The 51,070-nt window shown below is 45.2% G+C and overlaps 1 pseudogene; it reads left to right on the forward strand.

The window, feature by feature from the left end:
- The first annotated feature begins 14,085 nt into the window (after positions 1 to 14,085).
- LOC130680958 (carboxylesterase 5A-like) lies at positions 14,086 to 36,562 on the forward strand (annotated as a pseudogene).
- The last annotated feature ends 14,508 nt before the right edge of the window (positions 36,563 to 51,070 follow it).

Genomic DNA, 51,070 nt, shown 5'->3' on the forward strand with positions numbered 1-51,070 from the left:
TCTTTGAGAACAACATAGTCAAAAATCTCCTGAATATAAACATGAGCAACTTTTTCCTGAATGCATCTCTTCGAGCAAGGGAAACAAAAGCAAAAATAAACACATGGGACTACATCAAACTAAAAAGCTATACAGCAGAGGACACCATCAACAGAACAAAAAGGCATCCTACATATGGGAGAATGTATTTGTAAATAACATATCCAACAAGGGGTTAACATCCAAAATATATAAAGAATTCACACACCTCAACAACCAAAAAACAAATAATCCAATTAAAAAATGCACGGAGGATATGAAAAGACAGTTTTCCAAAGAAGAAATTCAGATGGCCAACAGGCATGAAAAGATGCTCCACATCACTTATCATTAAGGAAAGGCAAATTAAAACCACAATGAGATATCACTTCACACCAGTTATGATGGCCAGCATCGAAAAGACTAAGAACAACAAATGCTGGTGAAGACGCGGATAAAGGGGAACCGTCCTATACTGGTGGTGGGAATGTCAGCTAGTTCAACCATTGTGGAAAGCGATATGGAGGTTCCTCAAAAAACTAAAAAGAGAAATACCATTTGACCCAGGAATTCAACTCCTAGGAATTAACCCAAAGAATACAAGTTCTCAGATTCAAAAAGACATATGTACCTCTATTTACAATAGCCAAGATATGGAAGCAACCTAAGTGTCCATCAGTAGATGAATGGATAAAGAAGAGGTGGTACATAGACACAATGGAATACTATTCAGCCATAAGAAAGAAAAAAATCCTACCATTTGCAACGACATGGATGGAGCTGGAGGATATTATGCTCAGTGAAATAAGCCAGGCAGAGTAAGACAAGTACCAAATGATTTCCCTCATTTGTGGAGTATAACAACGAAGCAAAACTGAAGGAACAAAACAGCAGTAGACTCACAGACTCCAACAAGGGACTAGCGGGTACCAAAGGGGAAGGATGGGGGAGGGCAGTTGGGGAAGAAGGGAGAAGGGGATTGAGGGGCATTATGATTGGCACACATGGTGTCGGCGGCATCATGGGGAAGACAGTGTAGCACAGAGAAGGCAAATAGTGACTCTGTGGCATCTTACTACACTGATGGACAGTGACTGCAATGGGGTATGGGGGGGAACTTGATATTATGGGTGAATGTAGTAACCACTTTGTTTTTCTTGTAAAATCTTCATAAGAGTGTATATCAATAATACTTTAATAAAAATAAATAAATAAATAAAAAGTTGGGGGACTAAATACTTAGTTCTGCTAAGCCTTAATTTTTTCATCTATGAAATGGAAGTAATACCCTCTTCATACAGTTGCATGAAGATTAAATAATTTACGTAAAGTACTTAGCATAGTGGGAGCATGATAATAACAAAAACAGTAAATATTATGTAATAATTGTATAATATTAATATGCTTACTCATAAATATTTGAAATATTTCTTCCAGTTGCATGGAGCTGAACTTTTAAAGCTTGACTCCCGTCACAATCACTGAGGGTAAAGGAGCATGTTGTAATGTAATTATCCCAAACAGTAGAAAAATATAACATTCTTTATTGTTTACAATGCTAAGTTAGGATGCGAGCCCTCACTCTACACAAATGGGGGAAAAATTAGGCAAATTTAGCTTGAACTTTTTCTGGGTTCTCTCACCTCCTCTCCAGTTCTGGAGATTGGGATTATGACAAAGTCTTCAACTTCAGTGCCAGGGCATGGGTGGGAGGCGAGAGGCTTGCAGGGCCACCTCCTTCTCAGTCATTGGTTCACATAGGGTTTAACATCCATCATCTGCCCAGGAGATCGTTACACTGAGGCCATGAGATTGGCCACCTGTGTGATGGCTTATGGGGTCTTGTACCTGGGTGCATGCTACCATTCCACTCCAGGTCTGGGACTCACCCTCTCTCCAACCAGGAAGCGTGGTGCAGACGCACTCTGTTCAGTTTCTCCTCTCCACTCTCCTCCACCCTTCTCTGCCCTCTCTGGGGCATGACTTTTTGAAAACAATTGTCCCAAACTGAAATGTTGGCAGAGATCAATTCTTAGCTTAATCATCTTCCTTCTCTGCATCCCACTCCTGTCCTAATCTCAGTTGGAGCGCTTACCACATTCTATCTTCTGTTAGAGTTACCTGCATTTACCTGCAGACTCTGTCACCCCAATCTAAGCTCTCTATGGTGCCATTTAAATCCTGTTTTCCTCCTATCTTCCTGCCCACAGAGTTATGAATATATTAGTTACTCAGCAAAGGTCATGGGGGGTCCCAGCATTCTCCACAGATGTGTTGAGTGATACTTTTTGAAATATAAAGTTCTCCTGCATTCCTTGTACCTGTTTGGCCTTTTCCCCATTCAGTCAGTGATGCCATTCTGCATTCATTGCCTCAGGGAAGGATGGCATAGCATAAAATAGCCAAAATAGGAATCAATTCTGGACTGCTGATGTGCAAAGCCTTAGTCTTCGGTAGAATGGAGAGGATCCATGCTCATGAACAATAGCAAGTTTGAGATTCCTCTGTCAGCATATGCCAGGAGTTCATTCATTCCTCGACACCCTCCTCTCCTCCAAGTCCATTGCAATGACAGATAACACACAAAGGGAACATTAAGAAGAAGATGAAGTTCTGTTCAAACTCAAGACCAGAAATGCATCAGGGAACACAGAACAGTGAGCAGAGATAGAGTCATCGACTTGGGTCTGAAAGAAGCAAGTGGTAGCAGGGAATTCAACTCTATAGGATGTTATGCACACTCAAAGTAGAAATAAAGCTGAATTACAGAAAAATAAGGTTCTACTTGTGCTCCTGAGTTTGTGGACTGGGATTCATGCATGGTCCCTGGGACAATCTATGTAGTCCACCTGTACACTTACTGGTTCTTCCCCAGTAGAAATCAGAGAGGCTTCACCTGGACTGGCGAATGAGTTTGTGCTGGTTCAGAGAGCTACGTATTTCCTGGAATTGCCCACTGTGTTTTCAGGGCCATGGCCTGTGCTGGGAGTTTGCCCTGGCTATGAGTGATGGAGAGCTGACAAAATCCAACAGTTGGCTTTTCGAACATGGGGGTTTGGGGGCAGATGTGGAAGTCACCAGTGTATTCTGTCAAGCTTGGTACCAGGGTATAAGTTAGAGTAACAGTGACCCAGGCATGACAGTGAGTGAATACAGAAATGGCCCTGACTTCCAACATCCAGCAAAATCCTTAGAAATGGGATGTCATTGATTTATCTTTCGTCAAGGTGTGACAGTACAACTTACCTACACTGAAACAAAGCCTAAGTGTTCAGCGTCCTCCATCTTTGCATATGTTGGCACCATGTGATCATGAGATGAAGACCCAAAGTGGTTGCCTAACCCCAGATGTTCCCCTGTGCCCCTTCGTCCTTAATACTCCCCACTGACATAACCACCATTCTGATTTCTATTACCAAAGATTAGTTTTGCCTGTTGGTGTCTGGACTCTTTCAATCAAGAGAATTTTCTGAGATTCATCCATATCGTTGTATTCTTTAGTAGTTTCTTTTACTTTGTGGCTGAGTAGCATATAATTGTATAAATGTACCACAATTTATTTACCCATTCTCCTCTTGATGAACATTTGTCTCTACTTTGGGGCTATTATGAATAGAGCTGCTATAAACATTCTTGAACAAGTCTTTTGGGGGACATTTTCATTTCTCTTGGTTATTAATCTAGGAGTAAAATTGCTCAGTCCTAGGGTAGTTGAATGTTTAGTTTTATCAGAAACTGCTATATGGTTTTACCAAGTGTAAAATTTACCAATAAAATCTAAATTTTAATTCCTTCCAGCAACATACACTCTGCATCCTAGCCCATACTTAATATCGTTATTATTTTTTTAATTTTATATTTATCCCTTCTGATGGGTGTGTAATGATGCTCACTGTGGTTTTAATCACATTACCCTGATGGCTAATGATATTGAGCAGCCTTTCATGTGCTTATTAACTGTTTGAGGGTTTCTTTTGTAAAATGCCTGGTCGAGTCTTCTGCTTATTTTTAAAAATTAAGGTGTAATTGATGTATAACATTTTATTGGTTTCAAGTGTGTGACAATTATTTGATATTTGTATGCACTGGAAAATGATTACCACAGTAATTACCATCCGTCACCACACATAGTTACATACTTTTTTTCTTGCAAAGACAAATTTTAAGATTTACTCTCTTAGCAGCTTTCAAATATGCAATATAATATTATTATACTGTAAATGTTCATTACCTTCTGAGGACTAGTCAGTTTTGTAACTGGAAATTTGTACATTTTGACCCCCTGCATCCATTTTGCGCATCCCATCCCCCACCTTCTTTTGTCTATTTTAATTAGGTTGTTTGTCTTTTTATTCTTGAGCTGTGGGAATTCTTATATGTTCCAGATGTGATTCCTCTGTGTATGTTCTCTCCCAGTCTGTGGCTTGTCTTTTCACTTTCTTAATGGTGTCTCTTGATGACCAGCACTTTTTAATTTTAATGAAGTCCAATTTATCCATTTTTTTCTTTTCTGGTCAGTGCCTTTTGTATCCTTTCTCAGAAACCTTTCCCTCTCCTAATATCATGAAAATATTCTCCAATGTTTTCTTCTAGAAGCTTTATAGTTTATTTATATATTTTATTTCCATTACTAAAAAATGAGCCACTTTATCTCTGATAATATTTCTTATCTTGATATCTACTGCACTGAATGTACTGAAAATTTCTGTTTTAAATTGCAGTGCTGAGGCCATTTTCTTAAGTGTGTTTACTACTATGTGTAGGATTAAGTCTACCATCTGACTATAGTTTTGCATTTTTTCTCATCAGTTCTTTTGTTGTTTTTTGTTGTTCTCCTGTCCTGCTTTCTTTTCAATGAATGGAGTATTTTCTATTATTCTTTTTTGATCTCTGTTACTGATTTTTTTTAGCTACATAATACAAGAAACAATGTAACAGAATTCCCTTAACCCTACCCTGTGCTATTTTGACATGTGTTTTAATTCTGTGCACCTGAGAACCCTCTAATGCATTTGTATTAGATTTGATTGATCAGTTTCTTTCAGTCTAAAGAACATCAGACTGGGATGAAATTTCCCTGGGTTTCGGTTATGCCAGGCCATGTCTGAGTAAAACTCTCCTCTAACTATCAGACTGGACAGAAAATCACATTCCTGATTTTAAACTTAACACTTATTAAAGTCTTGCTCTGTCAGGATCTAAGTGGTCCCTGAGGATAAAAGGTAAATCTGAAATGTCACTGCCCTCATGAAGTCCATATCCTGGTGGGAGAGGCAGGTCTAAGGCAGACCTGAAAACCATTAAAGGCAAAGGTGACTGGGTCCCTAGGAAGAAGGGCTCTATAAAATTATGGTAAGTATATATTATGACAATTTTCCTAGTTCTTCTCCAAAAGGACCCATGGTTATTTAGTTGGGTGATTATGTCAACAAACTGCTGGGCCTAGAGTTTGAACTGATATTACCTGGAGACCTAAAGTGTCATCATGACTCCCTTGTTAGAGCGGGCTCCTCTAGGGGCCAAGTAATAAATGGAATCTTAGCTAAATTCTAGCTCATAGTGGGCTCACTGGGTCAGTGGACCCTGCCCAGTAGTCATTTCCCTAATGCCCAAGGGCATAAATTGGGATTGATATACTTGGCAATTAGAATAATCCCCCATAATGGGTTCCTGGTCTGTGGAATAAGAGCTATCACAACAGAGAAAGCCAAATGGAAACCTCTGAGTTTGCCAGAATCTAGGAGGTCCCCACCTCATGGCCAAAATAGTAAATGAAAACTAATACTGTGTCCTGGGGGAGAGGTATAGCAGAATTAGGGCCACCATCAAGAGACTAAAATATACAGGGATGGTGTGTATCCCTTGCAGAACAGAATAGATCTTAGAGAATGGCTGCAGAATACCACAGACTTCACCAGATTTTTCCATTCCAGTGTGAAAAAGATCATCAGAAACAATTCACATCCACAAATGATGCACAATCTTAGAGGGCCAGGTCTCCCTCTGTCTGCCATAATATAGTCCAAAGACATTATAGATTGTGTATCCCACAGAACATCACACTCGCCTGTTACATGTACAGCTTACTGCTGACTGGACAGGAGGAGCAAGAGGTGGCTAGCACTCCTGTGCTCCAGAGGATAGGAGGTAAATCCTGTGGAAATTCAGGGAGTGGACATTCAGTGAAGGCATTAGGAATCCAGTGATTAGGAGTATCCAGAATTTCCTCATTAAAGTAAAAGACAAATTTATGCATCTTGCAAGTCTTTTCAAAAAGAAGGAAGCAAGGCCTCCTTGGGTTCTGTAGGCACCGTGTTCCACACCCAGGCATGTCACACTGGCTCAAACGCCGGGTGACATGTAGGGCTGCCAGCTTTGAGTGGGGTCTGGAGAGGCAATGGCACTGTGGAGCCGTCAGCCCTATTACTTGGGTGATAAGGATCTGGCAGGCCTGATGATATTAAGAGATGTCAGGGACGGGAAAAGATGCAGTATGGAGTTTTTGGCAAACTCCAGGGGGAGAATCATGGTACAAATCCCTGGAATTCTGGACTAAGGCTGTGCCAACTCAGCAGAGAATTACATGCTTTGGGAAGCTTCTCCTGGTGTGTTACTGGGTCCTGGTAGAGAAGAAATACTAGATCATGGGCACTAAATGACTGTACATCTGGAGCTTCCCACTATGAGATGGGTCCTGGCTACAAGTCCACTTTGAGAAAGATTAGGAGAGTGTTTATTGTATATATTTGTAGTGGTATTGCGTAGCTCATTAAGAGGACTCAGCATCCTTTAATCAATGGCTCAATAGGTTTGAGAAGTGGTTTAGATCTGGAAAGGTCTGGTAAGATATTGTGATTTTTAACTGTTATGGTGACATAAATCTTCTGCTCACCAGCTCTTGACTTTTTCTGTTTTTACAAGTTAAGCAACATTCACTTACCTGGCTTCTAGAAATACCACAATCTATTAGCCACTGTCATAAACCTCTGTGGGACACGGCATGCTGGTTGCCACTCTGTGTGTGCTGCCCATGAAGGTCGTTACTCCCACCTTATCTCTGACGATGAAGTAGCATTCCCTGGCCTCTGCTATTCCAGCATCATTCTCATTGACTGAATCTGAATGAAGCCTGTTTTCACGGGGGCACTGCCTACGGTCAACCCCGACCTAACAAGAAGTGTTAGCATGAAGCTCCTCAAAGGCACCGGTGCCCTCTACACTAGTGCATTCCTCCCTGCCCTGGTGAAGAGAGCCCCTGGGCACTGCTGGTGATCATCAGGTGCTGGTGAAGCACCTCCAGGGGCCCCTGCCCTCCTCCCCGTCTAGGTTGCCAGCCAGATTCTCAGTGACCTCTGGATTCCCTCATTGTAGGAAAAAATTTATTTTTTTACATTTTTGTAATGATCCCAAGCCTTCTCATCTCTTCATCGGTACTCTGCCATGGCAATTCTCCCGCCTCTGTCTCACTTACAGAAAGCTGCATCAGGTGCTACCTTCAGGGAGCATTCCTGCAGCATCTTAGACCGGCCTGAGGCACTCTTTCAAGACAGTAAATCCTGAGTTATGAGATGTGCTCTTATATTAATAAATTCTCTTCTACCCAGTCTTATCTTCTGCCCCACCCTTTTGGCCCACCACCCTCAAGATTCACTCCCACATACGTTGTCCTCAGTTCCTACAGGACGTATCAGCCACATCATGCAATTTATTCAGTGAGAAAGCCCATTTACTCCCAAAGGAGAGACTACTGTTCCTTTGTTCTGGCTATGCTGAAACCTGGCACCAGTGATTGGCCTGGGGCAGTGTGTGAAGTAGGGTGATCTTGATAAGGAAACGCATTTTCATGTGAGGCACATGAGAGTAGACACATCAGGCCTCCTCTCCTCTAGAGGCAGAGGGTGCTGCTAGCGTGGAGACTTATGAGAATCTGGGTGTCCATGGCTCTCAGCTGCATCCCTCTAGATGTTTCCATCTCCCGTCTCAGGGTCCTACTCATTCCTTACCTGGGCCCTGACTTTAGATCGTCCGTGGCTGCACATTCAACCTCCCTTGTTAGCTCTCTTGCTCTTATGGTTAAGTCCGAGTCTCATTTTTAGCATGGTCTAACCATGGTTCCAGGAGATAAGGGTTTTAAAGTCTTTAAGAGCTGCCAGGAGGCCTTCTAATTTTCAACACATACTGTGTTGAAAGCTTACTAACCAGAACCTGTCTCTTTCTTCAGAGGTTCCAAGCCAGCCAATACCCATCTTTACAATTGCCATTGCTGCTGTACCTCAGAGATGCAGGGGTTCCACCCTCCAGCTGGTCCACATCCCGACCCACCCTGGGATCTTTGGGACATGATACTGCCTGACTGGTGAATAATCCAGTTACAGAATCCCACTGAGGGTCTGTTTTCTAGGTCTCCTTCTAGCGCGCAGTGGCTTAGCTTAGTCCCCTGAAAGCAAAGCCTGAGGCAGGGAGGGGAAGAGAAGGTCAGGGTGTAGTATTGTGACTGCTGCTCTGAGCAATAGCAGCCCAATTTCTCTAGGACCTCCTGCCTCCTGAGCAGCATTCAGGCTGTTTGTTGAGGTTTACTCCTGGGAGTCTTAACTGTCCTATAATTCCCGTCTCACTTGAGCAAAGATAGAGAGGCCTTTTGTGATGAGGGAGAAGGCTGTGCAGCCAGAAATAGAAAGTCACGTGGCCCACCCATGCTTCAAGTGGTGTGCTGTCAGCGCAAGGTGAGGCTGAGCCTGCACAGAGCTGTCCACGGCAGCGCTGATTGAATCAGAGTGGGCTGAGGTTACGTGAGCGGGGATGAGCAGTGTTATCATTATCATTACTTGTGAATAAACCGGCTATAGAACTAGGACAGATTATTGTCAGCAGTATAACAGAGACAGAGAGTGTATTGGGGGAAGGAGAAAATGATTCTAGTATTTGAGAATAAGGAGGTCTGCATGTAGGAGATAGTATTACCATGGGATCCTAAAAGAAAAGTAGGATTTTTTTTCCAAGGCAAAACATTCCAGGAGAGGAAGATGTAATTAACAAAGCCTGGGTGCAGTGATGGGTGCAGTGATGTGGTTGAAGTAATCGTGTTGTAGTGACTTGTTACAGTGATGAGGTACCATGATGTGTTTGTAGTGACAGGTTTGTAGTGATGGTGCAGTGATGGGGTGTAGTGGTGGTGCAGTGATAGGGCGTAGTGGTGGGTGCAGTAATGGGGGGCAGTAGTATGGTTGTAGTGATGGTGCAGTGATGGGGTACAGTACTGGGATACAGTGATACAGTTGTAGTGATGGGGTACAGTAATGGGATGCAGTGACGGGGTGCAGTGAAGCATCCATCTGGAATGACAGGATGGAGCCAGATGGGAAAGGATTTGAACATCCCGGTAAGTGTTTGGGTTTACTGTGTATGTGAGATGGGTTTGCAGAAAGGTCATGAGAAGGAAGCTCTAAGGGCCCCGTGGAATGGGAGGCATTGCCCAGTGACCCAGTTCCATCCCCAGGCATCTTCCCTTTGTTTTGTCTGCCAAGAGGCCAGTCTCCTCCCTAAAAGTGCTGCCTCCCAGGTGCCCCCAGGGCTCCTTTACCTCCTCTTATGAGAGCTGGGCAGTGGGCTTTGATCTCCACTGCCTGTCAGCAGGGTGGGTAAGCACATGTTTAAGTTAAGCTTCAGTGAGGCCCTCGCCCACTCTGGTTTCTCCCTCAGGGTTTCAGCAGAGGAGTTGGGAGAACATAGAGAGCCCATCAAATGTCTATGCCTCTCAGGGGCCATCCAGGCCACGGTCTGTGCTGCTAATGGGAACATCAAGGTCCTAGGAGGTGAGGTCAAGGGGTTACTAGAAGATCAAATGATTTTTTGTGGCCTAGTAACTGCAGAAGTCAGCCCGTCCTCCCTGATCTTCCCTTCGCTCCTCATTTCCTACTCTCTCCTCCTTCATGGCAAAGCCAGCAGCTTGGAGGCAGGAAATCTGGGCTGAAATCCCAGCTGTGCTCCTTTTCAGCCTTGTGATATTTGGTAATTCACAGAGCCGCAGTTTCCTCATCTACAAAATGGGGATGATAGCATTAAATTAGGTGATGGCTGCAAAACATTGAACCCAGGTTCCGATACTCACACAGCATTCCATAAATGAAAGCCGGTGTCATTGTTTCCTGGCATAGTGGTGTTCCCCACAGTGAAGGGCCTGCACATTAAGGGGTGTCTGAGATAATCCGAGGCGGTACCTGGACAGAACAGCAAACATAAGAGAAGCAGTTAGGATCCCATGTCTTCCGCAGTTCCCTTTCAACATTGATTTTGTAGAAAAGACAGACTCAATTTGGTGGTAGTGTTTCTTATGTGTATATATATATATATATATATATATATATATATAACACGCATTGCTAACTTCTCTTTTTAACAATCACCCCCCTGGTAATGGTAGTTAATTTCATTGACCTCAATCTGGTAAACAGTCCTAATCAGTAATTTAAGCACTCTCTCTAAGTAACAGGCTTTTTCAAGCACACGCATAGCCTCTCCGATCTGCCTCCCTCCCCCGCCTCCTCTCCAAGATGCCATCGGGCTGCCTGAGCTGAGGGAGCGTACATGACCCCAGGAGTGGGGGGGCAGAGGGAGCCCGGACCCACCTGCAGAGGTTCTAACACGGCCGTGGTCTCCACGGCAGCTTCCGTCTGCCCTGGATTCTTGGAGGGGTGATGAGTTCTCACATGGCGAGCTCTGGTGTCCCCTCGGCTTGGTTGAGTCGCATGGGCCCTCTCCTGGCGACTCAGCACCTCACCTCAGCCTTGGCCGGCAACCACCACCGTGGTCGGGTTGTGGTTCTGCTTTGTTTTCAAGCCCAAGAAGCACCTCCGGGGGCCCCTGCCCTCCTCCCCGTCTAGGTTGCCAGCCAGAGTCTCACTTACCTCTGGGTTCCCTTCAGGGCCATGCCTGGGGCCCTTCCAAGGAAAAGTGGATGGAGGAGAGTGGGAGTGTAACCTGAGATCCCGGTTGGCCCAGTCTCTTCCCCGCTGGGGTAGCTGTCACAGGCCGGTTCAGACGCAGGGCACCCCCAAGGCAGCCTCCTCCTGCAGATTCAAGTCTGCCTTCAGCATCCCCTGTCCAGGACACCTCCCACTTCGGGACTAAAACTGAGAGGGGGGGGTCAGAGCACTTTGTATCACCCCCTGCTTTCCTTACTGCTGTTCCCTTCTCCTTCCCAAGCCGCCCGGGGCAGGAGGAGCAGATTCCCTCTCTGTCTGTTTTGGGGGTCCTCCACACCATACCCTACCATACACGATAATGGTTGCCAGAGGTAGGGAGGATGATTTCAGAAATGCAAAACATACTGTTTTTCTCTTTTCAAAACACTATCTGAAAAAAAAGAAAAAAACACATTATCTGTATTGCATTAGATACATAAACATTTCTTTGATAATTTGCATTTTTTAAAAGGTCAGTTTAAAGAAAAATGTCAAGTAAATTTATAGTCAGGTTAGTAGTGGGAATGGTACAAACTGCTAAGCTAGCAGGTCAGTGTTTGAGTTTGGGGAAACCCTAGGAACTCGGCAGAAGCTGTGATGGTTCCTTAAGTGGAAAGACCTTCTTGAGAAGGAAGGCAATCATGTACACAGATGACTGGGAAGCAGGAGGGCTGGGCAAGCAAAGCTGTAAGGAGTTCAGGAGAATCTAGGAGAGCTTCTTGAAAGAGATGGCAGTTGAGCTGGGCTTCAAAGCATTAAGAAGCTGGAGAAGAAAGACATCCAAAGTGTGTTGTGTTGGGTGTATGAAATAGTACATGTGAAAGCTCCTTAAAAACTGTTAAATGAATAGTGGTATAGAGAATTCCCGGTGTTTCTGATTGGATGGAGGAACAGCGTTACAGGGCAGAGAGAATGTTTTTAGTGGCAACTAGGGAGGGCCAGGGTGGGGAGGTAGTCTAAGATGTCTCCAGGTTGTAGACAAAATGGACACTGAGAACCCTGGCTGGCAGGGCCAGTGGAGATGCCATCCTGAGCTGGCAAAGTCTGTGTTTTCAGAGGCACTCATGTGCCCTGCCAGCAACCAGTCCCCTTCTTAGAAACTTGCCCACTTTTCCACCCTGCTCTGGGTTCCTCTGGCATAGCAGGCAGGTCTGGACACCTCTTTCATACTTTGGGTCTTTGTTTTATGACCCTAAAACATCTGCACAATTGTCATCATAAGATGGGAAGACTAAGGCCAAGAGGAAAAAAGGGATTTATTCAAGGAGACCCTTGATTCTGGAGAAGAAGCAAGATAGAACCCAGCTCTCTGTATGTACATGGTCTCAAGGCCACAGCAAGAGCATACGGCTCCTTAGGACTGCCGGACCAGGAAGGGCCCACTCGGTAGGGCAGGAAAACAAGTTGTATTCTTCTTGACAGCTTTTTCAAGAACAATGTACAGGTCTAGATTCCAAATTAGTATATATACTACTGTACTGCCTACTGTATGGCCTGGATACAAGCTAAATGCATTCATGCCTACAAAGCTAGAAATCTTTGAACCTATCAACAACAAACATGTCTATGAACATGCATTAGCATATTTGTATGCTTAATGCTAAATTTAAACCAGTAAACCCTGCAGGCAAGCTGGAAACATTTTAGAAATTCCCACCTCATCCCACATTCACCTCAAATGTGGGCAGTTTTAACATCTGGGCTTCAGATGTAAGCAGTCTCTTCTTCCTTACCCTGAGTCCCTCATTCCCAACCATCATGCATAGGCACTGCTGCCCACAGTTGTTCACTGGATTTCAGGGGTAGTGTGACAGATTTTCAAGGTTTACCTGAGCCATATGTGATTTTTGCTGAATTGAAATCAAGCCCTTGCATCAGGTTCCCTTGAAATTTTCTTTCCATAATTCCTGGCACTGTCAATGGCATATCAGAAATGGAATTGGAGTTGGGGAGAAAGATATTATTTACTGGACAACTTCAAATCTGCAAAGCTTTGTGGAGCACATACCTTGAACAAACTGCATCATGCAGCCCCTTGCTCTGAGCTTGAGGAAGGCCTTCCCTGCTTATTGTGCAGATTTCTGTATCCAGCAGGCATGTAATGTCTGTTTGTGGCTTCCCTGCCTCCCTCCGGAGGTGGTTATTCTGGGAAACCTTGCATGCATTTGATTGATGATTCCCGGACCTACTACGGATGTTGTTAAAGCCCCGACCCCACATCTCCCGGGGTTGGGGCAGAAGGACATATTTTCAACAAGTGCCCCCAAATAATTCTGACTCCACCAGCCCAGCCCCAAGCATGCGGGAAGCCCCTTCCTGGGCCTTTTACCCTAAGCAAGGCATGGAGCCTGCGCCAGATGATGCGTGACCCACCAGCCCTGCACCGAGAACCTGGAGTGCTGCGGATAGGGTCCAACAGGACGGCTTGCAGTACCTTCACCTCCCTGGGCTTGTCTCCATGTATTCATGCTGTGGGACCTGGGTCTAGATGAGAATTGCAGAGGCTTCACCCATGGCACAACTCAAGCCAGTAGAAATGCCACATTGGGTTCACATCATGATTTTTAAAACTTGAGGCCACAATTTAAAAATTGAGAGATATTATAGACTTCTGGTTTGGTGCACTTACATTTTCATAAGTGAAATGTTCACCGGAGTTGAGAAGTCATTGACCCTTTAGACAGAGCGTGTGCTTGCTGTCCAGTTTTCCATGGTCCCCACCATTCCCTGTTGCTCTCACCTGGCCAGCTTCCTTCACTGCCTGTTTGCTGCCTTTCTGGCTCCTGCAGGCAAATGAATTGAGGTCTCTGGCTTACCTGACCCCACATGTCCTTTCTACTTCTACCATCCTGTGAGCCCAAAGCCTATCAAGCTGTCTTTCCTCAGCTTAAGAGTTAATCATCAGCTTCTTACCTATGTCAGAACAGGGAAGTCTTGCTTGGCCAATTGCTCTGAAAATCTTGGTTGGATGTTGTTCTCCGCCAACCCCATGTTCTGTGTCTGCCTACTCAACATTTGTCTATGAACAGGAAGCCCTTTTGATCCTAGAAGCTCTCTGAGGCCAGCTTGGTCGTGGATATCCAGGGAGCTCAGGCGGGCCAGACAGATGAGTGGGGAGTGGGGGCGCCTCATCCACACCCTGATCTGGGCTGTTTGGATCCTTGCAGCCGCAGCCAAGGGTAAGACATCCAGGGGAGAGGAGGGTTTTCAGAAGACAGGGTAGGAGGAGTTTCCTACCATGGATGATTTTCCACTGGTGGAAACAAACTGACTTCTCAGAGGCCTCTGAGGGTCCATGGACGGCTGTGTAGTAACCTCAGCACAGCTGAGCAACGTCCTGGTGTTACTGAAAGGCATGGGTAGAACACGGAAGCCCCCAGTGCTGCCCTTGGGCTGCTCGCACCCTATAGGCGCAGAGAGCCCTCTGTCCTGGGCACTGGGGAAGGGCGTGGGACAGAGCCCGTGCTTCTGTAAGGCTAGCTGCCCAGGCAGGGTGTCACTGTTGGAATGACATTGGAACACCTGGTCCTGTCAAATAAACAGCCAGGCAGCTAACTCCTCAAGGCTCCGTATTCTATATGGAAACCAAGAAGCGCACTGTCGGTCTCCCAAAATGCCACCTCAGAGCCCTGGAGGTGGATGAACTGATTTCAGGTGGCATCTGCATGAGGGTTTTCAATTTTCATTGCTGAATATTTATTTTCATGTGCCTTCAACAGCATATACCTAACTCATCCAAAGCACAATCCCATAGATGTTATTGCTTTAGATTCCTTTAGGTAAGATTTTAAGTTTATTTAAATTTTAAGAGAAGTGGAAAAGCCAGTAGTCATACAGGGGGTGCACAGACACACCAGCCATTGTGCTGGTGGGTATGAAAATGGACAAAGTGTGGGAAACTGTGGGCCAGATCCCGGGCTTCCAGGGCCTGGCATACATCACTTCACACAGTCCAGGAGATCTTCCATGCAGCAGGCAGGAAATGTTGCTTGTTCCCAGAGTTTTGGGGCTTGGTGCTGTGCTCCTAGGAGGAACTCAGTCAGTGCCCCGATGCAGGTGGATTCTAGGCAATCCTGAAGGAAGCAGCGGGCATGGGTTCACTGAGAAGGAATCAGCTGTCGGACAGCCTCTGGCTGAGAAAGAGCCCCCCACCGAGGGGAGCTTGTGTCCGGCTCACTCCTAGCCTTTTCCTTGCCAGCTCCCCATCCTCCCTGTGTGTTCCCTCGGGGCCAGCTGCTGGTGCACCAGTGAGGAACACCAGGCTGGGATGGGTCCAGGGGCAGCAAGCCACTGTGCTGGGAAGCTCCGTGCCTATGAATGTGTTTCTTGGGGTCCCCTATGCTGCACCCTCGGTAGGACCCCTGCGATTTGTGAAACCTAAGCCACATTGCCCTGGAAGGACTTCCGAGATGCCACATCCTACCCTGAATTGTAAGAGCAGGTTTGGTCGCATGGGTGGCCTGCAACCTGGGAGTGGGGGCAGAGCATTGAGGGGGAGTAAGGGTCATGCAGCCCAGTAGGAAGGGGGAGGGCATTGGGGGGAGGAGGAAGGATACAGAAGTGGACAAAGGCATCCGTAATCGCATGGCTCCCTAACTGGCTGATCATCAGAATGGCTGGAGGCTTTGTTCAGAACACGCAGATTCCCTGCATTCCCTTCTGAACTTCTGGAACTGAAATCTCCAGAGCTGGGCCCAGGAAACTGGATTGGCTGAAGGCTCTCTAGGAATTCTGGGGATCAGTTATTTGGGAACCACTGCAATGGGCTTACTAAGACTTTTGGTTAGCAGGGACTGGTCAAGTGTTTCTGTGTGATCTGTCACCAAGGCTTAGTCTCCATGGTCAGATTGGGTAAGGGCTTTAGAGCAAAGAACCACGCTAGAGGGATTTTAAATGTAGCAATGCACACTGTGCCCAGTGCAGGGCCTGGTCCACAGTGGGAAGTCCATAAATACCTGTGGAATGAATACGGGAGTGTGTCTCTGTCATACAGGGAAGCCGGGGAGTAAGGAGCTCTCAGTCACTGCAAAGCTGAGATGGGTGAATTCTGGAGGGTCCTGGAGCACTGAGTGGGAGATGACACCTGAAAATCCCCAAGAATCTTCTGCCACTAAGATTCTGTGAAACCCTCATGTTGGGCCACACGGGTTCCTGGCACTGGGGTCCCAGCAGAAGGAGTACCCTGCTGCCAGGATGCTCCATAAGCTAGAGAAGACCCCATGTGGCCCAGGGACTGACACTAAGCTGAAACTCATCTGTTCATTCATTCATTCATTCATTCATTTCTTCAGCTAATATCCCTTGAGAACCAATTCAATAATTGGCTCGCCACTAGGCCCTGGGTTAGTCACAGCTGCCCTTAAGGAGCCTGGAGACTAGTAGTGGAAGTGGGGACATAAACAATAATGACAATTAAAATATAGAGTGACAAGGGCAAACAAAGGGGATCAGAGCAAGGTGCTGAGGAAGCACTGAGAACCACCTAGCTTAGCCTCGAGGGGAGGTCAGGGATGGTTTCATTTCACCCAAACAGTGAGGCCTTGATTTCTGATAAACAACATACAAAGAGCAAAAAGTCAAAACACTTGTCAGGGAGTAAATTTGCAGTGATGGCTTCCCACTGCCCAATCTGTATACTATTCTATTTAAAAAAAACAAGACAACTGACATAATTGAGCACTTAGTATAGTAGGAATATTCACATATATTTACCATCTCAGTTTCATTGTGTATCCGATTTGGTGCTAGGGGAGATAAGGCACCAAGGTGGCTAATACAGAGTCCTAGACTTTTAGCTGCTTACGCTTGAGTTGGGGAAGATAGTAACACGTGTGTATGAGCCTGGGAGAACTTCTAGGAAAGAACACAAAATATTTCTAAAGAAGAGCTATGACCTAACTAGGTAAACCTCAGAAGGCTTCTTGGAGGAGGCGGGACTTGGACTGAGTCTGAAATAAAGGGGAGGACATGAGCAAGCAGCCATAGTGAGAGAGCAGTCTGGGCAGGAAGATCACGTTGAGCAAAGGCCCAGACGCAGGAACCTTCCAGCGTGTCTACCTCATTTGGTTCCTGGTGGAAGCGTCCTTTTGTGCCTCTGGGGGCAGAAGAGGGAGCTGTCAGAGCAAAGCCCTTGCTATGCAAGTGGTGTCCTGCCTTCTACGGTTTGGAGAATTGTTGTGCCCACCTGAATCTTTATGTGTGTGTCAGGATTATGGTGATGGGTGTAAGCATGGGTGGGTGCTGGGGATTAACAGTACAATTGTTTGGCACAACGTGCTTTTCTACCTAGGACCCAGGTCAAAGAGAATTATAGTTTGTTTATGCCACCAGAGGGGGAGGATAGCTCTCGTATGCCTCTTCTGTTCAGGCACATGAGACCGCCAGGCCTCCCTGCTGTCCCAAGAACTGGCCCCTCCCAGGCAAATTTCATGACAGCAACTCTGGGGGTTTCTCCTCCTCTTTTCTAAGGTGCTTCCAGAACACAGAGTGGCTGGTCTCAGATCAACACATTCTCAGGGTGCATTTCCCCAAATTCAGAGTGTCAAGACTGCCTGTACCTCAACCTCTGTGCACCAGCCCACGCAGACGCTGGCTCCAAGCTGCCCGTAAGTGCACCTGCCATGCTGGGAGCTCCAGCTTCTTGCCCTGAGCTCCAGGCACAGAGGCTGGGTGTCAGGAGTCAGAACGAGCCCTGTGGTGGGCAAAAGGGAAGTGGAATCCCTTGACACATCAGTAACTTTCCCGAAAAGTCATTTAATGACAAATTCACTTTATCTTCTTCTCTGATTGCTTCTTTATTACGCTGACTTGACCTTTGCTTTTGATTTTGATTTTTTTTCCCTCTGTTGAGTATTTAATGATCTGTAAACATTTAGAAAAGACACTGCTTAAAAGGACTTCATTTTTTGTGTTTGGGAAATCCTTTTTAAGAGGATAATTGCATCCTCCAATTTTTCTGTTTGCCTTGAAGATAGTCAGGTAATAATGTTAAGTATTTCATTTAAGAACCTAAAATATGGGTGGAAAAGTGGGTAGAAAAGGAACATCTACCATCTGATTTTTAACCACCCCCTCCCATCATCCTCTGTCCCCAGGCCCCTGCAATGAGATTTTCACTGAATTGCATCAAGACGGCAACATATATCGAGCCCTGGCTATGCGCCAGGCACAGTGCATTATCCCAGCTAACCACCACCACACCCAGTGGGTCAGGATTACTGGACCCATCCTAGAGCTGAGACAGATGAGGCACAGGGAGGGCATGACTGACTTGTTCCATGTTGTACACACAGTACGTGGCAGATCCTGGGGCCAAAGCCAATTCTTTGTCTGCTTCTCCTTTTTCCTTAGTGACTTTCTTCTCTTTTTCTGCCATAAGAGTTGTAGTTTCTAATATGACCCTAAAAAAGACAGCGGAGAGATTTATTATTAAGTGTATCATTTGTGATAATACAATTTAAATATTTTTGTTCCCCAGGCCCAATTTTTCTAATCAATATAGTAAAGTTTCCACATTTCTCTTCCTTTTTTTCTCTCCTCTCTGTCAGTAGGGAAAAGCCTTAAATTAAAATACCTTAACTGGCTTTTGCTTTCATACATGGCTTACAGTGATTTCCATCTTTCTGTGGGGCACAAGTTCAATGATACTTAGTTAACTTTCTGAGCACTTGAATTGTGACAACACTGTCCTATGAACTTTAGATGCAGTATCTTGTTTAAACCTCATGATAAAGTCATAAGTGAGATACTTTCATTTTTCACATATTATAGATGGGAAAAACAAGTCTCAGAGAGGTTAAGTAACCTGCCCAGGGTCACACAGCTTGTCAGTGGCACAGCTGGGAATCAAACCCAGGCACTCTGATCCCATGTGCTTACCCGTGGGCCTATCTTCAAAGGTAAACTCTCTGATACTATTTAGAAAGGAAAGTGAAACATTTGTATTTCCCTAAAGAAGGAAGTCCCAAAATGCATGGGGAGCAGATACGGGTGCCTGGTCTGCTGCCTGGACAGTTCCTCTCCCCTCCTTAGGTCATGCTGTGGCTCCCTGGGGGCGCCTTTGAGACTGGCTCAGCCTCCATCTTCAACGGATCCGCCCTGGCTGCCTGTGAAGACATGCTGGTTGTGTCTATCCAGTACCGGCTCGGAATATTTGGCTTCTTCAAGTGAGTGAGTGACACCCCTCATCACCAAGGCACAGCTGTGCTACAGCCACAGGGGATTCAGTGCCCAGCAGCCTAAGGAGGAACGACCATGGGCAAAGGGGACCCGAATTAGGTAGGTAATTGTGGCAGCTAAAACAGTTAAGCCTCCAAGTCTTAGTGGCTTAAAACAGTACACATTTCTTTCCCATTCAAGTAAAGTGCAATTAAGAGTTGCGGACTGGCAGACATCTTCCCACATGGTCAGTCAGGGGCCCAGGCACCTTCCATCTGGAGGCCCTGCCCTCCTCTAGGGCCTCAGACCCTCTGCGTCTGGCCAGCAGATGGAAGAAAAGCATGAGGTCACTTGGCCACCCCCGACTGCAAGGAAAGAGGAGAAATGTAGCCCAGCTGTGTGTCCTGGAAGGTGAGGAAATGGGGTATGTGAGCAGGTAGGCCTCCGCCACAGGGCCCCATGTCAAATCCCCTCAAACGCTCACCCGAGAACGATCCCTCCCCTGCACTGGCTGCCCTCCCCCCAGTAACATCCAGCGTGCCTCGGGTGCTCACTGTGAGTCAGGCGGGGTGCTGTGTGCTTGCCATGTCTTATTTCAACCCACCCCCAAATAATCCTAGGAGAAACATACTAGTGTTATTGTCACTTTGCAGTAGAAATTTGGAGACACAGAGAGGTGAAGCAACCTCTCAGGCTCACAGAGCAGGGCTTGACCACTTCTACTGTCCTACTTTAAGCATGGCAGAACTCAAGCCCTGGGCTGGGTACCGTGTGCGCCAAGGGGAGTAGTGAGAGGTCACCGCCAGATACCGTGAGGAAGGCAGCAACGAATCCTACCCTCAAGAGGCCCTCAGAGTCGTGGGGGCAATGACGCAGGGATACAAATACCCGTGCAATGAGGTGGGGCATGATTATTGCTCTCAGAGTGCTGGGCCGTGGGGCTGCACAAAAGGAGTGGGCTGCAAGGAGTCAGGGAGGCTTCACAGAGAGGCAGCATTAGAACTGCACCTTTAAGACAGGCTGGGTTTGGGCAGAGGGGTTGGGAGAGCGTACTCGGCAGGGGGAGCTGCCTGAGCAGAGGCTGGGAAGCATGGGAGCCTGGAACAATACTGGCAAGCTCTGCTGTGGGATGCCCTGCATGAGCCCTGGGGCCACAGTGGAGGCAAGGAGGGCTGACCAGGGCCCTTACACTTCTAGTTGCCTGTTCATTGAAGTTCTACATAAGCTTCCTTTGACAGAAAGATTTCCACAAAACTGCTCATAATAGCTAGGCTCTAGTGGGCAGGTAGGTGAAGATACAGCAGGAGATGGATGTGGAGGATACAGCAGGGACAGGCCCGACTGGGAAAGGCCTTGAGTGCCAGGCCATGCACAGAGGCTGGCCTTTATACAATAAAGACTGAGGACCCAGGCGTGCGCTGCTCAGAGCAGTAGAGCAGGGACGTCACCCCAGGGCAGAGAGGAGGCTGGGCTAGAGGTGCCCGGGCTGCAGATGTGGCATCTGGTTGGAAGGCTGCTGCAGTCTTGATGCAGGCCGTGCGGGTGAAGCAGAGTGGTGGCTGAATAACTAGAATGATCTCCAGCATGTACATAGCGCTTATCGCACGCCTACACCATCAGTCTTCACAACAACCATGCCAAGCAGGCACCATTATCAGCCCCATTTTAGACATGAGAACATTGAGGGGGAAGCAGGTTACGTGACTTGCTCAAGATCACCCAGGTCATAAGTGGCCAGGTTGTGAGTCAGGACAAATAGGGAGGAGTGGGGACCAGTGTGGGAGCTGCAGTGGGATGGAGGTAAACTTGGCAGGGCGTGGCTCCTGACCGGATGTGGGGGTCATGAGGGAGAGAAGGCAGAAGAGCCAGCCCAGGGGTCACTGACAGACAGGGGGAACCAAGGGCAGTGTGGGAGCTGGAGAAGGATGGGGAGCAGACTGTGATCCCAGGATTACTCAGGTACATGGTGCGAACCTCATGGATGTTTGCTCTAGGCATTTATCTGGTTCTATATTTTCCCTTGTTTCCCATTAATTGCCCACCCATCCTGGGAAATATGCTGTTCTTCAGGGTGGCAGCAAGGGCACGTGGTTGGGAGCGTGGACTCTGGGACCTGTTTGGGTTTGAATCCCAAATCTGCAACTTTCTAGCTCTTGGGCAAGGGATTTACCTCTCTGTGCCTCCGTTTCCTGCCTGTAAGGAGACCATGTACCCAGCAGTAGCCTTAGGCCGTGCTTCCAGATTTCACTGAAGGGACGTGGTGTGAGCTGTGGCTGTGGAGAAAGGCAGCCACTGCCCAAACCACTTCCCAGCAGAGAGGGGACGTGGGTGGTGGAACAGATTTCCCAGCCTCTTGATAGCCCGCCCTCAAGCCCCAGCTGCTGCCGCCCACCGACTGCACGCAGCCGGACGCCTGGGTGGTGCACTTCATTGAGGTCAGCCTTTTGGGAGGAGGGTGGAAAAGGGTGGAGAGAGGACCCACAGAGGCAAAGGAGGAAAACCAGCACTGCCTCCCTCACAGGGTGGGGGGACTGTAGGAGCACTGGCCGACAGCCCCAGGACCGTGTCACGCACAGTGCTACGGCTGCTGCTCTTATTCTGGTATCTAAGTACCAGGACTAGCAATGATTTATTTAATGAATGACTCATTATTCAAGTCATTCAGCAGAACCTCTGTGCCCAGGGAGGCCTTGGTGCAGACCAACTCTCAGGGGCAGGACTCTTCTGGAATCCATGAATTCAGGGGAGCTTATGAATTCCCTAAAATTGCACAATAAGGTTGTGCATTTTTCAGGGATGTGTAGTTTTCATCAGATTCTCAAAGAAACCTAAATCCCATCAAGAATCAAGCCCATTTTTTCCCAGCTGTTCCAGGCCTCCAACTCTTAGCCCCTCCCCAGTGGCAGGGGCCATGGCCTGACACTCACGCAGGGCCTCCGCAGCGACCTCCTCGGGCTGTGGCCGACCCGCAGCATTCTCACCCTGCCTCCTGCCCCCTGCCCCCAGCACAGGGGACCAGCATGCTCCGGGGAACTGGGCCTTCGTGGACCAGATGGCCGCTCTCACCTGGGCTCAGGAGAACATCGAGTTCTTCGGAGGGTTCCCCCACTCCGTGACCGTCTTTGGTGAGTCAGCGGGAGCCATAAGTGTTTCCAGCCTTGTAAGTTCTCCTCTCTGGGACTTGACTGAACCTGGGGGCGGGGGCAGGTTACAGAAATGAGGCCGATGAATTGCTCACACCTGATCTGTGCTTTCCTGTGGAACAAACGCTTCTATACACGCTGCCTCACTCAAGCTTCACATCATGAGCTACGGACTCAGTCTCATTTTATGGACGAGAGCTGTCAACAGGAGAGTTTAAATGAATTGCCCAAGTTTACAACCTGAGTGATAGTTTAAGGAAAAATCCCTTATATTTGTGGAGTTGAAGCCCTGGTATCTAAGTACCAGGACTGGCAATTATTTATTTAATAGAAAAACTCAGCTAAATTGTAAATAATGAAGGAGGCATAAAACATTTTAACTTCAAACATAAAACATACATTTCTTCAGCAATGGTTTGACATGGTGCCTTATCGTTTCAAAGTTGGTCTGCCACCTGGAGGTCCAAAGTGACCTCTGTGCCATAAGCCACCCGCAGAATTCACTACCCTCAAATTGCGGTGTCAGCTTCTTTGCAACAAGCACAATCCTAAAGCTGCCTGCACAGTAGTCTGGGAATGCAGTGTGCTCACAGAGTTTTCTGTTCCTCCCACATATTTTACTCTAATCTTGTTTACACCTAATTTGACGGCACTATTTTTTTTAGCTACTTGCCTTTATTGAGATTCTTTTCCCCCAAGCATAATTTTCTTTTTACATGCATACTTCATTGGTTCCCATGATATTTCATGGACTATGTAGTTACAATAGCAAGTGTACTGACCGAACAAGTTTGGAAGCAAGCACCTGACTCACGGCGAGGAATTGGTGGCAATAGAAATGTGCAGAGGTGAGAGCAGATGGCCTACTGGCTCCGAGAGGTCAGCATTTCCTGGGCGTCAGTTAACATGTCAATCACAGGAGTCAGTTACAGGCAGATGAGTTAAGAGAGCTTCTGCTGTGTAGCACTTGACAATATACAAGGTATTTTTTTATCTTCAAAACAACTTGAATCACATTAACTTAACTTTACATGTGTAACAGCCACCATCGCATGAGTGCTTCCTCTTTGTGCAAAGCCTTTTATGTCTATTACTTCTCCTACTCTTTAGAACGATTCCATAACAGGTGCTCAATTTTTCCTCTAGTCTTACAGGGGAGTCAATTGATGCTTAGAAGTAGTGAGCAACATGCCCTAGGTTACCTAGCTAGGGAGTGAAGGAGCCAGCACTCCCATGCCAGAATGTTTGGCTTCAGAGTTCACGAGGAACCTGGAGCTCAGAGGAGTTAATTAATTTGGCCAAACCTCCATGGCTAGTCCTTGAATCCCCAAACCTGGGCATTTTTCCTCTAAGCATAGAGCTCTTAAGGAGGCTCCCTGGAAGATTTCTTTGAAGAAGGGATGGGTGGTGTGTGTGGTGGGGCGGGGAGCCTGCTGCACAGCTTTCCCTGGGTCTCCCGCTTTCTCTTTCCAGGTTCTGTCTCCCATGGCCAATGGCTTATTCCACAGAGCCACCATGGAGAGTGGGGTGGCCAACACCCCATACCTGAAGGCCCCTGAGGACGAGAGGAATGAGGATGTATGTGCATTGTTAACGGCTCTCCAGCTTCCTCTGCTTGGTCAGGAGAGAATGTGGTTGGGGTCAAAAGACCATGGGCACGGTTGTCCTCACCGCCAATGGCCAAAGAACTGGCGCTCACCCACGGCGAGCCTTTAGCTCCATGGGAAGTCTGACTGAACACGAAATGGTTTGTGGTGCGCAAGGCAGTGCTGCTGTGCACACGTGTGTGTATGTGCACATGTGAGGATGTATGTGACATGCTCATCTTACTCATTATTCTTGGTTTATGATATATAACTCAGCCCGCTGTATTATATACAGTTCTCCTCCTGTACCTCCTCTGCTCCACCTAGAACATTATATTAAGAAAGATTCTGAGGTCTTTTCTAGTTTAGTGGGGAACACCTGACTACTATTACCTGAAGTGAGATTGTGAGGGGATGTGAGGCATATGCCCCAGGGGTTTGCTACTTGTCTTCTTGTCTTACTGCTCTACCAGACAGTGAGGACCTGGAAACCAACCTCTCTCTCTCCTTCACATCCCAGCATAATGCCTGGGGTGTATCAGGCAGCCAAAAATGTTTGCTGAATTGGTGAGTTAACAAATGAGTTGATTTGCTCAAAGAGTATTAATTCAACACTGGACTGTGGAACCATCTCCTGGGTATTGTTCATTTTAGTGGTACATTTTCTTAAATGTCTTATAGAGAATAACAACATACACCGAAAGCAGAAACAGAGTTAGAATATTGTAAACACACCCTCAGTACGCGGGACTACTGATTTGGGAAAAGTGCTATGTGAAGCTGCTCTCAGGTTGTGCATATGTTCATTTATTCACCACACACATGTTGAGTGCTCATTGTTTTACCAGCTCGCTGTTAGAACTTGGAGGTTTTTAAGTGGAAAAGGCATATACTAACTTTAGAAGGCTATAATCTTTTATGACAGGGATTTTTAACCTAGAATCCATGGACAGTTGGGCAGGTAGCCCTTAAACTCCTACAATTATCTGCAAGTTCTACATGTTTGTACATTTTCCCAGGGAGAAGGTCCGTATCTTTCACTGGATGCTCACAGCATGTGTGACTCCCGATGGTTAAGGACTGCTACTTTCAGGGTGCAAGTTCTATGCATGTGGAACAATGACAAGACAAGATGGTGCTTAGCAAAGTGCTGAGTAGAGAAGGTGGGGATGCTGGGGTGACATTCTGTAATATGAGAAGGTCAGGAGATTAGAGGAGGAAGAGGTTCCCAGGAGCTGCAATGATCCGAAAGGACATCCTGCAAGAGGTGGGTCCTGGGCCTTGAAGAATGGGTGGAATTGGTGTAGAGACAGAAAAAAAGATGTTTAGGGCATTTCAGGCTAGGGGTAGCGGTGAGGCTTGAGCAGAGTTGACAGAGACTGACTTGGAGTCATGCCTCAACTGACAGTTACGGAGCTTGCTCCTTACTCCTGGGGCTCCTGTCTCCATTTAGCATCAGAGCTGGGCTTCTGGGCTCTGTGGGGCCTGGTGCCAATGGGGCCAACATCACAGGACTGGTCTCACTCTGACCAGGACTCTTGACTCCATTCCATGGCTACAGACTAACAAACCACTTCCCCAGCTCCGGCGGTTGCAGAAGATGACAAGGAGCATCAGGCAAAAGAGTAAGGATGACACAGCATCAACTCATCAACTTGTTCTCACTGTGTACATTTCATTACTGGCACCAGGGGGCGGGGAGGGGCAGAGGCTGCACCTCATATATAAAGGACCAGTTTGTGGCTGGACTGAAGGCTCTTCAATTCTCATTTTCCTGGAGGCTTTCAGTACCTTGCTCTGACCTGGTCCCTCTCTGGAAATAGTTGCAGGATTTGCAAATATCTGTGGTTGCAGTGCATCGGACTCTGTGGCCCTGCTGCAGTGCCTGAGGACAAAATCCTCCAAGGATTGCTGAGCATCAACCAGGTGAAGAGGGATGGGAGAGTTTGGGGCAAGGTTGTGCTTTGAATGGAGTGGTAGACAAATCCTACCACTCTCTTCTTTATCTTGATTTGGGACTTGGAAAGATAGGGGTTGGGGATTCATAGTTATTGCTGTAAAATAACAAAGTGGAATATAGAACCCTTATTGGTAATTTAAGGAACTGGATGGGCTGCGAGTTCTGCTTAGCCTGGAGAATATCCAGAAAAATAACAAAAGTCATCTTTAAGTCATCGAAGGCATCTCTCTAGGAGGAGGGGCTACCCTTGTTCCATGTGCCCCCAGAAGCAAAAGTCAAGATCCAGAGCTGGAAGTTCTGTTAGGAAGCCAGTTTGGCTTGGTACAACCAAGAACTTTTTAAAAACTCAGTTATCTGAGCAAGGACTGGCTGGCTTTTAGAAAGCAAGGAGATACCCACCATTGGAGATCTTCAAGCAGAGGCTAGATGACCCCTGACAAACTTCAATCACTGGATTATTCATTGGGTTGAATAAGCTTTTATGTCCCTTCCAAACTTGAGAGCTTCTGATAGTCCTTGAAGAGTGAGGTCCTTACCTGTCAAATTCCAACAGTTGTGAAGTAGTTTCTTGGCAGGCATTGAGGATCTGTTCTGAGCTGTGCTGAAGTCCTGGAAATGGGTAAGTCCTTGACCCCATGTAGTGTGAAAGCTCTTTTGTGTACTCCCTTCTACCGCCACTCCCAAACAGACCTGAAATAAAATCACAGGTAGAGCCGGGTGATGCTTCCTGCCACCCGAGAAATATCCCGTCAGATCCAAGGCACAGGGCCGAGGAAGACGCTCACGCCGTCCCCTCCACTCACTGCTCCGTCCATTGCATTTGGCCAGTGGTTCTCAGATTTGAACATGTCTCAGAGTCACCTGGAGGGCTTGTTAAAATGAGTTGGCTGGGCTGTACCCCCAGAGTTTCACATTCAGTAGGCCTGGGGTGGGGCCTGAGAATTCACATTTCTAACGAGTTCCCAGATGATGCTGATGCTACTGGTCCAAGAGTCACACTTTGAGAACCACTCTGCTAGGCTAATGTTTGTCTTAGGTAGATACTTTCATTATCCCCATTTAGTAGGTGAGAAGTTGAGTCCCTTTGCCCAAGTTAGTGGCAGGGCTGGCCAGGGAGCACTGATGTGTTCAGATGCCCCAAGAGTGGCTTATATTTCCCTTCCTAATGCATTTGATCATGGCTGGAGTGGGTTGGCTCAGCTTGTGTAGGGGCTCATGGATAGCAGATTTTGTCAACAGAAACAGTCACCATTTTTTCCTTTTCTTCCTTATTTCAGAAAACCAAGTCTTTCACTCCAGTGTTTGATGGTTTTTTCTTTCCTGATGAGCCTGTAGACATACTGAGTCAAAAAGCATTTAAGCCAATTCCTTCTATCATCGGAGTCAGTAACTACGAGTGGCTTCCTGCTGCCCCTGGTAAGAATTCGGCTTTCCTGTTGCTCCCTCACCAGGGAGGCAGCTGTTCGTGTGCACAGCTGGGCATTTCCATAGATGACATTTTGAGGGAACCTATCAACCAAATCTTTCGTCTCTCTGAAGGAGGGCAGCTGAGGACTGGGGGCAGCCATCGCAAGTTCTGCCCTGCTCCTCATATAGGTTTACAGAGGAAGAAGCTATTCCATTAAAAAAAAAAAAACAGAGAGGATGGGATCTATTTGAGCTCTGTTTAAAACAAAGTACTACAAATAATTGTTTCAGATAAGCACAGAGGCTGCTTCAAAGATGAAATTGATGTGGGTTTGGAAAACTTCAGGGTTTTACATTTTCATGACCAGCCTCAGTTCTGGCATTCTGACTTCCAAGAATGTTCTCTAAACTTGTGCAGGTTGCAAAATTATTGATTCATTGCATTCATCCAAGTATGAACTGAGTGTTTACTATCAGCTCCACACTCAGAAATACCAAGCATTCAACAGTGAACAAGTCACAGGGGTCCAGCTTTCGGCAAGCTTACATCCTAGGAAGGAGAAGCAGATGAAATGCAAGGTTGCAGAGATGCATCCCTGGTGCTAAGTGCTCTGAAGGCCATAAACTGGGTGGAGAAGGCTTCTCTAGGGAGGAGAAAGGGTGGTGGGGAAAGGCTACTCTGAGGAGGGACCACCTGCACTGGGGCCTGAGCGCTGAGAAGGAGCCATGGTTTCCTGACCCTTCCACTTAAGACCCTCTGGATTCAAAATAAATTTGTGTCTGTCCTCAGGAGAGACGGGTGGGCTCACACTCATAATACCGCCACAGCTCACCTAGAGAGGCCAGCCTCCTCCTCCACACTGGGGGAAAGGAGGTGGTAAAATACAAAGGTTTTTCAAGCTGCAAGGCTTGTTGGTGGCTGCCTAGAGCCAGAGCCCTGAGTTCCCTGTTCTGGGAAAGGCCTGTCCTGCCATTAGTTTGACTTCCAGAGCTGTGTTTTGGGGCGTATGGGGATGGGAATTGTTCCTCCTTGTGTTGTAAATGAGGCCTTAAGTGAGGCCTTTCAGTGCCATCTGTGTCTGAGCTAGAAAGAAGCAGGGGGTCCTGATGACAGCCACCACCGCAACCACTGGGATGGTCCCGAGTGCCTCCATGGGCCAAGTATACACCATCTGTGCCACAACCTGCCCCCCGCATTGTCATCCCTATTGTGCAGCTAAAGAAGCTGGGGCTCAGAGAGGTTAAAATGTGACTTTCCCATGTCTCCCAGCTTGTGAAGAAAGACAGTGGTGTATAATTTTTTGTGCCTTTAGGCTCTGCCTTTAAGTGCGGACTTATCTGTTTGCTTGCTGTGTGACCTTAAGTAAGCTGCCTGACCTCTCTGAACCTCTGTTCGCTCATCTGTGAAATAGAGCAAACCTCACAGATGTACCTCAAATAGCCTGGCAGATAGTAAGTGCTCAGTAAATGTTAGATGCTGGAATTATTCAAGTGGCTGAGTGGGAATCAGTGCCTGGTCCGTGCAGCCGAGAGCCTGCGTCACTGCTGATGTTCCACGTGGCCTTACTGTTACATCCATTGCTGACCCCTGGAGACCACAGGACAGCCCCCCAAAACAAATCCCCACCCCTGAATAGACAGAGAGCTTCTCAGTAGAGAAAATATACTTGTAGGTAATTCCAATGACTCTGGACATTCCCTCAGATTCCAGAACAGGTGTTTTAAAATATTTACCCTAGTAATTAATTAACCTTAAGATTTTCAGCAGGAAGTGTCCAAGGGAAATTCATTTGACAAGTGGAGAGTATTTCTACCCTCTCATGTCTTTAAGCTGTAATATTGGCCAGGGAAGGGTCATGTAACAAATAAATGCCCATAGTTCTTCCTCTGTGCCAAGCAGAGCCAGTGTCCTTAGCCACCAGGACTGCTAACCACTGGTTTCTCAGAGGCCCTGATTGCAAAGGTCTTTAGAAAGAGAACAATAAACCCCTTATTTTAAGTTTTCTGGTCTCTCTTTGAACTTGGTGTTAAAGACAGGTTGTAGCCTGCTAGTTGGCTGGGGCTGCCCTAACAAAACACCACAGACAGGAGGGCTTAAACAACAGATGTTTTTTCACCACTCAGGGGGACAGAAGTCCAAGATCCAGCTGTCAGCAGGTGTGGTTTCTTCGGAGGCCTCCCTCTTTGGCTTAGAGGCAGCCACCTTCTCCCTGTGTCCTCACACCGTTTTTCCTCTCACATCCCTGGTATCTCTTTGCATTGCTGAAATTTCCTCTTCTCATAAGGACACCAGTTAGACTGGATTAGGGCCCAACCTAATGGCCTCCTTTTAACTTAATCACTCCTTTAAAAACACTGTCTCCACATGAAGCCCCATTCTGAGGCACTGGGGGTGAGCACTTCACCATAGGGATTTGGGGGGCACAGTTCAGCTAATCGCATGGCCTTTCCACAGGGCAGCTACCCGGGCCCCATGAGGCCACAGGTATGACAGACAACAGCTGCCTTTCGTCAAATATGAAAAGAAACTTCATCGCTGGACCAACCCACTCAGGGGGTTCCTACACATGTCCCACAGGACTGAAAGGGGGTCTGCTCTTCCCAGCCTCCCCTTATAAGGCAGGTGCCTAGGCCCTCCGAGGGACCGGTTTCCCCTCTAATGACCTGATGTGCTCACATGGGATACTCTTCTCTCCACAGAAAGAGTTTCCTGAGATCCTCGGGGGTTCCAGCAAGTCCCTCGCCCTGTGCTTGATACACACAGTCCTGGTAAGTGTGACTCCAGAGGTCCATTCATTTAACATTCCTCCCTGGGTCACACTCGGGGGTAGGGACTTGCAGTGTGGACAGTCCTCATTCAGTCACTCAGTAGGTCTTCACTATGTAGAGATCTGCGATCCTTATCCCCAAGCTCACAATCCAAAGAGCTCTGAAAACCCAAAGACTTTCCGTGACGCACAGGGCAGCCAAACCTGCCCCAGCTGACACGTAGCCGGTGGTCCTTCCGTACCCACATGTTCATTCAGTTGATTACCCCCCATTCACGTTTCTCTGAGCACATATTAATGTGGGGCTGAGGCAGTCACACCCTGGGCGTATTATGTAATAGGCAGCATATGTACTGAATTATCAACAGTCTGAAAAGTACTAAATTGTGAAACACGCCCAGGACTGCAGCCCTGTATTGACAGCATGCCCGCCAGGCACTGTACCAGGTTCTAGCAATACCGAGGACTATTACTCAATCCTTTGCTCATTCACTGCCTGCATGAATGTATCAGAATCAGGTCTCACTCTAGACACTTGGGGGTAGAGATGGATTCCTTTCCTTCTGTCCTTTCTTCTCACCATAAGCATTTATTCAGTGTGTACTCTGCCAGGTTCTCAGTATTCACTAGACAAATGTTTACTGAGCCCACGTGCCCCAGCACTACCCTAGACGCTGGGAAGCAGTGATCAGCAAGCACTGCCTCTGTGCTGGAGGTCTGCAGACAGGGGCACAGAGTGAAGACACATTCAGCACAGTGGCTGTTACACGCTGTGAAAGGAACATAAAGTTCACCGCAGGGGCTGGGAATGGAAGACTGATTCGATTTCCACTTTAGAAAGGGCTCCCTGGCTGCAGAGTGGGCCAGAGCGGGGCAGGGGATCCCTTAGGCCCCAAAGCTTGCAGGGGCTCTTTGATGAATCTTGGCTGTCTGTCTGGTGCTGAGAATTGGGACTAAGGTATGAGAGAAGGTATTAGGGAAGGGGAACACTTGAGCAGGAGAGCACTTCAAAAGGAGAGGATGCCTTAGGCCAGGACCCAGGGGTGCGAAGCAGGCTGTGTGGGGAGGTGCCAGAGGGCCAGGAGGGGGCGCGGCTCCTCCTGTGCAGCAGAACAAGAGGGACTTCTCAGATGAGAGCAGTTCTCTGCTGCAGAGAGCACAGCCTTGCTCCAAGCCTCAGGGCTCTGCACTGTGACTGTCCTGTTGGGGCTCATCAGAGGCCCCACAGAGCATCCGTGTCCACTTCGGATACCTCAGGCATGGAGGGGTGTGCTGGCCATGTGCTCCAAGTGGGGGTACTCGCGCAGGAGCCTGGACTTGCTCTGGGCCTGATTAGAAAAACACTCAGCCTTCAGAGGACCAGTGAACGAGTCCAGGTAGCACAACCTAATTCCAAAGGAACCTACGAAGGGCCGTGCCTGTATTAGTGTCCAGGTTTGAGGTGCAGTGAGTTGTCCCAGAGTTCCAGGCCCCAGGTCCCCAAGAATATCATCAATTTGGCAGAACCTGAATCTTCGTGAAGTTCACCTCCCCCCCCACCCGCCCGCACCTCCAGCATTTGTGCTCAGGCAAGCCGAGGCATTGAAGAGTGGGAGGCAGCCTGGTGCCTGGTCCCAGAAGGCATGGGATGCCCTGGGAAGGGATTTGGCATGGGTGTCAGGGGACCGACAGAACCAGAGACCTGCTCTGTGCCAGGCAGCATGCTTTTCTCTTCGCCTCTTGTGTAAGCCTCTGAACAACCAGTTTTTCACTAGATGGGGGAACAGCAAGAGACTAGCCAGCTTAGATCAAACAGCAAAGGATGGGAAGCAGTGCTGGTCCCAGGAGCAGGGCTGGCCTTACGGGTGTGCGACCTGTGTGGTCACAAAGGACCACACCTAGAAGGGTCTGACACTTGGTTGAATGTAATGTTGTCACCATCTTGAAAATTGTTTAATTTTGGAACAAGGTGCCCCACATTTTTCACTGGGCCCCACAAATGATTTAGCCGTTTCTTCCCAGGGGTGTTTCTGAAACATTTCAGAGAGGTGTGCACACTATGATTGGGAGCATAGGATTGGGGTGGAATTTGACTTGTGAAAGTGTCATGGTTCTACCACTTTGGACAAACCACTAACCTTCCTAAGCCTCGGTTTCCTCATCTGTGAAATGGGGCAAATTGTGGTACTTGCAGCATAGTTACCATGTGGATTCAATACGAATGCATGGGAAGTACTCAGATTCATGCCCATCCAGCAAATGCTTAATGTCTTGGCTGTTGCTGTTGACCTGGATCTCCTGTGACCATGACTTTTTACATCACATCCCTGCCCAGTATTTAGACCTTGTGGAAAATGAATATTTCTACAACAAGCACTCCTTGGTTGAAATACGCAATAGCTTTCTGGACCTGCTTGGAGATGTGTTCTTTGTGGGCCCTGGGCTGCTCACTGCTCGATATCACAGAGGTGAGTCTCTGAGCACCCGCAGCGGGGCCCAGCAAGGCCAGTGGCTGCAGTGATCTGTCCGCCTGCCCCACCCGCGTGTTCCTCCCTAACAGGGAGTTCCCTAGGGGGTCTGGGATGGAACCCTGCATGCTGACCATCGTGGTGCCCCTGCCTGTCAGAGTTCAAGAATGTTGATCAGTTCTTCGTGTTCCTGTTTCTTCCCTTTCTTTAGGTCTGTGCAGTAAATTACCACTTCTGCATAATTTTCTGGGGCCAGTCTCCCCGATTCCTTTCTCTTTGAAAGTATCTTCCCAAACATCTTAGCTGTAAGGAGTAGTGGAGTGATCAGAGAGAGAATATTGTTTGTGGGGACAGAAACCCTATCTTCTTTTCTTCTTTCTCCTCCAATAACTAGAGAAGCTGAGACCAAGAAGAAGTATGATTGTGTGTGTGTGTGCGCGTGCACGCGTGTGTGCACACATGCATGTACATATACATATGTATGTGTGTGCACATGTGTATTTGTGTGTGTGTTACAATGGGACACTTTGTAAGCATGTTTGCTATTGATGGCAATGATCCAGTAGAGAAAATCTGATAATGCAGACAAAAGGGAAATGACAGAGCAAAGACCTCTTGCAGAAGGGAAGAGAAGCCGGGCAGGATGCATGGAGCATCTTGGAAGCAGAGAATAACTTTGTTCTGTTTGTCTCTGGACAGTTGAACCAGACTCAGTGAGAGCAAGTCACAAGGAGATAGATCTTGGCTCTGTATTTAGGGCTCTTCTGAGAAGTACAGCTATTGTCCTCGCCAGCTGCCCTGGGAGGAGTGAGCCCTTTGTCACCATGGTGTGAGGCCCCTGTAGCAGCAAAGAGTAGCCTCAGATGCAAAGGGGGGAGTAGCTTTACTCAGGTTCCCCTTTGTCTCTGAGCTGTCCACCCGTGGATCCGTGAATCCAGGACTAGATGGGCAGGGACACAGGGCCGACCCCTGCTCCACTCCGCATGCCTGCCTGCCAAACACCCTTTCCTACCTTTCGGCACATGCTGGCGCTCCGGTCTACTTCTGTGAGTTTCGGCACCAGCCCCAGTGCTTGAAGGACACGAAGCCATCTTTCACCGAAGCCGATCACTCTGATGATATCTGCTTCATCTTCGGTGGCGCCTTCCTGAAGGGCGATATTGTCATGTTTGGTAAGACACTGGCCTCAGGAGCTCCTGCTTTTGCAGAAACAGCAGGTTGGGATGATCTGGAGAGACCACATGACTCCCCACTGAGCACACAAAGTCCCTCACCTGCCCCACACTTTGCAAGAGCCTGGAAGGACTGGTGGGTTGGATTTAATCTATGGTTCACAGACACAACCTTTCCCTGGAAAATACCCGACCCTTGTTTTAGAAACCAAGGTGAAGAAGAGCTGCCAACCGTTGATTGATAAGTGTTTTCTCTCGTGCTAAAACCCGTAGGGGGCACTCAGGCAATCTAACATTTTTGGAAATTAGAACCACTTTCTCCCATCTCTCTGACCACCGGTCTCCCCTTCCTGCCCTTTCCCAAACTCCTATGAGGCTGCCACCCAGGGCTTTAAAAGGCAAGAACTACATTTTTCATAATTCTGGCCCAAAAGTGGTCTGGATCCAGCTAGAATAAATGCTTATGCACTGGTACTGGTGAAGTTAGCTCATTTATTCCTGATCGATGACCTGTTCAGTGCCTAAAATGAGGATGCATGTGAGGTTATCAATAGAAAAATTACAGGAATTACACACAGGAGTTATTACTAAAATGTTTAGTTTAAAAAATTGCACAATACAAACTTTCAACCCGTTTATTCTGGCCTCTTGATGGTGAGGACAGAGCCTCTTATATACAACATGTTTGCAATGTGGTGGGTTCATGATTTCATGTATTCATTCTGATCTCATAATACAGATAATATCAGAACTACCTCCTAGGTTGTCGTAAGGGTGAATGAACTGATTCTCATAGAGCAGACAGTGAATACTTAATAAATGTCACTATTATTATTATTCAGCACCCATATTATGTGATAGGCACATGGACTCTACAAACTGAAAAAAAATAAACAATATATGTGCAAAGGGTTCAATTCCTTGATATTTAAAGAGCATCTAAAATCAATGAGAAAAGAGCAACTCAGTCAAAAACTGGGCAACAGATATAAATAGACAGATATGGGAAAGGAAACATGAATGGATTTTAAGCATGATAATCCATTCAACCTCACTCCTAACAAGAGGACTGCCAACTAATCTTGACCAAAGAATCAGTCCTCATCGATCAAGGTTGGGAAGAACATTACATTTTACATAATGTATTTGAACAGGTGTGGGGAAACAGACAACCTCTAATAATAATGGAAAACTCTATCAAAATTTAAAATGCATAGTCTTTAGCCTAGCAATTCAACTTCTAGGATTTTTTGTGTGCAGTTATACTTCCACATGTGCAGCAACATACATGCATACTAAACCATAGCTTCCATCAGCAAAAGATTGGAAAAACTGCCAAGGTCCATCAATAGAATGCTGAATACATGAATTATATATTTGTATATAATTGCATGTAAGTACATCTTTATATATTATGTATTTATAGAACAATAAATGGAAGTTTTATAGGTGACAGTGTGGAACTATCTTCTAGATTAGTTTGAGTAAAAAGAGAAAGATGCAGACAAAATGTCCCTGTTACAGCAAGTGTGTAAAAGGAGGTCCGCTTAAATTCTTGTACGTGCCTAGCCAGGCTTTGGAGGGCGCTGAAGAAGCTGGTAACGGCGGTTGCCTCTGGGGCTGGTAACTGGGTGTCTGGAGGGAAATTCATTTTCATTAGGTGTCTCTTTCTGCATTTGGGATGTGGTACTTTGACCAAGGGTTACTTTTTCAAAGAAAGAAATTCAGTCATTATTTAATTGTTTGAGGGAGAGAGAGAGGTGGTCTCTGTTGCCAAGGAAATTGCAGCCACCTGGGAAGAGCTGGAAGAGCACTGGGTGGACAGGGAAGATGTGTGTTCAGCCTCCTCCACCAGTCAGAAGCCATGAATCCTCAGGCAAGTCAGGGTTTCTCTGAGCCTGGGTATCTGCAATGCAAAATGAGCACATGACTTGGTAGGCTGGTAAGGCTCCAACGGGAGGAGAGATGAAAGTGACTCCTCAAATGTGAGGCACACTTGGCGTCTGGCCGATGGTGTGATTGTCTTCTTCAGAAGCAGCCACAGAGGAGGAGAAGCTGCTGGGCAGGAAGGTGATGAGATACTGGGCCAACTTCGCTGGGACGGGGTGAGTGCACCTCCCGGCCTCCCCCACAGCTGGCATTTGAGGATGAAAACCACACCTCTGGCTCTGCTCTCAGCTCCAGGAATCCTAATGGGGAAGGCGTGCCTCTATGGCCGATCTGCAGTCAGACGGAGCAGCACCTGCCGCTGGTAAACGTGACCACGGGACACAAGCTAAAAGGGTCAGAGGTGGAGTTTCGGACGGAGTCCCCCCTGATAACGTCCACTTCCAGACCACTTCTCAGGCCTCTTCCCTCTTTACTCTTCCTTTCTCTGCTCCTACCTGTCTTCTCTTTCACTGCTTGAGAAGCTGTCTCTGTGTGGTCTGGTTTTCCCCGTCCTTCTGCGGTTTCTCCAACAATCATTAGCTTCATTCTGTGCTAAGCTACTTTGTGGAATCAGCTGCTTTTGCTGGTGTTTTGTGGACTTGGGATGATCCTTAGTGAATTCATTTAACATCAAAAATTACCATTTGCTTTGGAAGGCTACCAGATTTCTCCAGTAAGTCTGCAGGAGGCCTGGCCTATTCATTGGCATAATAATCATCTTGTTACCCAGATGAAATAAAATCGGAATATAAAAAATGTACAGGGAACAGAATTTAATTCTGTGCTGAAAACTCTACTCCTCCTGTATCCAAGATGAAGTGGACCTACAGTCAGAGAAGGTGTCGGTGTGAGTTACCTGAAACATGAGCTCTCCAACTCCAATCCAGGTGCTGGTTTCAGCCACAGTCAAGCATGGGTGTCCTGAAAGTCACTGGCTTGAACTCAGTCTCTTCTCTGGCTCAGGATATATATAGGTTGAGGGCATGCCTGTAGAGCCTCCTTATCAGCATTGAAAACCAGACATCCTACAAGGTCAGGAACGTGGAAGTCAAACGCCAGGCAGCAAGGTCAGGTCAGGGATACCAAGGAGAAAATATGTTTTCTTGCTGGGGTCTAGATTAATCCACCATTCAATAAATCTGTTTTGGGTGCCTTCTAGGTACCAGGAATATCCCCACTGGGGGTACGTTGGTGAACAAAGATATGCTCTCCACCAATGGAAAGCAAACATTCACACAGGTGAAACCAGTGAATATCTTATGATGTAAATATGATAAATTCACTCAGGAAAAGTAAGTTTTAAGAAAGTATAACTGAAGAATGTAATTCACATTGAAGTTTTAGGAGTTTCTCTCCATAGATATAACGTTTATATTATGAAAGGATGTATTAAGTTAACTGGATGATAGGTAGGGAGAATGTGGTACATAACATCATTCAAAGGATGTACTTTTACTTTTTATATCCATATAATCCATAATGTAACCACACAATCCCTGTTAAAGCCATACAATTTACCAGGGTAATTAGCTTTTCTTTGTGATTGCTTCAAGACTACACAGGAGGTACATAGAAATAGAAGGGTTTCTGAGATGTCAGATCTTAAAGTTTATCTGGGTCAGAGACCTACACTCATAGCCTATAGCCTGAATCTACCCCTGAGTGTACTTTGTTTAGCTCCCCCAGGGTCAAAATGTTTTGGAAATAGTTTCCAGCTTCTTTTAAATTGGGGGAATTTTACATTAAAAGCTGTATTTCCAATTTCTCCAGAAAAAAAAAAAATCTAAAAACACTGGAGCCTCATTCTCACATGGTATCCAGGGCTCTGACAGCCCATACAGCACCTTTGTACAAAGTAGAAGGTATCCTTTCCTTAAAATCCTCTACGTACATCTTCTAGGGAGCTGTCATGGATACATACCTGCATCTGTGATGTGAATGACACCTCCCCTGAAGTAGTGCCCTTGTGCAGTGCATAACCTGCTCAATAGTTTTCAGTGACCCTGATGGAGCAATGTGCAGGAACCCAGTACTGGCTACCCGCTTTACAAAGGCATGAGCTCTCAACTGTCCACAGGCCTCACTATTCCCCTTTGTCTTGTTCCTAAGCTTATTTCACTTAGTGATGTTACCTGATCCCTGAAGGTGTTTAATTTGGACTCTGGCTTTGCATTGTATAGTAATCTATGGAAAGGTGAAGGCATTCACCAGAGATCACTCAGAGAGTCAGCAGCAAGCCCAAACCAGGCCTTGAGACGCTTGTCTCCCCTGAGCAGAACTCTTCCTGCCATGCTGCTTGCCTCCCTCGGCAGATGGTCCAAGGCTGTTGGCTTGTCTCTGGTTTGGTGGCTGGGGGGCGGGGTCAACCAATGATGCTCAGGTCACTTTATGGCTCTAGGAAGAGGATCCAAGCCACATGTGTGCAAGCTGGAAAGTCATTTGTTTCTGCAGCTGCAGAAGGCTAATTTCTACACCGGTATTTGACAAAACTAACAGCTAGAAAACACCACTCAACTCATTTTTTAAAATTCTGTCATATTAAATGGCCTTACATATATCATTTATATAGTTCTTGCAGTCTCGACATCCTCAAATATGATTCTAATTTTGGTAGGTGTCTTGCAAGAAGGAGCACATTTCCCATCCAGACACAATCAGATGTTTTATTTACATAAAGTTGAAATATAATGCCATTATAGCATGCCCCCCCCTTTTTAATTCAGTTTTCTATCAGGGATGTAAGTATGGGAATCACTTGAAGGGCTTTTCCAAAATTCCAGTGCCGAGGTCATACCCTATCCCATATATGTTTTCCAAATTGCTAGAGGATCTTACAAAAAAAAATCTGCTTCCTGTCTGCTGATATATCACCGTCTCTGTAGCCATTAGCCTGCTCCCAGACATTTATGAGCATAATTTAATGTCAACTTTTAAAGTTATTTCTAGCATCTGGATTTGCAAGAGAAGATGGACTGGGCCAAAGGCCATGCCTTTTTAAAATTACTCTTCTTACAATCCACAAATTCACTTCCCTAAAGGGTCACATTACTTCATACTCACCAGTGACACAGGTACATAATATTTCACAGTCATCTCTGCTTTTTCATTATTGTAAAAACAGAAAATATTTCATTGCTTTCTTATTGTAAATTAAACAGTTTATTTTTTAATAGAAAATCCTTTTTTGTTTATTTTTCAAACGATCTTGAACCTGAACCACTATCAAATCCCAAGAAAGCTTTCGAGAAAAGCGAAGTCTTTGCCTGAGTGTTTCCAGATGTCCAGTAGAGGGCAGCATTATTAAAGGGGGGAAAATGCCTCCCTTCTGAGGTTTCTGGGGTGCTGCTGTGATACTGTGGAACTTGAAAGGAAATAAAACCATACAAAATAGTTAAATGACGAACCAATACCATCTCCCTGTAACATTTGGAAAGGGGAATAACACGATCCATTACCAGAGAAGTCAGACTGAAATGACTACACTTCCAGGCACAGCAGAGATGCATCGTGCCAGCACTTTTCTCTCTCCTGATTTTTGTACTTCCCATCAGGTGCACTGGCACCCACTCCAGGCAGAAAGGAGTCCCTTCCCTGTGGCTCCCTGTTCCATCCTTTTCCCTCAAGGGCCCTTTGGATTCTGGGCCTTCCTGTCCAACTTCAAAGCCCAATTCTCCTCCTTCTCAGCCTCTGGCCCTGGTTTCAAGTCTTCTGTTTCTGCCGGGGCAGAGGGGGAGAGGGTGGGCAGCAGGCTCAGACCCTGTCCCTGGGAAGCTGCCCTGCCTGGCGCTGCCCCGGGTAGCACATCTACAATGCGAACCTCCCTTCCCACGGCTGACACAGACTCACCCTGTTACAGCCCTTGTGCTCTGCTAAAGTTTGTGTTAAGAGTGTGTATGTCTCATTTGCTTCCCTGGAAAGGGAGGAGTGTGAGAGAAAAACCTACCTGGTCACTTGATTGTGTCCAAATACAAGGGAATTCTCTTTGCAAAGAGATCGCTGTTCTCCATGAGTGGGCTGGAGCTCAGTTTAGGGCCTACAGAGTGGGTAGGAGGATAAAGGCCGGCAGAAGTGTGGTGGCAGTGTGGCCGTGAGTGCGCAGTGGTGGTGAGAGGGGCAGCCCAGCGGGCAGCCTGGCTGGTGCTGGCAAGGTTGCTGCAGCGCTCAGTGGAGGCCGAGAGGGGCAGCTGCTACACCGTGGCCTGTGGGAAACACCTTGCTGTTTCCTTTACAGGGGGATGGTTGGTGAAAGGCAAACTTATCTGCCCATCTAGCTGTCTGTCCACTATCTATCATATCTATGTATCTGTGTAACTATCCATCTATCCATCCGTCCGTCCATCCATTCCCTCTTTTTTTTTATGGTATCATTAATGTACAATTACATGAGCAACATTATGGTTACTAGACTTCCCCCATTATCAAGTCCCCCCCACATACCCCATTATAGTCACTGTCCATCAGCATAATAAATGTTATAGAATCACTACTTGTCTTCTCTGAGTTGTACAGCCCTCCCTGTACACACGCCCACGTTATGTCTGCTAATTGTAATGGCCCTTTTTCCCCCTTATCCCTCCCTTCCCGTCCACCCTCCCCAGTCCCTTTCCCTTTTGGTAACTGTTAGTCCATTCTTGGGTTTTGTGAGTCTGCTGCTGTTTTGTTCCTTCAGGTTTTTTTTGTTTTTATACTCCACAGATGAGTGAAATCATTTGATACTTCTCCTTCTCTGCTTGGCTTATTTCACTGAGCATAATACCCTCCAGTTCAATCCATGTTGCTGCAAATGGTAGGATTTGTTTTCTTCTTATGGCTGAATAATATTCCATTGTGTATATGTACCACATCTTCTTAATCCATTTATCTACTGATGGACACTTGGGTTGCTTCCATTTCTTGGCTATTGTGAATAGTGCTGCAATAAACATAGGGGTGCATATGTCTTTTTCAAACTGGGCTCCTGCATTCTTAGGGTAAATTCCTAGGAGTGGAATTCCTGGGTCAAATGGTATTTTTATTTTGAGTTTTTTGAGGAACCTCCATACTGCTTTCCACAATGGTTGAACTAATTTACATTCCCACCAGCAGTGTAGGAGGGTACCTCTTTCTCCACATCCTCACCAACATTTGTTATTGTTTGTCTTTTGGATGGTGGCCATCCTAACTGGAGTGAGGTGATATCTCATTGTGATTTTAATTTGCATTTCTCTGATGATTAGTGATGTGGAGCATCTTTTCATGTGCCTGTTGGCCATCTGAATTTCTTCTTTGGAGAAGTGTCTGTTCAGATCCTCTGCCCATTTTTTAATTGATTATTTGCTTTTTGTTTGTTGAGGTGCATGAGCTCTTTATATATTTTGAATGTGAACCCTTTATTGGATCTGTCATTTATGAATATATTATCCCATACTGTTTTGTTCTATTGGTGGTATCCTTTGTTGTACAGAAGCTTTTCAGCTTGATATAGTCCCACTTGGTCATTTTTGCTTTTGTTTCCCTTGCCCGGGAAGATATTTTCATGAAGAAGTTGCTCATGTTTATGTCCAAGAGATTTTTGCCTATGTTTTTTTCTAAGAGTTTTATGGTTTCATGACTTGCATTCAGTTCTTTGATCCACTTCAGATTTACTTTTGTGTATGGGGTTAGACAATAATCTAGTTTTATTCTCTTACATGTAGCCATGCAGATTTGAATCTATTGAAGAGTCTGTCATTTCCCCATTGTATATCCATGGCTTCTTTATCGTATATTAATTGACCATATATGTTTGGGTTAATATCTGGACTCTCTATCCTGTTCCACTGGTCTGTGGGTCTGTTCTTGTGCCAGTACCAAATTGTCTTGATTACTGTGTCTATGTAGTTGAACTTGAAATTGGGAAGCAAGATCCCCCCTGCTTTATTCTTCTTTCTCAGGATTGCTTTGGCTATTTGGGGTCTTCTGTGGTTCCATATGAATTATAGAACTAGTTGTTCCAGTTCACTGAGGAATGCTGTTGGTATTTTGATAGGGTTGCATTGAATCTGTAAATTTCTTTAGGCAGGATGGCCATTTTGACAATATTAATTCTTCCTAGCCAAGAGCATGGGATGAGTTTCCATTTGTTAGTGTCCTCTTTAATTTCTCTTAAGAGTGTCTTGTAGTTTTCAGGGTAAAAGTCTTTCACTTCCTAGGTATTTTATTATTTTTGATGCAATTGTGAGTGGAATTGTTTTCATGATTTCTCTTTCTGCTAGTTCATCATTAGTGTGTAGGAAAGCAACAGATTTCTGTGTATTAATTTTGTATCCTGCTACTTTGCTGAATTCAGATATCAGTTCTAGTAGTTTTGGAGTGGAGTCTTTAAGGCTTTTTATGTACAATATCATGTCGTCTGCAAGTAGTGACAGGTTGACTTCTTCCTTAACAATCTTGATGCCCTTTATTTCTTTGTTTTGTCTGATTGCTGTGGCTAGGACCTCCAGTACTATGTTGAATAAAAATGGGGAGAGTGGGCATCCCTGTCTTGTTCCCGATATTATGTGAAAAGCTTTCAGCTTCTTGTTGTTCAGTACGATGTTGCCTGTGGGTTTATCATATATGGCCTTTATTATGTTGAGGTACTTGCCCTCTCTACCCATTTTGTTGAGAGTTTTTATCATGAATGGATGTTGAATTTTGTCGAACGCTTTTTCAGCATCTATGGAGTGATCATATGTTTTTTGTCCTTCTTTTTATTGATGTGGTGGATGACGTTGATGGATTTTCAAATGTTGTACCATCCTTGAATCCCTGAGATGAATCCCACTTGATCATGGTGTATGATCCTCTTGATGTATTTTTGAATTTGGTTTGCTAGTATTTTGTTGAGTATTTTTGCATCTATGTTCATCATAGATTTTGGTCTGTAATTTTCTTTTTTGGTGGGGTCTTTGCCTGGTTTTGGTATTAGAGTGATGCTGGCTACATAGACTGAGTTTGGAAGTATTCCCCTCTCTTTGGTTTTTTGGAAATCTTTAAGGAGAATGGGTATTATGTCTTCTCTAAAAATCTGATAAAATTCAGCAGAGAATCCATCTGGCCCGGGGGTTTTGTTCTTGGGTAGTTTTTTGATTACTGATTCAATTTCGTTGCTGGTAATGGGTCTGTTCAGATTTTCTGTTTCTTCCTTGGTCAGTCTTGGAAAGTTGTATTTTTCTGGAAGGTTGTCCATTTCTTCTAGGTTATCCAGCTTGTTAGCATGTAGATTTTCATAGTATTCTCTCATAATTCTTTGTATTTCTGTGGTGTCCATAGTGATTTTTCCTTTCTCATTTCTGATTCTGTTTATGTGTGTGGATTCTCTTTTTCTCTAAATAAGTCTGGCTAGGGGTTTATCTAATTCTTTATTTATTTTCTCAAAGAACCATCTCTTGATTTCATTGGTTTTTCCTATTGTTTTATTCTTCTCAATTTTATTTATTTATGCTCTGATCTTTATTATGTCCCTCCTTCTGCCAACTTTGGGCCTCATTTATTTTTCTTTTTCCAGTTTCAATGATTGTGAATGTAGACTATTCATTTGGGATTGTTCTTCCTTCTTTAAACAGGCCTGGATTAGTACATACTTTCCTCTTAGAACTGCCTTCAGTGTGTCCCACAGAAGTTGGGGCTTTGTGCTGTTGTCATTTGTCTCCATATATTGCTTGATCTCTGTTTTAATTTGGTCATTGATCCATTGATTATTTAGGAGCATATTGTTAAGCCTCCATGTGTGTTTGTGAGCCTTTTTGTTTTCTTTGTTCAATTTATTTATAGTTTTATACCTTTGTGGTCTGAGAAGTTGATTGGTAGGTAGAATTTCAATCTTTTTGAATTTACTGAGGCTCTTTTTGTGGCCCTAGTATGTGGTCTATTCTGGAAAATGTTCCATGTGCACTTGAGAAGAATGTGTATCCTGCTGCTTTTGGGTGTGGAGTTCTGTAGATGTCTGTTAGGTTCATCTGTTCTAGTGTGTTGTTCAATGCCTCTGTGTCCTTACTTATTTTCTGTCTGTTGGATCTGTCCTTTGGAGTGAATGGTGTATTGAAGTCTCATAAAATGAATGCATTGCATTCTATTTCCTCCTTTAATTCTGTTAGTATTTGTTTCACATATATTGGTGCTCCTGTATTGGGTGCATATATGTTTAGAATAGTTATATCCTCTTGTTGGACTGAGCCCTTTATCGTTATGTAGTGTCCTTCTTTATCTCTTGTTACTTTCTTTGTTTTGAAGTCTATTTTGTCTGATACAAGTACTGTAACACCTGCTTTTTTCTTCCTATTGTTTTCATGAAATATCTTTTTCCATCCTTTAACTTTTAGTCTGTGTATGTCTTCGGGTTTGAGGTGAGTCTCTTGTAAGCAGCATATAGATGGGTCCTGCTTTTTTATCCATTCTGTTACTCTGTGTCTTTGGATTGGTGTATTCAGTCCATATACACTTATGGTGATTATCGATAGATATGTACTTATTGCTGTCGCAGGCTTTGGATTTGTGGTTACCAAAGGTTCAAGGGTAGCTTCTTTACTATCTAACCATCTCACTTTAACTCACTTATTATGCTATTATAAACACAGTCTGATGATTCTTTATTTCTCTCCCTTCCTATTCTTCCTTCTCTACTCTTTATATGTTAGGTGTTTTATTCTGTACTCTTTTGTGTTTCACTTGACTGCTTTTGTGGATAGCTGATTGTATTTTTTGCTTTTTGTTAGTTTTTGGTTTGTCTGCTTTCTTTGCTCTGTGATTTTATTTTCTCTGGTGACATCTATTTAGCCTTAAGAGTGCTTCCATCTAGAGCAAATCCCTTCTTCAAATTTAAATGATAATCATGCTGGATAAAGTATTCTTGGTTCAAGGCCCTTCTGTTTCATTGCATTAAATATTTCATGCCATTCTCTTCTGGCCTGTAAGGTTTCTGTTGAGAAGTCTGATGATAGCCTGATGGGTTTTCCTTTGTAGGTGATCTTTTTTCTCTCTCTGGCTGCCTTTAATGCCCTGTCCTTGTCTTTGATCTCTGCAATTTTAATTATTATATGTCTTGGTGTTGTTCTCCTTGGATTCCTTGTGTGGGAGAATTGTGGGCTTCCATCATCTGAGAGACTATTTCCTTCCCCAGCTTGGGGAAGTTTTCATCAATTATTTCTTCAAATACACTTTCTATCCCTTTTTCTCTCTCTTCTTGTTCATTATAGGTAACCCTATAATGCGAATATTATTCCATTTGGATTGGTCACACCATTCTCTTAATATTCTGTCATTCCTAGAGATCCTTTTCTCTCTCTCTGCCTCAGTTTCTCTGTATTCCTGCTCTCTGATTTCTATTCCATTAACAGTCTCTTGCACCTCATCCAGTCTGCTTTTAAGTCCTTCAATTGATTGTTTCATTTCTGTTATCTCCCTCCGGACTTCATCCCTTAGCTCTTGCATATTTCTCTGTGGTTTCATCAGCATGGTATGACGTCTATTTTGAATTCTTTTTCAGGAAGATTGGTTATATCTTTCTTGCCAGGCCCTCTCTCTGGCGTTGTTTGAGTGATTTTGGACCGTACCAGGTTCTTCTGCCTTTTCATGGCAATAGACATGATCGCCGGCAAGTGGAGCATGTGTCACCTGGGAGAATAAAGTCCCTTCCTGCTTGCCTGTCACCTTGCCCTTCTCTGTTGCCTGTGTCAGTTACCCGCACACAGGAAGCAGTCTCTGGGTTAATCCTCTGAGCTGCCGTGGGGGGGCAGCCCTCCAGATAGCCTAGGGCACTGTGGGAGGTCGCAGACATGCCCGGTGTGTTCTCCTGCAAGAACACACCCCTTTGTGCTTTCTGGACCTTGCGTTGGCTTCCTCTGCCTGTGCCAGGCAGCTGTGTGTAGGCAGCAGCCTCTGAATCTGGCCCAGTTAGCTTCAGGCTGCAAGAAAACTCTGTGTGGTTGCTGTAGGCAGGGCTGCTCCCTGACTGGCTGTAGCAGTGGCAGGTCAGCCATTTTGCTTGCAGTGCTGGTGGGGGGGAATGAACAGCAGGCTGCTTATCACTGTGAGGGACTTTGGAGTTGCACTGCCACCCAGGGGGTTAGAGCACCTGAAGTTCCTTAAGATTCCAGCCTGCTGGACTGAGTGTGCCAGGACGATTTTGCCCACCTGTTAAACCCTTGTTTCTTTAAGACTTTTAAAGTGCCCGCTTTTCTTTTGAACCAGGGCAGCCGGCTGTGGGGTCCTGCTCGCAGTCTCCATCTCAGATTTTACTTTTCCATTTCTCTTATATCCAATACAACATGCAATGTGTGTCTGTGCTCCCGGTGCAGAGTACTAGGGCTGGTTATTTAGCAGTCCTGTGCTTCCACTCCCTCCCCACTCTGATTCTTTTCCTCCCACTGGTGAGCTGGGGTGGGGGAAGTGCTTGGGTCCTGCTGGGTCACAGCTTTGTATCATACCCTTTTCGTGAGATGCCGAGTTCTCGCAGATGTAGATGTAGCCTGACTGTTGTACTGTGCCTTCTGGTCTCTCTTTTAGGAACAGATGTATTTGCTGTATTTTCAAAATATGTATGGTTTTGGGAGGAGATTTCCACTGCCCCACTCACGCCGCCTTCTTGAGCACCCCCCCTTCTCCGTTCCCTTTTTCTCCGTCCATCTTCTATCCATCTCAGCCCCTTTATATAATTATATTTACTTCCTATTTACCTCTTCGACTTTACTCCTATTTCCTGTTTACCTCCTCAACTTTTCATATACAAGAGCCAATATAGTCAAGGTATGCCTTAAGTAAGTTTAAGTAGGATTTCTATTCATATACACAGTAGAGTCCTGATTAAAATAATTTGACATTTGACTATTTGCACTCTATCTTATTTCTCTAATTTACATTGTGCTTGATAATTTTATCTATAACAGTCTTTTCTCATCTATTGGATATGTTCTTAAGAACTGGTAAAAATATTAAACTTTTTAATTGAATATAATATACATACAAGAAAGTGTATATAATATATATTTCTTGAAGAATTTTTTCACTAACTGGTCACACTTGTGTAACCAGCTCCCAGATCAAGACATAGAATATGATCAGCATCCCAGAAGGATCTTGAGCTCTGCTGTAAGGCCTGCCCACCACCCCTCTTACTGCTTCATCAACTACAGGGGTAACCACTATCCTGACTTCCAGCTTTTTCCGGATGTTGTAGTTCATATAAACAGAATCATGTGCTCTTGCATCTGGTTTCTTTCTCTCAACAGCATGTTAATGAGACTTGCCCACATAGTACGTGGTTGTAATTCATCTTTATCATTGTTGTGTGGGTATTATTTGTGTGAATATGCCATAATTTATCCAACCGACTGTTGTTGGCATTTGGGTAGTTTCCAGTTTCAGGTTATTATGAATGGAGTTATCATGAATATTCTAGAACATGTCATTCAGTGACCACATGCATGCTTTCTCTTTGATATTTACCTAGGAGTGGCTTTGCTGGGGTCACGTAAGTCAACTTTAGCAGACTAGACACTCCTGAGTTTTCCAAAGCAGTTATACAAATTTACTATCTTACCAGCAGAGTGAGAGATTTCCAGCTGCTCCACATTGTTGTCAATACTTGGTATTTTCTGAAGGACTATTTCACTTTGTTTTTTTAATTGAAATATTGTTGACATACAATATTATATTAGTTTCAGGTGAACAATATAGTAATTCAATGATTAGAACATTACAAAATGCTCCCCATGGTAACTTTAGTTACCATCTGTCCACCATACCAAGTTATTGTACTATTATAGACTGTATTTCCTATCCTGTACTTTTCATTCCCATGATTTGTTTATTTTACAATTGGAAGTTTGTACCTCTTAATCCTCTTCACCTATTTCTCCTGTCCCTACTCCCCTCCCCTCTCACAACCACCAGTTTGTTCTCTGTATTTATAAATCTCTTTCTGTTTGTTTTCTTCTTTAGATTCCATCTATTAGTGAAGTCATACGGTATTTGTCTTTGTTTGACTTACTTCACTTAGCATCATACCTTCTAGATCCATCCATATTGCTGTGAATGGCAAGATTTCATTCATTTTTTAGAGCTGAGTAATATTCCATTCTGTATATGTAACACATCTTCTTTATCCTTCATTTATCGATGGACACTTTGGTTGCTTCCTATCTTGGTTACTGTAAATAGTGCTGCAGTGAACATAGGGGTGCATATGTCTTTTTGACTTGGTGTTTTCATTTTCTTTGGGTAAATACCCAGAAATGAATGTGTTCTCTGCTAAAGTTTGTGTTAAGGGTATATATGACTCATTTTATTCCCTGTAAAGGCACGAGTGGGAGAGAAAAACCTACCCAGTCACTCGATTGTGTCAGGTAGGTCACAGATTGATTCAGAATTTACTGAATAGTTAAGGTAGTTATATTTTTAGTTTTCTGAGGAACCTCCATACTGTTTTCTGTATTGACTGCACCAGTTTACATTCCCACCAACAGTGTAGGAGGGTTCCAAAGACTCTCAGTTTTATTCTTATTTAGTACTATGTATTTCCTTGCTTAGTTTAACCGTGTGCAGCAGTCATTCATTCCCAAAAATGAGTTACTCACTGGAAACCATGGACTATTGATGGTCAGTTAGTAATTTAAGGGACAACTTTGTTCAACATCATGAGTACTGGTTAAGTGACCAGGCAATCAAGGGCCACTGTTACTGCCACCACTTCTTTGAACTTCAGGACTTTTCCTTTTGACACTCAAATCTCTGAACAGAAATCATGTTATGTTGATGTGGTCAAGGCTCTTCTGATCCTCTGTTGTAACCAGGCAATCAGATTCCCTGGATTCAATCCAGTTCTAGCCCTGGCAGAGGCAGAGCTAGATGGCCCTAGAAGGAACTGTGGCCTGAGGGGTGGATCTCAGGGGGGAGAACTGCCCTCCCCATGCACACAGTGGGGGATACCTGCACCCCCACTTTCACCAAAGAGTTCCACTGCCAGATTCTGAATCCAGCTGAATGGGGCTTCTTCCTCCTCCCAGGCCCTGACTTTCACTTTCTCTGCTCTAAAAGCAATGGTGATTGCTCTGTCCTTCCTCCAGCCTCCAAAACACTGTTGCTGTCATCTCCTCTTTCATTCTGTTTGCACATGTGGGCAGGTACCTTTAAAGACTTTATTTTATATCCTTTTAGAAGAACACAAGGAGGGAGTGGAAATAAATGCAAATTCTGATCCTTCTTTTTTAATAGGAAGTGGCAAACTGCTTTTTGAACGAACATTTAAAAATATTATGCAGTTGACCCTTCAACAATGCAGAGGTTAGAGGCACTGACACCCCATGCAAAAATCTGTGTGTAAATTTTGACTCCACCTAAGATTTAACTAACATGTTGACTGGAAGTGCATTACAATAACATGAACAGTCAGTTAACACATATTTTGTATGTTCTATGTATTAGATACTGTATTCTTAACAATAAAGTACAAGAAAAGAAAATGTTTTTTCCAATTATCACAAATCTCAGAAAAGTTTTCCAATTATTTGTTGAAAAAAAAATCTGTGTACAATTGAACCCATGCAGTTCAAACCCATGTTGTTCAAGGGTCAACTGTATATGTTTCTACATTTTTGACAGCTACATAGTATCCCATAGTAAGAATATTTAGTGAATTATGTAACCAGTGATTGTTGGTCCTTCAGGCTATTTCATAGTTTTACCACTGTCAGGATCAGTGAGGTGAGCCATGCAATACATACACCTTTGGGCTCCTCTGAGTTAATCCTAGAGAGGAAATAGCTAGGATGATGGAGATGCCCCTTTTAAGTGTTTGAGTGGAGTTTTCCAAATTGCCCACAAGGAAGCCTGTACTAGTTGATTTACCACATTAGTGGTGAAAGTTCCTACTTTACCAAATTCTTGCCAGTACTTGGCATCGATGCCGGGAAATCTTGTTTGCAGAGTCAAAGAATGAACTTAACAAACACTCAAGGTAGGAGAGCCAGAGAGAGGCTTTTATTTAAAAATAAAGTGAGAAGACAGAGCTCATAGGGGACAAGAGATCCCATAGTTATGCGTTGTCTAGGGGTTTTATAGGCAGTTGAGGATTTTTGGGAACGTGATAAAGGGCTTAGGGGTGTGGACTTGTTAAAAGTGGCCTTAGAATGTTCATCCTTGATGAGACTTTAAGTCCCTTTTAGCATGCTAAAGTGAATCTTATACATGATTATAAATGATTAGCATAATAAAAACATGGGCTCTGCTGAGATACTTTCCTTTATCTGTGGAATATTAACTGATGTCACTAAAGACTGACTCTAGAGCTGAATGTTTAGCAGCGTTTTGGTAGGGGGTTTCCTTGCATGCTGTTATGCTGCTCTGTCATTATCCTGCCTTGCTTTTTCCAGGGGCCCTCATCCTGCTCTGACTGCACCCATGGTCCCTGTCTCAGCATGACACTAAAATAGTAGTGGCAAACATCCTTGCCAGTTTGACAGGGGCAGTCTGAGTATTTTCATGCTTATTGGCATATTGAAATGACCTTTTACATGTATGTAGCTTGAAAGGACTAGGAACCTGTGACCTTCTAAAGTGAGAACTGAGAGCCAATATCAGTAGCTCCTCGGATTTGGCAAACCTCTGTGAAGTCCAGCATTTTCAAGACACTTACATCATTATTCTTGCTGAGATGTGTGGGAGTCCAAAAGGTCAAGCATTCACACATAGAGAACTTAGCTGTCCTAGGAAAGGAGAGCTCGCCTTCTACCCTCCCAGTGACTGTTTAGGATGTTCCCTTTCAGAATAACCTTCTTGGCCTCTCCAGTGGCTTACCTGCTTCTGCCAGATTCTACTTTTGGAAGCACCCCTTTTATCTTGTCTTTCCTAGGATTAAAGCATTTCAGTAGTTCCCCATTGTCCTGGGTGAAAGCCAGCTCTCCTTAGCTTGGCATTCACGTCCTCTGACCTCTATTCACCTTTCCAGCCCAAATGACTTCCTCAGTAAGCCTCCAGACCCACCTTGCACCACTGCTAATATCTTCTCTCCTCTGGTTCTCCAAATCCTACTTAAGTCTTAATGCCCAGTATAATCAGAAGTCATGAACAGTTTGTGGCATTAATGTATATAAACTCTGACAATGGGCACTTCTCAGGGTAAGAAAATATACAACACAATTCTCTAGTTTGAGGTCACTATATTCACCCAGAAGTCTGTAATAACATTTTGTCTGCTAAGTTTGCTGAGCCCTTTCCAGATACAGTTCAACCTTAACTTTCCTGGGCCTAAATATTTTGATTTAGGATCAAAATTTTATATTCATCCTTTTTCCTTTCTCCTTTCTTACTCTTAGAAGTCTGCAGGAAACCTTTTTATAGAGTAGCTGTAGGTTTACAATCAGGCTTGTGAAATTTAAAACAAAGAAAAACAAAAGCTCAGTGTTTACCAAAGGATAGTGTACTTATTTGCAAAGTTAGGCAAGATCACTTTAGATGCTGTACGAACTTTAAAGTGTTATATAATGGTTATGTACATTTTTTGCTATGTATTGGAAAAAAAGTCCCTAA

Source organism: Manis pentadactyla, chromosome 15 (genome assembly GCF_030020395.1).
Source record: "Manis pentadactyla isolate mManPen7 chromosome 15, mManPen7.hap1, whole genome shotgun sequence".
In the NCBI taxonomy this organism is placed as follows: Eukaryota; Metazoa; Chordata; class Mammalia; order Pholidota; family Manidae; genus Manis; species Manis pentadactyla.